Source organism: Scomber scombrus, chromosome 23 (assembly GCF_963691925.1).
Source record: "Scomber scombrus chromosome 23, fScoSco1.1, whole genome shotgun sequence".
Lineage (NCBI taxonomy): Eukaryota > Metazoa > Chordata > Actinopteri > Scombriformes > Scombridae > Scomber > Scomber scombrus.
The window spans coordinates 4,059,829-4,131,917 of NC_084992.1; the positions used below are offsets into that span (position 1 = coordinate 4,059,829).

The 72,089-nt window shown below is 37.5% G+C and overlaps 5 protein-coding genes across 6 annotated transcripts; 3 read left to right on the forward strand and 2 right to left on the reverse strand.

Moving 5' to 3' along the window:
* Positions 1-14,034: 14,034 nt before the first annotated feature.
* LOC134005785 (uncharacterized) lies at positions 14,035-19,530 on the reverse strand. The gene is made up of 6 exons (XM_062444778.1): positions 18,467-19,530; positions 17,116-17,244; positions 16,500-16,552; positions 15,993-16,337; positions 15,837-15,914; positions 14,035-14,829 (listed from the first exon to the last, which is right to left on the reverse strand). Exons 3-6 carry the CDS (start codon positions 16,543-16,545, stop codon positions 14,678-14,680), a joined length of 621 nt encoding a protein of 206 aa, XP_062300762.1. The 5' UTR covers positions 16,546-16,552; positions 17,116-17,244; positions 18,467-19,530; the 3' UTR covers positions 14,035-14,677.
* On the reverse strand, positions 18,629-25,923 carry LOC134005786 (uncharacterized). Of its 2 annotated transcripts, XM_062444779.1 has the most exons (5): positions 25,755-25,923; positions 21,410-21,490; positions 20,906-20,961; positions 20,301-20,663; positions 18,629-20,016 (listed from the first exon to the last, which is right to left on the reverse strand). In XM_062444779.1, exons 3-5 carry the CDS (start codon positions 20,952-20,954, stop codon positions 19,811-19,813), a joined length of 618 nt encoding a protein of 205 aa, XP_062300763.1. In that variant the 5' UTR covers positions 20,955-20,961; positions 21,410-21,490; positions 25,755-25,923; the 3' UTR covers positions 18,629-19,810. The 2 variants fall into 2 exon arrangements, with proteins under 2 accessions (XP_062300763.1, XP_062300765.1); XM_062444781.1 differs by lacking the exon at positions 21,410-21,490.
* A 10,360-nt stretch (positions 25,924-36,283) lies between these two features.
* Positions 36,284-44,654, forward strand: LOC134006310 (butyrophilin-like protein 2). Its single transcript, XM_062445395.1, has 5 exons — positions 36,284-36,401; positions 41,442-41,497; positions 43,581-43,940; positions 44,323-44,466; positions 44,581-44,654. Exons 2-5 carry the CDS (start codon positions 41,449-41,451, stop codon positions 44,652-44,654), a joined length of 627 nt encoding a protein of 208 aa, XP_062301379.1. The 5' UTR covers positions 36,284-36,401; positions 41,442-41,448.
* Positions 44,655-47,986: 3,332 nt separating this feature from the next.
* Positions 47,987-59,299, forward strand: LOC134006311 (uncharacterized). The gene is made up of 6 exons (XM_062445396.1): positions 47,987-48,123; positions 49,430-49,485; positions 49,634-49,993; positions 50,278-50,468; positions 57,070-57,125; positions 59,209-59,299. The coding sequence occupies exons 2-6, from the start codon at positions 49,437-49,439 to the stop codon at positions 59,297-59,299; spliced, it is 747 nt and encodes a 248-aa protein (XP_062301380.1). The 5' UTR covers positions 47,987-48,123; positions 49,430-49,436.
* A 4,327-nt stretch (positions 59,300-63,626) lies between these two features.
* On the forward strand, positions 63,627-69,085 carry LOC134006312 (uncharacterized). Its single transcript, XM_062445397.1, has 5 exons — positions 63,627-63,763; positions 65,070-65,125; positions 65,274-65,633; positions 65,918-66,095; positions 68,950-69,085. Exons 2-5 carry the CDS (start codon positions 65,077-65,079, stop codon positions 69,083-69,085), a joined length of 723 nt encoding a protein of 240 aa, XP_062301381.1. The 5' UTR covers positions 63,627-63,763; positions 65,070-65,076.
* Positions 69,086-72,089: the final 3,004 nt, after the last annotated feature.

The window sequence follows — 72,089 nt, forward strand, 5'->3', positions numbered from 1 at the left end:
TGTTTTTTTTTTTTTTTTTTTTTTTTTTTTACAGATTACTAGTTTCATGTAATGCTGTCTTTACATAGTGACAGTCTTAGCAAATATGACACAAAGTTACTTTTATAAGACTTACCAACTGCAGCTTTAATTGCATTTTTTAATCGCATGTTTAAAACTGTATTATTTTGCAACAGTTTTAAGCCTGAGGTAACACAATATCTTAAAAAATAACACAACACTGTTACAAAAACAGTGTTGTTAGGGAATTTTCCATAACTAATGGCGCTTTTCCACTACACCGTTCCAGCAAGACTCGCCTCGACTCGCCTCGGTTCTTTTTGCGTACCTGGTACTTTTTTAGTACCTGCTCTGGTGAGGTTCCAAGCGAGCCAAGCCTATACTAAAATGTGATGTTGACACACTGCTGGTGGCTGATTGGTCAGAAGAGTTGTGACTGGAAGAGTCATGGGCCGTCCGGCATTTTTAAATACCGACAGAAGCGTTACAACCATAGTTACAGCTATACGGCTCAATGTTCTTGCTTTGTGTGAGACAAAAAGCCTCATACAGCAGCAAGTACACCACTGCCTCAATGTCCTCCATTGTTTATGTTTTGTGTTGCGTATAAAACAAAAAGTCACGGCAGTTTCGCGGAGCCGTGCTATGACGACCCCGCCCACGTTGAGTAGGGACTTTTTTGTAATGGAAAAGGTCTGTCCTGGAACCGTGTCGAGGCGAGCCGAGTCGTGCTGGAAATGTGTAGTGGAAAAGCGCCATAATATGCACTGGATCAAACTAGGCTTTGTGGTCGTAGCAAGGCCACACCAAATATTGGGTTTAGACACTGTCTCCCCTTGAGATAGTGGTATAACAGTGAGTCTGCTCCTTTTAGGGAAAACAGGAGGTGTTCTGATAGTGTTGCTATAGCAGCCGAGGTCAGATATGTCTTTGACTGTTTTCCCTGAACGGGGTAACGGTAACTGTAGTCAGAGGTTTGATATACTGTTGGATGTAGGACAAAGGTCCGGAGTGAGGTCTAAGCAATGTTTTGGCTATAGACCAGTAGACTACATTCTGTATATTGTAGATGTGTTGGAGCTGCCCATATTTGGGCATGGCTCAACCTGTGGCATTATCTGTGTGGTTTAAAGTCTATCCCCGGAGGAGAGAAACTTCAGAATTGAAGGGAGCAGAAAGTGCACGACACTCTGCAGGAACATGAGCAGCACTTCTCTGGAGCTGCAGAGCGATGGGACAACAATCGATGCAGACAGTGCAGGAATATGTCAGCAGCAACAAGACTCCTGCCTGTCAACACATGCCGTGCACTGTGCACAGTTTACAGACGTCAATTATAATGGCAATCTGTGACAGTGGTTTTGAAAAATAACGATTTAGGCTAGGTCCTTCAATCGTATCACCATCAACACGTTAACCCTGACAGCCCTAATTTAAATAAAGACTGACTACAGTGGTCCAACCAGCTGAACAGAATTAGGACCACTGATTTACATGTTAAGTTAGTTATACTGAAAAAACATTTGTAAAAGACATAGCAATTTAAAAAGTGTGCAACAAAGTCAAGTAACGGATTATAACAGCAGCTGATGTTACTCCAAACAAACCAGATCCTACATAGAGACCGATCCTTCCCCTGGGCTCTGGCTGTAGCTCTAGCTGTGGTGTCTCTACTACAGTCGGTTCGCTGAATGCTACAATGAGATTAAACAATTTATAACAATTATCTCCCATCTATGCACTGTTTAAAAATTCAGCTTTTCAGTAAACAGCAGATATTTTATTTCCTGTTGACAGGAGCAGAAAACAACAGTTTGTACTTGTAAGAATGCAAGGAAGAAGAAAAAAAACCTAAACATATTTCTTCCCTTATAAAACAGATTTTTTATAATTCTCCTGCATTGTTTACATCCATGTTTATTAGCTTGCAGTCTTGTTTTCTTCTTTGCCTTTGTTGGGGAATCTCAGCCACCAATATCAAAGTGAAACCATCTGCAGGACAATGTGTTACATCATGTATTCATAACTCAAACATGAATCACTATTTTAGTGTGAGCCCACAGGGGATTATTAATAACTGTGCAGCTGTACAGAGCTCTTTTTATTTGCCAATTTTAGCTCTATGTTGTGGTTTTACAGCCAACAACTTCACTGTTCAAGATTATTTGGAGCTAAATTTGATACAAAAGCAATTTAAAGTGCTTTACAGATAGAGAGTTAGAAAATAGCAGACAGTATGTTAACAAATGGAGCAAGCCAACTTACCTTTAACAATGAGGTCACATGATTTGTAGCCATCTTTTCCATCTGCGACTACGACACAGAGGTAAGTGCCTGTGTCATTGAGTGTCAGATTGGTAAAGAGACACTCAATCCGTCCTGTCTTGGCGAGCTCTGGATCACACCACACTCGTCCCCGGTAGAGCTCATCTTGATACGGATTAGCTTCATTCTTGCTGTTATAAACAAAAACTGCCCCGCGTGATTTCACATAAATGATGTCTATACTCAGTGTGAGAGGAGGCTTGTTGGGCTTGAAGGGAAAGAGCCATATCAGTGAGGTGTCACTGTGCTCTTCAGCCTGGTAGATGTCCTGAGTTACATTGAGAGTGATTGGAGTCTGACCTGCGGGGGTCAAAGGTCAAAACAGACACAAAATAAGAAGATGGCCACAGCAAAAATGAACAAAAAAAGCAGATCAGAAATCACACTGTAACTGAGACTAAATGAGGGTGTGGTCACACCTTGTGTTTGGCAAACCGTTACAACATTTAAACAAACCACACTCCTATCTGTATTTATATTTTAGAAATGCACAATAGTTATCCTCCTCGTCAAAATTATATTCTCACTAGTCAGAATGGTAATTTAAGATATCCAGACTCTTACTAGTAGAATTTCAAGATTTCTACAACTTTGATCGTACTAGGCTGTCAATGTCAGACATCACATTGTTGATATCCATACTGAGCATTCTGGATATCAACGATGTAAACAGCTTGACATACTGTGTGGCCACATTTGATACAGCAGTGACTCAATTTAATTTTTTGACTGTAGTGTCCACCATGATTTCTGAAGTCAAAGGCTACTCACCCCCTACATAGTAGAGTACCACCATCAGTAAGAAGATAACTGCCAAGACACTTCTCATTTGCAAGAACCTAAAGTGTAAAACCAGACAAAAAAACAAACCATTCAATACTCAGTTTATTTATAAAGCAAATTTAAAAGGCCCAAGTGCTTTATAGAGACTGAGAATCACAATAAAAAGGAAAACAAACCAATGAGGATTAAAAGAAACTACTCAAGTGTGGAATTAAGTACATTTGGATGAAATCATAAAAGCACAGCAGCCCTGCATACAGAACTAATTCATAATAAAAACAGTGAGCAATCATGTCTTCAAAAGAGATGGATTTTAATACAGGTTTAACCCTCCTCCCTTCATATTTAATGACTTTTCCTAATTTAGAGAGACAACTGGTTAAATATAAAATTAAGATGAGGATACGTTTTCAATATCCTGTACACATTTTGAATGCATCAGTGTTCTTTGGTGTCAATTTGGTCCCTAGGCTGTTTTAGCTGTATAAAACATAAGAAATATAGTTTTGCACACATTTGTTTAGTTTGTTCTTGGATGACACCGAGGTCACACACTGAGGTAGATCCTGCAATTATGTAATCTTCAAAAAAAAAAGTCTCTCCCACTTCACAGCCCTAAACCACCAACCACACCTGTATTGACACAAGAACCGGTGACAGTTCAGACAACATGGAGGGGAAAACATAATTCCCTCGAGAACTTAGATATTTCCCACACCGTGGAAGGGTGGGTGGGTGGGGGGGGGGGGGGGGGGGGCAGTCTTGTTTGGCAGTCTACATGTTTTTAAAAAAGTGGCCAACATCGGATTCCAGTGTAAACAAGTCCTGAACTGACCCACATGCACCAGAGAACAACAGTGAAGACATCACACGCAGCACGCTGTCGTATGGAAGTAAACATAGAGGAACCTGAAATCAGTGTTTAGGGTCCACGTGACATACATTTCGTCATCAGAGGGTGTAACCAGGATTTGTGAGGACATCTGCGTACCTTCAATTTGTTGTAACGGACACTCTATGTGGCCAATACACTGTCTTGTTATAGACGCTGATCTACTGTGCATACAACGCGCCCTCTAAGTGGACTGCAGGAAGTAATATGAATAAAATAACTACGTGTCTTTGGTGTCTGCGACTGTCAGAGTATGCATCTGCCTCTGTCTCATTTCATGTAAACACAGCAACACCAACTACAGAATGCTAAATATGTTGTAAAGCAACCACTGCTTTATGAATCAAACTCAAGTCTCAAACATGTGGTTTTCAAAGTGGAAGATGGGCCTTACCAGAGGGGCTCAAAATGCGTTAGGCTTAGTGAATGGAAGTGAACAAATATTACATTTGTTATAACAGAAGAATCAAAAGGAGATCACGTAGAATAGCCTAAATGTGTGTGATTTGGTAGAAATAGTTCAGAGATACAGTAGTTTCCCAGAATCAGAACCTAATAAATGCCTTCAGACAGACTTTTTATGTATTTGGTGTAGTCTGAAGTTTGTCAAACAGCAATATCAGGCTATTTTTTGAGCAAGTAAACTTCCGTGGTGTAATGGGGCGTCGCTTTATCCGAGCAGAGGCCCACATTGATAGACATTGAAAAACCCTGCTGTAAGTAAACACACGCACATCGTGCATCACTTGAAAATATGTCGCATTTAGTGAGTGTAGTTATCATGGATGCATAGAAAATAAAACATCAGATAGGTAAATTGACAAGTTACCTCCCAATCAGTAATGCTGATGGAACGAGAGGAACTTGACCAAACTTCTGAAAAGTCGTCTGTTGTCCAGTCTGTGTCCTTCTCTTCACATCTTGTAGGCGCGAAAACAGCAGCAAGAATGTTTAAACAGCGGTGCAGCGTCGGTGATTATCGTGTCCTCCCTTCTTGACAAAAAAATAAGCAGCATAACTTTCAACACATGTGACAAAAAGTATCCAATCACAGCCATGTGACAAGTTTGCGGTTGGAACGGTCCAATGTTCTTATTGGCGTCCAACGTGTCTCATTACCGCCATCTACTGGATTTAAACGGAAATGTCAACTAACAATTCCCCTACCCACCACTTACCCAGACTTTATTAAATATTTTTCTATTTTTTGGGTGTTTCAGGGAGCCAAAAAAAATCCTTTAACATCTGCTGCACACCTTCTTTTAAAACCAGAATATGTTCAAATGTTTTTCAAGTTTTCTTTCTATTCCAGCAGTTGTTTATTACCATTGCCAAAAAGGACAAAAACTTCACCTAATCCTTACAAAAACAAAACTCATCATGCTTCCTGACTGATGTGTCCTCCTTAGCTTCTTGCCTCACATCATAATATTTCTCACTTACTTACTCACCAGTCTCTTCTTACATCTGACCCTGCTTACTTTATTCTCTTTAGCACTAAAAATGGAAGCAGGTTGATCACTGAAGGGACAGTGGAAAGTTTTAGTTGTCAAAAGTTTATCTCAATACAACTGTTGTGAAAGGGTTTTTAATTGAAAGGAACTCCAGCAGTTTAAATGAGCATTTCCATAGAGTTTGTAAACTTTCAAGAGACATAAAGTACTGTGCAAAAGTTTTAGGCACTTTAGATGATCCCACATTATTTCCGCAGCATGACAATGACCTTAAACAATTATCTTCAGCAACAAGAAGACCAAGGAGTCCTGCAACAGAGCCCTGACCTCCGGCGGTCTGCATGTGGAAGTTTCCTCTGACAAAATACTAAACCACAAATTGCTCCTGAAGGCTGTGCCGTAGTTGTGTGAGTTGTCAACTTCTGAATGGAGAGCTAAAATCAGATCAAATCTCTGAGATATTTTCTGAGTCTTGTTCATATCTTCAAAACTCAACTCTGAAGTAATCTAATGCAAAACATAACATACTTAACATGTACTACAGCTGCTTAACAGGGAGAGTAAATGTATATCAAATTAAATCATCATACAAAGCAAACTTTCTGCTTCTATTGCTAACGAAAGATTTGCAGGTCAAGCTGACAGAAACACACTCAGACTGTGAAGCATGTGAAGTCAGAAAACAACTTTTCTCTGTATGGACAATGAACTTAAGTGGAAACTAACTGCAGACAGACAGTCAGAGTGATGGTCAGCAGGATCCTGCAGTTAATCTTGTCTCTGTGGGAGGAAACAGAGATGCATCAACACAAACACACACAGCACTTAAATTCAATCATACAAGGAGAAAATAATAAAAACACATAGGAAATAAAGGAATGATGATGTAAAACCAAAAGAAACTGATTTAATTATCACAAAACTTTCTGTGTTTACATAATAGAAGAAGGCACTGTCACTGAAATTTTGTGTACAAAGGGGGTTTCCCTTCCCCATTGGTTCACAGAGTACACCCACAATGACTCACACAATTCCATAAATACACTCTGCAAAACAAGTGGATCTGGGTGGTTTTTGATTTGACTCTAATCTCCTGTCTTTCTGCATACATTTGAGAACTATGGGGATACAAAATCCAGGAAATAACTAAATTGGTCATAATGATATATTCTGTAATAAAGTATAGTACTAAAATATGCATAAGAAAAATGTTCTTTAGTCCAGCTTTAAATCCTGAAGAGCTTCCATTAATATGCAGCAAGATTTCAGCTGCCTCTGTTTGTACAGGCAGCTTCTCCTTCACTCAAACTTCTTCAGCTTGTGAAGCACTTCCAATAAAAGGGGGATTCAGCAAGGACTGCAAAACTAGCTCCTCCTCCACAGTTCTTCATATGTGGATCTGATGCAAGTACAGAGCCACACTTTGGTCTGACTGATGACCTATGTAAGTAAGTAAGTACCATAATAAACCCTGGGGATCACGCGGTCTGATTTGGATTGAAGGACCATACTAACCAAATCAAATGAATCTGATTAATCTACCTACTAAACTCAGTCATGGTTTCAAAAGGTGTAACTCTATAATAGCTGTGCAGTGCATTGCTACGGTAGTAACACTCTGATTAGACCGTAGAAATCAACCCTATCTTAGTTTATTTCTCTATTATCCTTATGTAGCATGACTCATTTCTCCTCTTACCAGACTATTTTGCTTATATGGGTAATTTACTAAACTACAACTGCACATCTGTCTTTTAAAATGAAACATCTGTTAAATGTATTCAGAGATAATCTAAGCTACAATAGAAATGGCTTATGTGTCTGTGGTTGTAGTCCAAATTGTTTCTGACATGAGAATTGAGGTTTGATGCTGTAGATTTATTATCTAATTCTTGCTCTTTTTTTATTCATTATTATATCATGCATCACATTTTCTATACTGCAGATATTGTTTTACTTAATCTCCTGATAAGACAGAAAACATGGATGCAGCAGTATAGAAGTTGTGTTTTCTCAGAGCAGACTTCTCTCACTGCATCTTTTTACTTTCTGTGTACATGAAGCTGATTTTTCTCTGCACATCCAACCTGACCTCTGACCTTTTCAGCTAAGAGAACTCAGCAGGATGAGAGTATGAGAGAGGAGATCAACATCTTTAAATAAATATGATAAAATATGTAAATCACATACTACTCCAGCATACTGAGAGTAATAATAAACAGTAAAGTCTGTGTGATTTGTAGTAACTTGGCTAAAACATACAGAAGAGTTGGAGCTCAAGTTTGTGATTTTAATTTAAATCAACCTCCAAAAATGTGTTGTCTTATTTGTGGTGTGTATCACAGGAAACTAGTTGAATAGTTTGTTTAATGTTTGATTATAGTATCATTTTATTATTGCATATTTAATGATGTTCTGACATCACTTCCTTGTTGCTGAGGTTGGCTGTTTGCAGGTCGGAGACTTCAACACTCTGGACTGAACAAACATTAAACCTAAAAACTACACACACATACTGCAGATATTTATTTAGACTATAAGTTTACAGTATCTTGTTGTTCTGTCTTATTGATTACCCATCTATGACAAGTTTCAAGTGTCTGCAAGCTGTAAAATCAGTGAGAGAACTCACACGATAACCATAGACTTCTCTGATCAAAGCTGTGACTGTGAGGATGAAGTCAACCACACCTGAGCAGAGAGGAAGATAACTGACACTAACTAACATCTGTGAGTCTGTCTTCACATGAATTATCTTGTATCCTTTCAGCAGTTTGGACCCAGTTGTAAGAAGTGAGCCAGGATCTGAAACTCTGTCCACGCTGCCAGATGTTCATTCACATCTGGAACAGTTTGGATGGGGGTTTAACTTGTTCAGTGGAATCAGCTCCCTTAGTAAATAACTCCTCCTCGTTATGTCAATCAGGAACTCGATGTAACTTCCATCCTGGTCTCCATCTTTACGATTGACACGAGACAACAGAAAGTGCAGATGAAGAATCGGCACACACAAATCAAAACACAGTAAACAAAAATCTTCCATTAAAACAAACAGGAAAAAGAGGACATACGTTCTAGTTGTTGGTGTCCAAGAAACAAAGGCTTCCATTAACATTAACTGATGTGTTTGTGACTCTGGCTGCTGAACGTCCAAAGCTGCAGTTAAATATCTCTTCAAGTTCAATTCATTATTTTCACCAAGATAAGCAATTGATGCTGCAGCAAGCATAAAAACATATAACACTGAAACTTACAACCACTGACATGAATACAAGCACAGGTTGGTCTGTACACATGGATCAGACTGTAAGTGAGTGTCCTCAGTAAACCCACAGGACTCATAAACAGCATAAAGGACAATACATATTGACAATCATTAATATTATCGCCTCACAAAATTACAATTTCAATGTCATCATCATGACGGAGATGAAAGCAAACAACACTGACCGCGTCATTCCTCTAATATTCAAGGCTTGAATGGAAACAGACATGAAGGGAATTTTTGTGCCTGTTTTTCGTGGCAGTAGGAGCATTTTAACACTTTGCATTAAGTAAATGGGCACAGTCCGAGCCAATAGCCATTGCTTTGTTGAGAACATGCGTAAACCCCTGTTTACACTGTAAACCCACTATCTTACTGACTTCCCTAATTTCACTGTTCTTCACTGTAGTGCACAACGTTACTGTACCAGCAGATAATGGAAAAATAAATAACAGACTCTGAATATGTTCATCATATTTTCATATTTAATCAGAGATAAAGGGTCATATATCTCTGAATAAGTTCAATATGTTCATCAATTCAACCGTTTAAAGATGAAAGGAAACTTATGACGTTATTGCATTTCCTTGTTGTTCACTTTAACTCAACAGCACGTGGAGCAACTGCGCAGCAACAATTTATATCCAAACTGTTTTCAATCAAGAAGAACTTTGTTAAAACAAAGTCTCGAAGATATCTATGTTAATTTATAGATTTGAAAGTGTGTCCAAACTTTTGACTCGTATTAAATACTAATTATGTGTTTTTTATCGCCTGCTGAATGTGCACTGCACTGTCCTCCTGTTACTTACTCATGTCAAATCGTCTAAAGAGCAAACACCAGAGGAGACTTATGAGGAATGTCGAATAAAACATGAGAATTTGAGCCGGTTTGACTTTCTAATCTGCGTCGACGTTGGATGAATATGCGTGAAACCTGTTGACAAACGATCAGTGTATATTATCAGAGAACACAATAAAGTCAGCATATAACTCTAAAGCGCACAGAGTGTTTCATTCAAGTACAGATCAACAGTAAATGTTGGCACACAGTTAAGAAACATGTTATTCACTGCCTTAGAAAAACTGTTACTTGTTTAGAGGCGATCGACCAAAGGTTTGTTCCACTTTATACACCTGAATTATCAACTGCTTCACATATACTACAGGAAATGTGTCAGATGAGGAAGTAGCTGAGGCTGTTCAGATCAACATGAAGGATAAACTGCGCAAACTCAGCAAAACAAACTGACACCCTGGCATGTAAATTCTTTGTTCAGATTGAAAAAAACAAAAAAAAGAATAATTAGAAGAATGAGGAGGCGGAGTGAGGCGTGGCTCTACGTCACCTCGCTCTACGCCGTAGTCCGTGGGAACTTTAGTTCTAAATTTCCCACGGGCGACACGGAGGGTTGAGTAAATCGAACGGTGTGAAACGAGAACCACATAAAACCTTCCAGAAACCCAGTTTACTTTAAAAAAAAAAAGTGCTTCACTACAACAAGAAATGTGTCAAATGAGGAAGTATCAGTATATACTAGTCTGTTGAGAGGGGGGACTGAACCAAAGGATCTGTTTCAAGTAGACCCATTTATATTTTCTGCATATTTCCTGTAACTGTAAAACCCTACTGTAATCTGACACCTCCCACCTAAAACAAATAGACCCCCTAGTGAAGGAAAAACATCAGTTCGTGACAAAATTAACCGTTACAGGTAGTGGATAATATTTTTGGTGATTGAAGCGAGAAAACATTTGAAAGTGTGTTATATTTTAAGTCAGGCCAACAAGTTTTTCGCGGGAACAAGAGTGGAGGGATACAGCGGAGGGATATAGTTATACAGTGAAGCGCTTTGCCTCGGTGACAACACATACACAGTGAATAATCTACGTGACTTTCCGCGGGATATAAATGAATCTGAATATTCATATAAATGAGAACTCTTCAGCATTCAAAGCTGGACAAAAGAACTTTGAGTTTGGGACTTTCTTCACTTTCATCAGGGAATGAAACAAACAGCAAAGGTAAGACTTCATATAGACGATTTATAAGCTATCATCAGTGGTGGAAGAACTAGTCTCATCTTTAAGTTTACTTAAGTAAAAGTACCACTACGTCAGTGTAAAAAAATACTCTGTTACATGTAAAAGTCTAGTATGAAAAATCCTATTTTAATATAGCCTACATCTTTACTTTCCATCATTGTCCATCATAGCATAGGAATGTGGTCAAACACTAAATTATAAAATCACATATCTGATTATCCATTGTAAAATAGGGCATAACAGCATTAACATTGTAATACATTACGAGGTTTGGTAAAGTTTTGAGGTGATTCATTGTTTTAAAAAAAGGGTTAGGGTTAGGTCTTTACACGGCTATATTTTCGTGGGCTGGTGCGTTAGATACGACCCATATTCTGATAGAATTACTTGAGCTGAAGTGTATGTTGTAGTGTTTTAAAGGAGTAGTCACAATGTAGTGGCAGTAGTATTAAGTCATAGTTCTTTCTTTGGGATCAAACTCTTTGTTGTGTATGATATGCATATATGTATAGATTTTGTTCAACTTCAGTGTGTAGCTGCTGTGGCAAACTTGAACTGATGAAAAGAGATTTTTGGTGTTTCTTCTGACAAAGATCCATGACTGCAACTGAGAAACTGAAGATTTTTAAATGCTACATGGATGAGGGATGAAATAATTTATAATAGAAATGACTAATGTGTCTGTGGTTGTAGTCCACATTGTTTCTGACATGAGAATCCAGGTTTGATGTTGTAGATTTTCCTTCTCACACCTGTGATGACTGAACTTTGACCTCATGTGTTCATGACTCCTCTCCTCTGTCTCCTCTCACAGGGAGAAGATGATCTGCAGGATCCTTCTGCTCATCAGCCTGACCTCCTGTGTCTCTGGTTAGTTTGCATCCTCACTTCATCATCCAAAAAGAGAAAAGTCAAAAGATTTGATGACTTTAGTTGTAAAATATATCAGTGAAAACATCAACAGAACTATTAAAGCCAGTAGAAACTCTTCATCACAGTTGGGAAGATGATCTATGTTCAATTATTGCTTAGATTGTATGTATTACTGGTATCAAGCATGACCTTTTTACTGGTGTATATTTAAACACTTTCCCTCTCTGTCTCCTCAACAGGAACATTTGTAGTGAAAGTGACACAGACCTCCTATCAGGCAGAGGAGAACCACAACATCACACTGGAATGGATGTTTACAACCAAACCTGACAGTTCCTCCACCTCACTGAATATCTACTGTGAACTGTTTACCCGTCACAACGTCTCAGTCCTGTATCATGTACATAAGGGTGTTGAGGTCCCAGAGTCTCAGGATGAACATTTTGCAGGACGAGTTCATAGTGACAAAGACGCTCTCAGAGAAGGACGAATCAGACTTCATGTGTCCAGACTCAGGACTCATGACTCGGGTCTATACCTGTGTGCAGTAGGAACAAATGATGGTTTGAGCTCTGGCAGATGCCGCCTTAATGTCACTGGTAAGATAATTCAGTGAAACTCAGCAGAACTTTCTATTCAACGAAGTCTCTGTGAGATAATTTTCAAATCTGTTATGGTTATTTTCTCCACATGAATGATACTGATGTGTTTGGTGTCTTTACAGCAGCAAGGAATCGGCCTGAACCTGAGAGACCGAACACAGTGAGTCGGGGAAGGATCGGCCTCTACTGTGGACTGGGACTGACTGCAGCAGCTATATTTGCACTGATTGTTTATTCATTCACTCCCTGCCTGTCAAACCAGATTTCTACTCAGTCCAGTGTCCAGTCTTTCCAGTAATCTGCATGTGTTAGTGGATCCACAGTGATCTGCTCCGGGCAGCACATCTAACATCATGAAAACTGTCAAACTGAGTTCAGAGTTAATATCTTTAACTTATCAACATGGAGCTTTGTTGTTTTATTGTAATGTTGAGTTGAAACTGTGATTTACGGCTTCTGTTTTTATCCTGTCTGTTACAGTGAACTCTTATTTACTGTCTGTTATTGATTATCAGTCTTTATGTATGTTTGAGAAAAAACCTTTGAGTTGTTCACACTGGTATTACGGATAAAGACCAGCAGAGGGAGCTCTTCACTGGAAGTCAGATCATCTTGTTTACAGATCCTCACCTGGCTGCAGGTTACATTTGTGTGCTCATTTACACCTTTAGACTCCTTTCAGGCACTGCTAACAAGTTTCAGTATTGATACATGCAGCTACAGTCAGGGACACTCGTCTATGTGCATCTGCCAGACTGGAGCTCATATTTAATTAGCAGTACATGTGTGGACAGTTTAGGCTACTTGACAGTGAATAAATGCTCCCACTGTACAATAATCAACAGGGGTGATGATTAGTTAATTTTAAAACCTTAATTGCAAATCAGTTTGCTGTTTCTTTTCCAAGGATATGACACCCTGCATCTCTATTCTCCATATACCTGCTTGCCAAACCTTTGCTCTGTGCTCCATAAGAGTAGCTAAAATAATGGGTATGATTTGAACTGTAAGATAATAATGTGAAAGGAAACATAATGCTGTGATATCACCACACCAAGCCCAGACACACAACGTTTAAAAGGGAATCATTGATTGTAAAAGAGACATTGCTATGTTCAGCTTTCCCCTCATTGGGTCAGATGTTACATGTTTGTACTTGTGGTGATATTTTGTATATTTTTGTGATAGTTTTCTTTATTTGGAGTTTTAATTTATATGAAAAACAAATGAATAAATATGAAGCTTAAAAAACATTACAGCCAATAATAATCTTTAATCACACACTAAATACCTGGTAACTCAACACTGAACCAGAACATTTCTAGTTTAGAGAAATGGTTCCCAACTTATGGGTCGGGCTCCCCCAGAGGGTCACCAGATGAATCTGAAGGGTAGTGAGATGTTCTGATACACAAATGTGTTTTCAGTTTTTGGATTTTTTCTCTAATCTTTGATTTTTGCTGAAATATTGGATCATTTGAACATTTATTGAAATGAAACCATGTGAGAAGTTTAGAGGGAAAAAATCACTATTTGGTGGAGCTGTTAACAACTCATAGACATCTGAAATGTGAGCCTGACTACACACTGCTTTACTGGTTTCATCTTTAACAATGTGTTGTATTTTAAAAGCTTGTTATATTATCCATTGTGTCAAATCTGCATCTGAAAAGTAACTAAAGCTGTTAAATAAATGTAGTGGAGTAGAAAGTAGAAAGTAGCATCACGTGGAAATACTACAGTAAATGTTCCTTAAATCTGAGTTTATTGTGGTTAAAGTAAAGAAACAGTAGAGTTGATGACACATTTAATGAGTGATTCATTACATAATTCACATAATACAATCCCACAATGCTCCTTGAGTCATTTCAGTAATATTTTAACATTGTAGAAAATAACAGTCACATTTTATGTTCAAGACAGAAAATGCTTCATAGAGTTCAAAGTGCTTTACAGAACAATACAAACTTTGAATCAAAGATTTAAAATTTCTTTGACATCGTCATTAAAACAAATGCGTGACTCAAAGTTTGAAGTTAGCTTATGTATTAAATATGAAATAGACACAATAAAACATGTACAAATACACATCACTACTGCGTTCTTATAACAATAATAAGCAGTATGTGTGTGTGTGTAATAAGTTGGTTAATGCTCATGTTTAAATAAGTAGTATAAAAAATAAGGCCAAAAATAACAAAACCAGATATTTTTGTGTGAATCTCAGACTCGTTTTATGGTAACTTGGTTGCTTTTAGGCTCACAAACCGAACCAAAAAAAGCCTCTAGTTGTTCACTGTGATGGATTATTAATCATAATTAAGTTGAAGTTATTGTCTGCAAGTTGTGTTAGAATCAGTGAGATGAAGGAAAATCATCACAAAGAAAATCAGCTGACACACCAAAACCTCACTTCTCTGTTACAGTGAGGATGAAGTCACAACTGAAGAACTGTCGCAAGAAATCCTGCAGCTGTGTCTAATACGAATATCAGACAAGCACCTATTAGAACTCCACAGTTTGCAGCTCCGAGAGCTGTTTTAACTTGGTCCCAATAGTACGACTGATCTTCTGGCTCCTCTGGACCTCCTGGTTTGCAAGAAGACAAAAAAAACACATGTTTGTATTTGATATCAGGAACATCAATCAATCATCAGCAGGTTGGAGAACATGTGAATTAATTCAGCAAATGTGGAAATGAGGAAAATAAATCCTACAATAAATAATTGTCTCACATACAATCATTTACAGTAACACAGCAATCAGCTGCCAGACATGTAAAAGTAATTACACCGTTTGTCCACATGATGGTGCTATAATAAAGCTTATTTACAGATGTGCCAAAACCTGCTGAGCTGCCTGACTTGATGATTACTCAGATAAAGTGACTATAAGTTTATGTATTTATATTAGATTAAACATCGGTTTGTGCTTCATCAAATTGTGTAAAAGTTTCTTCCTCTTTTTTTTCCAGAGAAAAACAGAAAAACAGGCCCTCTGTGCCGAAATAAAGAGATCTAAGTTAAAAAGTGACGCACACATTTCCAGGTCAATACTTTCATTCTGGGGCTCTACTGGAATATCTTTACATGATTTACAGTTATAAACTCCTTCACCCTCTGTCTGAACAAACTATTTCATTTGATGTGTCTGTAAGGTTCCCGACTGTAAGCAGCATTTTAATTATTTTGCTTTTTTCCTCAAAAATTAAAACTCTGATCTGAAACATGTGACGGTACAACACAAACAACACATGAACAACATCAGCAACTAAGACTACAGAACGGACGACCATTTGTGGTCATGTGTTAACAATCTGACGCCATCACAAGGAGGACGTAGAGGTAACTTTGCAAAGAAGCAGGTTGAAGTTCTGACTTTTGTCTTGAGGGCGGCATTTTTAGATACGTTTATCTCAAGTTTTGGACCTTTAAACACATCCAACATTAACATATAACAATATACACATGACAGGAAATCATTAAAAAGCATAAGTCCACTTAAACTAATCCACCTGATAAATGTTGTGGCTTAAACTCGTTCATTGTTTGTCCTTTCAGTTCATTTTCATACAGTATTAAAATCAGGTTACTTACCTTCAGTTATGTTTGGTGTGAGGAAGTCATCGCTGGTCCCTCCATGATGGGTCTGAGTCACATTCAAGGTAAAATGTTCTGTGGATGTAAATCAGCAGGTTACTCTCAGACTCTCCTGATGCAACATATTTCCTAGTTAGACTTCTGCTGACTTACCAGAGGCCTCGAGCACCCATCTTTTCATGATCTTGTTATAAGCAACAAGATCACACTTGTAATTCTCCGAGTCGTCAGTCGTGACTCTGAACAGATGAAGCCTGAGTCGTCCTTCTCTGAGAGCGTCTTCGTCACACTGCACCCGTCCTGCAAACTGCTCATCCTGAGACTCTGAGACTTCAACACCGTTTATCATCTCATACAAAATCTTTGACTTTGACTGGAGAACACAATGTAGGTTGGTGTGAGACATGTCAGTTTTAGTCTGACTGTCCCATTTTATTGTGATGTTGTCGTTCTCTTCTGCCTGATAGAGGGTCGGAGTTATTTTACTCACAAACATGCCTGAAGAGGAGAGAGAGAGGTACAAATGAGCTACTGTGTCCAGTTATTGGGCACTAAGATATTAATTTTCATGATAAATGGTTACACAGGTGGAAAAGTTTGTACTCTTCATATCAGAGCAGTAAAGACGAGTCTGTACTGAACCTTAAATATCAAACTAACCACAGACAGAGGAGGCCAGAATGATAAGCAGCAGGATCCATATCATCTTCTCCCTGCAGAGAGGAGACACTTTTATTAGAAGATTTGATCAAAAACAGGACAGATTGGTAGATCACTCATACCCCGAACTTCTTCAGCATCATGACTTCTTCTGTTAAGGTTTGTAATGTTTATAAATGAGTCCGAAATAAAAATAAATAAGGCAATATTAAAGTATTATTTTGTATTTCTGTGGTGTAAATAAATTGTATAAATTATTTTATAAGTCAGGGTAAAGGTACTTTCTAATTTTGAAAGCATGTAGTTTAATATCTTCTCAATATTAAATCTCAAGTGACAGACCTTTAAATGCAAATAAACATTTTTAAACGCTTATGAAATTAGTACAACTGCAATAATTCAGTTCTAATGCTTTGTGTGCAATATTATCATGACTCTAATTTCAGTGTCTGGCCCAAGGACACTTCAACATGCAGACTGGAGGATTTGGGCATCGATCTGAAGACCTTCTGATTACTGGAGGACCTGCTCTGCCTCCTGAATCCTGCAACTGTTATTTCTCTGTGCATTAACTTCGGATAGTAGCATTTAAAAACGCCATTAGTATAAATCTTACCTGCTGGTGTGAGATGTTTCCTCTGTCAGCTGTTCCCAGGAAACATGAACTCCTCCTGATGTGCCAGGTGAGGATGAAGTTTTCCTGCTGAACAACTTGCTGAGTGCATTGAATCAACCTGATGCTGTCCTGCAAATAAAACACAGTTGTTTCAAATAATATCGTTTCTTTCAACTTTGTAACTTCTATACTCAACTTTCCAGATACCAAATACATCAATGGTCATATTGGTGGTATTCTGGTCTAAAGTTAATGTTAATGTGGATTTATATATATACTCTTTGACTTTGATATCCTGTCCTCTATTCACAGGTACAAGTTTATAAAACTCAGTGTGGCAGTTTCAAGCTTTCATTTATCCCAAAAAAGACAACAATAACTGCATGTTGATGCTTCACACTTTATTTATCTTATCTTCACTGTTCTTGCTGATGTTTTCCTTTCTTTTTACTGTGTTTCTGTTTTCATGATTTCGGGTTTTTATGCTGCAGAAAGAATTTATCATCATAGTTATAATTAATACTGAACATCAGCAGCATCAGACAAATCAACATTATAAATACTAAACCTCAAGTTAAAACATAAATGATCAATCATCACCGTGTGACGACGGAGATGACAGCAACCAACAATGACCTCGCCCTTCCTCTAATATTGAAGGCTTGAATGGAAACAGGCATGAAGGGATTTTTGTTCCTGTTTTTAGTGGCAGTAGGAGAATTTAAACACAGGCCAGATGTTAACAGTTTACTCTGCATTAAGGGAACAGGCACAGTCCGAGCCAATAGCCATTGCTTTATTGAACACATGCTTATTAAATATGTGATTTAAACCACTGAACTGTAAACCCACTATCATACTGATTACCTTCTCAACATTAGCAAGGCCATTCTTCACTGTAGTGCACAAAGTTACTGTAGCAGCAGATAATGGAAAAATAAATAACAGACTCTGAATATGTTCATCATATTTTCATATTTAATCAGAGATAAAGGGTCATGTATCTCTGAATATGTTCATCAATTCAACCGTTTAAAGATGAAAGGAAACTAATGACGCATTTCCTTGTTGTTCACTTTAACTCAACAGCACGTGAGCAACTGCGCAGCAACAATTTCTTTCCAAACTGTTCAATCAAGAAGAACTTTGTTTAAACAAAGTTTAGAAAATAATTATGTTAATTTATAGATTTGAAAGTGTGTCCAAACTTTTGACTTGTACTAAATACAAATTCTGTGTTTTATCGCCTGCTGAATCTGTGCAAACAAACGATCAACAATAAATGTTGGCACACAGTTAAGAAACATGACCTTAAGCGTTAATTCGGTGTTTTAAACAAACTGTTACTTACTTGTTTAGAGGCGATCGAGCAAAGGTCTGTTCCAGTGTATTAACCTGAATTATCTGCTGCACATACGAACTGTGTCACAACACCAAATGTGTCAGATCAGATTAGGAAGTAGGCGAGTCTGAAAACAAACAACTTGACTCACGTGGCCAGAGAGACTTAATGTTGAACTGAAATGCAGTCTTTCATTACACGAGTAATACATGATACATACATAAAAGCCAGTACAGAGCAGCACATTTATACTTTACTTTCATTTGTGGCATGTGTGCAGAAGTTTCTTTTGAAGAACAGAGAGATATTAAATGCCAACTCACACTAACAAAACACATTTTTTTTAAAACACAAGAAAACAAATCTTAGAACTGAACTGTAACAGACTCACACACATATGTACTGCTGACAATGCTAACAACTGCATGGCTTTTCAAAGTAAACGTCATTTGCAGTCCAAAGGGCCAAGAAGTTGTGTAAGTTGTAAAACTGAAAGTGATAGTAAAAAGTTGGGACTCTCTAGAAAATGTCAGATATTCAAACAAAAGCACATATTTTATACTCTTTTAATTGCTATTGATGTATCCCTGAAATGCTCGTCATGAAGCTGCTCTATTGTAGGAAAAACCATTATCACTACACATGAAGCCAAAGGGAAGTATGTATTTAAACTTAAACACTAGACTGATACCAGTACAACTCAAACACTGGACCCTCTTGTCGTAATATACTGAAGAAAAAGCAGCTGGTTTTACAAAATATAGTACCTTCAAAAAATCGTGTGTCCAAACAAAGCTCAGGTTGGATGTACAGAGAAAAATCAGCTTCATGGACACAGAAAGTAAAAAGATGCAGTGGCAGAAGTCTGCTCAATGAGAAACACAACTTCTATAGTGCTGCATCCATGTTTTCTGTCTCATATACCACTATGTGTTTTCTCTTGACAGATTTATAACAAAGTTAAATGATTATCCATTGTAAAATAGGGCATAACAGCATTAACATTGTAATACATTACGAGGTTTGGTAAAGTTTTGAGGTAGTAAAGGTGCGGTGCGGTGCACCTTTACCACAAAAGTCTAGTGAAGCAGCGCTGCTTCACTAGACTTTTGTGGTGAAGGTGCGGTGAAGCACTTTTGTGCTTCAGCAAAGTATATAAAGGGCAAGGAGACGTTAGCCTGTTGTTTAGACGGACCGGCAGGGGATGGGGACTAGGTAGTTGCATTACTGAAGTCATTTGTCGTGTTGTGAAGGAGTTTAACAGATCTGTCAACACAGATTTTATCCGCATATCAATGAAAGCTCTTCAGGATTTAAAGCTGGGCAAGAGAAGCTCTCTGAGAAACACAACTTCTATTCTGCTGCATCCATGTTTTCTGTCTCATATACAACTGTGTGTTCTCTCTTGACAGATTTATAACAAAGTCTGAAGACAAAGCAGAGTCCAGCACAGACAGCGAGTCCAGCTGCTGTCAGTCCAACAAAGAGGCTGATCCTTACCCGACTCTCTGGTTGTGGACTCTCAGTAGGTTTCTGAGGTTCTGGCTGATCAACAGCTGCTGTAAAGGACAGAAAATAATAATAATTGTACTTGTATTCCACAAATTTTGTTATCCCAACATTCAACTCTCCTACTTGTGTCACTTCACACTGTTCATGTCCAAAATTAAACTCTGGACTGTTTGGGTTTGAACTTGGTGATGTTTGTGTTCACATACAGCATATTTTTAACAACACAGTGTCTGCTGAGTGCAACCACACTCATAAAGTTTAGCAGTCCAGTCTGTACATCACTGATAACATGCATTAAAAAGGCTTTCTGAGTTTTACTGAATCATCTTACCAGTGACATTGAGGTCGCATCTGTCAGAGTTTGTACCATAATCTGTGTAAACCTCACACGTGTACAGACCCGAGTCATTAGTCCTGAGTCTGGACACATGAAGTCTGATTCGTCCTTCTCTGAGGGCGTCTGTGTCACTCTGAACTCGTCCTGCAAACTGTTTATCCTGAGACTCTGGGACCTCATCACCCTTATGTACATGATACAGGACTGAGCCCTCGTTATTATCAGTCACCATGTCACAGTAGATATTCAGTGAGGTGGAGGAACTGTCAGGTTTGGTTGTAAACATCCATTCCAGTGTGATGTTGTGGTTCTCCTCTGCCTGGTAGGAGGTCTGTGTCACTTCCACTTCAAATGTTCCTGTTGAGGAGACAGAGAGGGAAAGTGTTTAAAAATACACCAGTAAAAAGGTCATGATTGATACCAATAATAAATACAATCTAAGCAATAATTGAATACAGATCATCTTCCCAACTGTGATGAAGAGTTTCTACTGGCTTCAATAGTTCTGTTGATGTTTTCATTGATATATTTTACAACTAAAGTCATCAAATCTTTTGACTTTTCTCTTTTTGGATGATGAAGTGAGGATGTAAACTAACCAGAGACACAGGAGGTCAGGCTGATGAGCAGAAGGATCCTGCAGATCATCTTCTCCCTGTGAGAGGAGACAGAGGAGAGGAGTCATGAACACATGAGGTCAAAGTTCAGTCATCACAGGTGTGAGAAGGAAAATCTACAACATCAAACCTCCATTCTCATGTCAGAAACAATTTTACTCTGGATACCTTTATCATTAAAACAGCTTCAATTTCTCAGGTGCAGTAACACAATTTTGCCACTAGAGGGAATCAATTAAAACTGATGCACTGATGAAATATTTTAATCATTTCCAAACCTTTGACTTGTGCTGCTCACAAAGTGTGACAAAAGAAACAACTTATCTTAAACTAATGTAGAAAATTTCACACAATATGACATTTGAGCCCAAACTAAGAACAACACTGATCACCCTAATTACATATTTAAGACTTTTGAACATGTCTAAGCAGAGGATGAAGTTCTACTAGGCATCAGATATAATTGTAATGGCTTACAAACGTAACTCTATCTCTCTTGTCTCCTCCGTTGCTGCATTTTGCAGATCACTTTGTATTGTTCTCAATGTTCTGTCTCTCGTTGGCTTCCTGTAATCATAGGGTAACTCAGTGTTAATCATCCTGTCCACAAGTGTAAGTTAATCCAAACTGAAGTGTTATGAACACATTTTGAATAAAGAATAATGATTTCTTCATAAGGCTTTACCACAAAATTGTTACACATCTTTACAGTTTATACAGCTACAACAACAACTGCTACATGTTTAAGAGTGCTTTATTTCCCTAATGGTCAGCCTATATAAAGGATACATTCATTTCTAACAACCAGTTTACTCCATTGTAATGGCATCTTACAGGGCAAAGAGCAAACCTCATGTTCTTCAAAGGAAGGGCACTTTAAAGTGTTGTTCTTCCATACAATGCACCTCATAGGGAACCTTTTTTCCATGGGGCATCCATACAGAACCTCCATCTCACCCCATTATAACGGCATCACAGGACACAGCATTACATTCTTCATTTAAAGGGCACTATCACATGTTCCTTAACTTAAAGGGCTCATCATGTGTCCTTGTGTTTTAGGTTACTTTACAGGGCACTACCACATGTTCCTCCACTTAAAGGGCAGCCATGAGGGAACTTCATTCCAGGTTGTCACATACAGAGGCCACACTGCATTGAACTTACAAAATATAAATATATACATAAATTGTTTTTACTTTAAAAATAGGCACAATTTATCTATTGTATTGTTTATGATGAACAAAACAGCAAATATATTATAGACCTAAAACCATGACAAGATAATTCCCAAAATGACACTTTACAGTTGAATTCAAGTCAATACACTTTCCTGGCATGGAGCATAATGTACTAATATTAATATTATCATAATTATTATATTATTATTAGTAGTAGTATTTGTATTATTGTTATTTACTATTTTACAGGAATTATTACTATACTTTTTGTTTTGCTATATTTTGTTGTTGTTGTTATTTTTTTATAGATATAGATATAGATATTTAGATATAGGCATTGAATTAAAATGTGTTTGGGCCTTTGAAAAGAAAAACTGAAAAAATTAAAAATGTTACACACTTCTAAATTTGAACACAATAGGACGTTAAAACAGTGATACTGAAGGACTGATGTCTGTAAATGTAAACAAAAAAAATGCATTTATAGAACCAGTCTTTATCATTTCAGTCCTATTTTGTCAGTTTTCTTTTATTTCAAATTCTTATTTAATTGTTTTGCCATTTTAGATAATCGTCTAACAATAATGTTAAGACTTAGAGTTCAGGTCAGGGAATAAAACATTCAGAATGAAACAGGTGAAAAATAGTTGGAAGCTGATAACAGGATAAACTGTTAGTCAACTATCCAGCAGGCACATAGACTCAGTATTTGTCAGGAAGTAATCACATTACAGTTGAATTCAAGTCAGATACTGAAGGACTAATGTCTGTAAATGTAAACAAAGAAATGTATTTATAGAACCAGTCTTATTTATTTCAGACCAATTTTGTCAAATGTATTTTATTTTAAATTCCTATTTTATTTCTTTGCCATTTTAGATAATCTTCTAACTATAATGTTAGGACTTAAAGTTCAGGGCAATAAAACATTCAGAAGGAAACAGGTGAAAATGTCTGGAATTTGTTAACAGGAAAAACTGTTTGTCAACGATCCAGCAGACACGTGTAGACTCAGTATTTATGGCTGGTAGTATCACTGAATGAATCTAAGAAAGTCAGGATGTACAGCGGTGTGAAAGCTGGATAAAAACAGTAACACACCAAGGCTTATGTTTTACACACTGCACAATGGGTTTGTTAGCTGTCTGCTACATACATTGCTACATTTTGACAGGACAATTGTAAAACTGACTTCTTGCTATAAATCTTCGATTGTAATGTCATGAAAGCATTTAAGTATTTCAAGTAGGTCTGTGAGTTAAGAAGGAAAACGTTTTTTTTTATTGTTAATTGTCCCCTGCTTCCTCTACTCCGCAGGAATAAAATAAGCAAAAAACAACTTTCTATGAGTTCGATCACACATTTTAACTCTTATTTCGTTTATCAATAAATAAAGAAGCAGATCAGCGTGTTTGAAGGAAACACTAATATTCAGACAACATGGTTGACAACTCTGTTCACTACGTGTCACTGTGAGAATGAAGTAATCCTTCCTTAAACTGAAATGATGCTGATTGGTTGAGAGCGCAGCACTAGCCTACAACACGCTTCCTGTGGTATTATCACATATTATTATTAGCAGCAGCTCCACAGTTTCTGCCTCCATGTTGTTTCTGCTTCTCAGTTTAACTCACACAGATGAACTCATCTCAGCAGCTTTCAAGCTTCAGCTGCTGCAGACCTCATTAATGATGACAAACACTCAGCTTTCTCCTCGTTGGATCACATGTTTAACCAACAACATCACGTTTAATAGAAACTCTTCATTTATGTGGCAGAGTGGCTCATTTCTGGGTAATTTGCTGAGGTTGCAGAAGCAGGTTTATATTAAAGTGCATCTCCTCTCTGCTGAACTTACATCTCCTACTCTGTGGTTTAACGGGACTGTCTCGCGTCGCTTTGCTTCTACTGTACCTGGTTTTCAGTTTGCCACATCAACTGTATGTGGCTGCGCAACTTCCGTTATATTTTTGTTTAGTGTTGTGTTTATTTGATAGAGTTTAGTTTCTGATATGTTTACTCTAGTGCTGCGTTAGTTAGTGTTAGTTTTAGTCATAATTTAATCATCTCCATTGTTTTTGTTTTAGTCGATTAAATATCATTCGGTTAAAGTCGACTAAATCTACAGTAGATTTAGTCGACTTAAATATAATAAAGTGTAAAGGGTAATGCATTTTTTAAACGTTTGTCTTGCATTTCTGAAGTCACTATTACCACTATGAAATGAATCCTATATTTAGCTGTTATGGATGGAGACAGATTACAGAATAAACTCAAGTGTGTCACTCTGTTATGTTTTGTTTTGTGATTCATCATCTAGTTAAAAATCTGTTAATTATGTGTCTGATCAACAAAAGAAACATAAACAACTTTATGCATTTATTAGGAAAATTTTACTGTTATTATGGATATTATCGTATATGTTGTTATGGATAAAATTAAGATAAGGGAGAGTCTGTCACATTTTAAACACATTTATATTTTACATAATGTGTCATCATTTCCACGTGAGGCTGAAAATTCCTGAGCTTCGGGGTTTATATTAGTTTACTTAGTTTATTGAGTTACATCAGATCATTTTTTACTGAATATTATTATTTCTGACTGGCTCTCTTCCGTAACTCGTCTCTAGCTTCTAATTGGATCTAGTCCTTCACAAACATTTTCGTTTCATGTTTATTCGTTGAAAAAAGTGTCACATTACATTTCGTCGTAGTTTCCGTCCGTGTGCATTATTTAGTTATTGTGTGATTATCGGCAGAAAAAAAAAGTTCGTCAACGAAAACTATGACGAACATCATTCATCACCAAAATGAACACTGCTGTAGTGTAGCTAATATTGTGGGGTTTTGTGTAGCATATTTGAAATTATTGTGATGATTTAGTTTGACCGTTATGTAGTGTTTACTTTAGGATTATTCTCGTTGTCTCAATTTATTGATTTTCATTATTTTACTTGTTTGTTTTTTCTCGTTTTCTTTTCTGCTTCACCCAGACTTGTTGCGTGCTGATTATTACATCTTATGTCTCCTGTCCTGCGATATTACAATAATTGTTTGTTTCCCTTTTGTGTGAATAGAAGCTGTTGGGCCTAAACAGCTAGGCCTGAACTCTCGACGCCCTTCCGCATTTAGATGTCAGCGTTTGGACCATAAAGACTTAAAGTTAACATATTAATGTTCTTTGATTGATGAGAACTTTTATGAATAAATTCAACTCAAATCTTCACATATTCACATTTCAGCTTTTCCTCTCTTTGTACTTGTGAGGATATTTTTGATGTGTTGAATTTATTTATTTGGAGAGTTTGAGGAGGACAGAGTCTTCACTTTAACTTTATATGAAAAATAATACTATATATATATGAAGGTTAAATAAACTATTTTGTTATTATAGTAAATATTAAAGCCTTTCTGTCCCTTTGTCTGACTACACTTCCTCGTTAGACCTGAACAGCCTCATGTACATGATACAGGACTGAGACCTTGTGGTCAGTTTTCACACAAGATTTTTTTAAAAAGTCATATAAATGTTCCTGAATAATATTCCACTACTTTAATGAATACTGCAGTAAAATATGAAATCATTAACAGGTGTGAGAAGGTTGACACGCAACTATAGAAACCCCCCACTCCTCCTCCTCCTCTTACCTTTTACATTTAAACAGCCAGCAGAAGAAGACGGAGCGAAATCGATCCAAAAAGAGAAAAAAGGGACAGTAAAGTTATTCCAACACGAAACTAACAATATATCCTCCAGTGACCAGTGAGGTTTAAGCGGTCACTATTGTGTTTACTGAGTGTTTCTCTCTTCAGAGGGAAGTGAGTGGCCGTCATTTCCCCTCATGGGCGCGAACTCAACACGCAAATCAATATAAACGATGACTTTCCGTTCAAAATGTAAATCTTTATCTTCTCAACATGGAGCTTTTTGTTTTATTGTAATGTTCAGTTAAAACTGAGATTTACTGCTGCTGTTTTTAATCCTCTCTGTTAAAGCGAGTTCTTATTTACTGTTATTGGTTATCTTTTTTTTTTTTTTTAAATAGGCGAATATTCTGTTGTTGTTGTTATTGTGAACACATTTGTGTAAATTAAACTCTCTTTACTTCGTTTTGTCTTTCTAAATAACATCATAGTTACTCTCCTCATCCCATATTTATTTTTTTATATTCAGTGACGTAACCAATAAGCAGAGGGAGTTCTTCACTGGAGAGGAACACTAACGTTTCTTCATAAAACATAATGTTAAACTGTAAACTACTAAAAATATTAAAGTTAATGAAGAACAGTAACATTAATCACTGTGTATCAGATAGCATTTTTGGTGATTTAAAACATATTTATTTTAACGTATGTCTGTAAACACATTGTCCCAAGGCATGCTGGGAACTCAGCCCAACTATCTCCAACATGCAACATTATGTATTCAGAAAGTTTTGTGATAATTAGATCAGTTTATTTTGGTTTTACATTATTATTCCTTTCTTACCATTGTGTTTTATTATTAGTCTCCACCTTCAGATCATTATCTATACAGAGAAAAGTTGTTTTCTGATTGCACAGTCTGATTATCATCCGATATGAACAACACTCAGAAAAGATCTGATTCTCAGAAGTTTGATCTGATTCAGAGAACTTACTCTTCAGGAACTTACTCTCTTGACCCTCATAAAGGTTATTTCGCTGGTATTGAGTTACATTTTATTAGTAGTTTACTTGTTAGTATTTCATTTTTATTATTTTATTGTAAGTTATATTTTATATTATAGCTATATTACAACTTATTTATTATTAACTATATGAGTTATATTTTATTGTATCAAATATATGAAGTAAACTTATTATATTCCTGTGTAGTGTAATGCCTCATGTTATATTGAGTGTAATCTGTATATTTGTAAAGATTTGTTCGTTTCACTTTAATGTGTAGCTCCTGTGACAAACGTTCACTGTTGAAAAGTCGTTTGGCGCCATCTAGTGACATAAATACAGACTGCAACATAAACTATTTCAATGTTAAATGAGTAATTTACCATAGAAATTACTAATGTGTCTGTGGTTGTAGTCCACATTGTTTCTGACATGACAATCGAGGTTTGATGACTAAACATTGACCTCGTGTTCATGACTCCTCTCCTCTGTCTCCTCTTTAAAAAAAATAAACCAGATAGCCTGATAATAATAATAATAATAATAAGTCTAAATTCAGCATTCAGACCCTTTGTGGCGATTCATTTGACTGTTTTGGAGAAGTATCCTAATGAAAAGCAAAATATCAAACTGAATTACACTGGTGTTTTTTATGGCAGCTCCGTCTGCTGTGATTATTTTGCATTTGTCCCACGAACTTAACTTCAAATTTAGCATTGTTTAATCTAAATAAACTAATATGTTGTAAGTGTTTATTATTAGTGTTAGTGGTAGAACAATTTATAACTATACATTGATTAACCTGTCAATTGATAGTTTATCAATAAATTGTTTTTAGCTTTAAAGAGAAGTGTCTTGTGATCATTGTGCATATTATGATAAGTAGCTGATAAAAATAGTCAGAGATCGGACTCTATTTCTTCACTTTTCACATTTTATTCTTGATTGAGGCTAATTGAACAGTTTGGTTATTGTTCCCGGTATCTGGATGGTGCCCCAAATTAATAATTAGAATTGGTTATTCTTTAACCAAACTCTCTTCTACCCAACATTTTATGGTTCCCTTTGTAATGAGGCTACCCCAACAAATAATTATTAACGTTTGGGTTAATTACATATTGATGATAGATATTGTCTACAAATTCAAGTTTGTACATGAAAAATGAATCAATCACAATTTTAGTTTGAGATACTTTGAGCAATAAGACAAACTATCAGATTGTGACTGTTAAAGACCAGAGGAGACAGAACATGTGACATCAAGACATTTCAGTGGAAATCTATCATTTGACACTGAAGCTTGTTAAATGATGAACTGCACTTTTGCTGAAACATGTTTAAGCACTCAAAGCTGCTTTTAAATATTTTGTTTTCATTTTTGAGATGTGATAAAGTTTCACTTTTGTAGCCACATCTCTCAGTCTAACCACATTCATCAGTGATCAAAGGTTAGTGGTGCTGACCTGCCCGCCTTTCAAGAACTGTACACCTGCAGAGTCAGAAAACAGGCAGAGAAAATCACTGCACTGGACCCTCTACACCCTGAACATACCCTTTTACAGTTTCTCCCCTCTGGGGGGCGCTACAGTACCAGCAGACACAGGAGCAGTTTCTTCTCCCTCACTTATGAACTGGCCATGGCACATGTGCAATAATCCTGGAAAAGTAACGCCTTCATTAAGTCTTGATTAAATATCCTCATAGTGAAATTAAATGCAACATGTTAAAGTTTTAACTTTTGAGACCTGAACTTGTTGAAATACACTAAGACTTTATAGCAGCACAGCTAAGATGTTCAGTCCACACAGGAAGTATCTGGATGGTTACAGTCTGTAGTTCAGGCTCTGGATACTACATTAAAGTGCAGAGTCTCAGTTTTAATTTGTAAAGGTTTACATCAATATTGAAAGAGCTGTGTGGGCGATTTCGATGCCAAAAGTTTAGGTTTTCAAAAGTAAATGGAGACTTTCTTGGGTGAGTTCACCATACAATAGCTCACAGGTGAAGTTGTCGAAGAAGATAAGAAAAATGAGATGAGAAAAAGCAAATATCTCTCACATATCAGAGATAGCTCGTTTGGCGAAAATCTGCATTTGGGCTAATTCTAAAAACAACCAGGTGCTCACTGTAAATGACAAACAAGCTGGTGGACCAAGGAGTCTTTATGACCGCACAGTGAGTCAAGAATAATCAAGAGAAGATGTCATGACTTCAGAGGATTCAACACAAGATGTAAACTGCTGGTAAGAATTAAAAACAGAAAGGCCAGGCTGCAATTCATAGAAAGATACAAGTCTTTTTTATTGCATTCTTATACAGAAACAAAAACATAATATGTCTGAACACAGTGATTTAATGGACAGAAGTGTTTGTTGCTCAATTTCTGTTGAAAAGTAAAACAGTTCTGTTTGAACAACAAATACACGTACAGGTTAATAACATGGGTTTATAATTAAAAAGAAATTATAATTGCTGACTCCGTCCAAAATGTTCAGGACATTGTTAGTTTGTCCTGAAAGTCAAAGCTTGGAATTTAAATGTTCATATTTTGTTCTCTTGTTGCTAACAGCCTTTTTGTTATTGTTACAGTCTCTATACAGACTGATGAGATGGTTAGCTAACTGTTAAAAAAATGTGACGTCAGGCACCCTCATGATCGAGTGGTTAGTGCTAATGCCTCATAGTTACAAGGTCTCCGGATCGAGTCCAGCATCAGATGATCCTCTCCCCCTAGTGTCTGTCCCACATTTTCAGTGCTTCTGGCCATTGTTTCACAGGAATTGGAAGGATTTGTTTGGAATCTATTACGAGTAGACTTAGTGAAACAAAGTATGAACACAAAGCAGAGTCCAGCACAGACACCGAATCCAACTACCGTCAGTCCAACGTAGAGGCCGATCCTTCCCTGACTCTCTGGTTGTGGTCTCTCAGTAGGTTTCTGAGGTACGGACTGACCAAGCGCTGCTGTAAAGGACAGAAACATAATAATAATTGTACTTTTATTCCAGAACTTCTGTTATCCCAACATTCAACTCTTAACTTGTGACACTTCACACTGTTCATGTCCAAAATTCATATCTGGACTGTTTGGGTTTGAACTTGGTGATGTTTGTGTTCACATACAGCATATTTTTAACAACACAGTGGCTGCTGAGTGCAACTACACTCATAAAGTTTAGCAGTCCAGTCTGTACATCACTGATAACATGCATTAAAAAGACTTTCTGAGTTTTATTGACCTTCTTATCAGTGACATTGAGGAGGCAAACCACAATTTGTGAACACCTCACACACGCACAGGTGTTTTCAAAATGCCACCATTAGTTTTTTCCTTTAGTCCTCTATAAGTCTCAACATGTTGATTTCATGATGCAGTGAAATAAAATGAAACCAGATTAAATTGTGTCTAAAACAGCATGTTGTTATTTTTCTCCAAATCACTTTTTTTAACTCCATGAAAAACTTTCTAACTTAAACACAAAATATAAGTTTATAATTTCTTGCTAAATGAAAACATATCATAACATGTTTGTTTTACAGATGTGTAACAGAAGTTTGGTGTTTGTTTAAATCCGTATTTTATGTTAATTTTCTATGTTCATTCATATTCTTCCATTTCACAATGCTGTAGTTCACACATGACTTAAGGCTGCAAGCAGGACAATGGTTTCTGATCGGGGTGATAGATCAGGCGAGATTGGATCAAACCCACTGTTAAATGCAAGCAGGTTAAACAGGTTAGGACGTTTACCAGAAAACAATCACTCGGACTGTCATCTGCTGTGTACATCTTGGTCCGTCACAAAGAAAAGAAAGAACATGTAAAAGGTAATGTGTCTGTTTCATTATGTTATACATTCTTGTCATTGTTGTGAATATTTAGCTTGTTAGAATATTTGTTCTTTATTATGGTTTGTTTGCTCAGTTAGGTCACAAATCAGTTATTTAGACAGAGGTGCACATTAAGTAGCTGTTCCTTTTATACTGTAAAATACTTGAACTCTGCTGTACTCTAATACAGTATATCATAAGCTGTATTATAATTTATAGCAGACTGTTGGTTATATTTATTTGACAGATTTACTGTTTACTTTGAAGTGTAGATTTTACACGTGAAACATGCATTTATCCAACAATGTAAACAAAACAATATTTATAATCATCACATCGACCAGCTTATTCAAATATCAGACCTCTGTTAAGCGTTCCTGCTTCAGCTCCCCGACTGCAGTCAGAAAGCTCAGAGGAGTTTGGTTACCTCCAGTAACGAAGTTGATGCTGCTCACTTCAGGGTTAATAACCTTCACTTTTACGGTAAAAGTGTGTTGCTTTCCGACTGCTGCACGGTAAAAGTTTTACCATGCAGTTGGAAAGCGACACACGAAAGCTCCGCTTGGTCTCGGGACGCTGCAGTCTTGCCCTTTATTAACAACCCACTGTGACTTAAACTCCACATTTACTGATAAAAGCTGACACGTTTACTGCCGTTTACTTGCTCTTTTCTCGTCTTTCACGCTCCATGTGCACACGCACATAGACTGCCCTGTGCGGCCACGCTACTCTTATAACATCTGTAATCACTCTGAATGGAGTCATTCTGCATAATGACTAATGTCTATATTTTATACTGAACCAATCACTAAATTATTTGTAATAGGCCTATGTTAAAATATGTTTAATGGTTTTACATGTCCTAGTTTTTGATTGAATTAAAAGTTGTTTTAGTATCTGCTGTGTGACCACCAGTCTTCTCGGTTAGTAGCAGTTTTTGTCCTCATATAATCTAAATGATCTGGCTCCAAACCTGCTTCTATTAGCTCACGTTTATACTCCAGTAGTACGGCTCCTCTTTCACAAATGGGAACAACAGAAAACACAAAAGATCTCACCTTAAAAGTAAGACTGTTGAAGGACGAGGAAATGGTGCCATCTAGTGACAAAAATACATCACTGCAAATGTCCATGTTTCTGTAATTTAGAATAGAAATAACTAATGTGTCTGTGGTTGTAGTCCACATTGTTTCTGACATGAGAATCGAGGTTTGACGTTGTAGATTTTCCTTCTCACACCTGTGATGACTGAACTTTGACCTCATGTGTTCATGACTCCTCTCCTCTGTCTCCTCTCACAGGGAGAAGATGATCTGCAGGATCCTTCTGCTCATCAGCCTGACCTCCTGTGTCTCTGGTTAGTTTACATCCTCCATCCTTGTAAAATATATCAGTGAAAACATCAACAGAACTATTAAAGCCAGTAGAAACTCTTCATTACAGTTGGGAAGATGATCTATATTCAATTATTGCTTAGATTGTATTTATTATTGGTATCAAGCATGACCTTTTTACTGGTGTATTTTTAAACACTTTCCCTCTCTGTCTCCTCAACAGGAACATTTGTAGTGAAAGTGACACAGACCTCCTATCAGGCAGAGGAGAACCACAACATCACACTGGAATGGATGTTTACAACCAAACCTGACAGTTCCTCCACCTCACTGAATATCTACTGTGACATGGAGACTGATAATAACAAGAACCCAGTCCTGTATCATGTAGATGGGGGTGATGAGGTCCCAGAGTCTAAGGATGAAGAGTTTGCAGGACGAGTTCAGAGTGACAAAGACGCCCTCAGAGAAGGACGAATCAGACTTCATGTGTCCAGACTCAGGACTGGAGACTCGGGTTGGTACTGGTGTGAAATGTTCACAGATGATGGTACAAGCTCTGACAGTTGCCGCCTCAATGTCACTGGTAAGATGATTCAGTAAAACTCAGAAAGCCTTTTTAATGCATGTTATCAGTGATGTACAGACTGGACTGCTAAACATTATGAGTGTGGTTGCACTCAGCAGCCACTGTGTTGTTAAAAATATGCTGTATGTGAACACAAACATCACCAAGTTCAAACCCAAACAGTCCAGATATGAATTTTGGACATGAACAGTGTGAAGTGTCACAAGTAGGAGAGTTGAATGTTGGGATAACAGAATTTGTGGAACACAAGTACAATTATTATTTTATTATATTATTTTTCTGTCCGTTACAGCAGCTGTGAGACCACAACTGGGCAATCCGGGAAGTCAATGTCCTCAGAGCAACTGTATTTTCTGTCTGTGCTGGACTCTGCTTGGCCTTCACATGTTCTAATGACCACAACCAGAGAGTCAGAACAGGATCGGACTCTACGTTGAACTATCAGCAGCTAGACTCGCTGTATGTGCTGGACTCTGATTTTATACTTTTAAAAAGATTTGTACTCAGTCCTGCGGTGGATTCAAGAATATTTCCGAGAGAACTGTTTGATCTGCATCAAAAACCAAACAAAACTGATATAATTCAAGTTTATACCAAAAACAATGGAGGAAACAATGTTCTTCATCTTTACCTCATTCATCATTTTGATATCAGGACTCCTGGTTAACGTTGTTACATCTGAAATGTGCACTGTGTTCACTTTATTGAAATAATGCTGAGAAGCTTTAGGTATTAAGTATTGAGGTTAAGAGCCTCAAGAGCTGCTGGGTCTCATGTGTTCTGCATGTGTTAGTGGATCCACAGTAATCTGCTCCAGGAAGCACACGATTGTTGATCGTCTAACATCATGAAAACTGTCAAACTGTGTTCAGAATTTATATCTTTATCTTCTCAACATGTAGCTTTGTTGTTTTATTGTAATGTTTAGTTATAATGTAGATTTACTGCTTCTGTTTTCATCCTGTCTGTTACAGTGAACTCTTATTTACTGTCTGTTATTGATTATCAGTCTTTATGTATGTTTGAGAGAAAACCTTTGACTTGTTCACACTGGTATTAAGGATAAAGACCAGCAGAGGGAGCTCTTCACTGGAAGTCAGATCATCTTGTTTACAGATCCTCACCTGGCTGGAGGTTACAGCTGTGAGCTCATTTACACCTTTAGACTCCTTTCAGGCACTGCTAACAAGTTTCAGTATTGATACATGCAGCTACAGTCAGGGACACTCGTCTATGTGCATCTGCCAGACTGGAGCTCATATTTAATTAGCAGTACATGTGTGGACAGTTTAGGCTACTTGACAGTGAATAAATGCTCCCACTGTACAATAATCAACAGGGGTGATGATTAGTTAATTTTAAAACCTTAATTACAAATCAGTTTGCTGTTTCTTTTCCATGGATATGACACCCTGCATCTCTATCTATCTCCATATACCTGCTTGCCAAACCTTTGCTCTGTGCTCCATAATAGTAGCTAAAATAATGGATATGATTTGAATTGTAAGATAATAATGTGAAAGGAAACATAATGCTGTGATATCACCACACCAAGCCCAGACACACAACGTTTAAAAGGGAATCATTGATTGTAAAAGAGACATTGCTATGTTCAGCTTTCCCCTCATTGGGTCAGATGTTACATGTTTGTACTTGTGGTGATATTTTGTATATTTTTGTGATGGTTTTCTTTATTTGGAGTTTTAATTTATATGAAAAACAAATGAATAAATATGAAGCATAAAAAACATTACAGCCAATAATAATCTTTAATCACACACTAAATACCTGGTAACTCAACACTGAACCAGAACATTTCTAGTTTAGACAAATGGTTCCCAACTTATGGGTCGGGCTCCCCCAGAGGGTCACCAGATGAATCTGAAGGGTAGTGAGATGTTCTGATACACAAATGTGTTTTCAGTTTTTGGACTTTTTCCTTTAATCTTTGATTTTTGCTGAAATATTGGATCATTTGAACATTTATTGAAATGAAAGCATGTGAGATGTTAAGAGGGTAAAATCACTATTTGGTGGAGCTGTTAACAACTCATAGACATCTGAAATGTGAGCCGACTACACACTGCTTTACTATGTTAATTTATAGATTTTAAAGTGTGTCCAAACTTTTGACTCGTACTCAGTGCTTTAAGTGGAAAAAAATAAGTGCCAGTACTCCCCTTATACAACTGTTGACAGGTAAATTAGGCGGTGGGCGGTCGGTTCCAGCAGATCATTAAGTAATATATTCAAATACTAGAACATGATGCTGATTTTTAAAAAGAAAATTGTTTTATTGAACTTTCCAGACAAATTATGCTTGTTAACTTGCATGTGGCCCAAGGGAGGTCTTCAGGGGGGCACCTAGAGATGGAGACCAGACATGGAGAACATTGGAGAAGCTATGCAGTTGACAAGTAAATCAATTAAATGACATACTCCTGTGTGTGTTTCTATCATAACAAAACAGTAGACAATGACTCGATGTCTATTATTTAAGACTTAAATATATATTTGATTGTAGAAATAACCTTTCAGTAACTGTATTTGGCCTCCAATCAATTTTTGGCAGGTGAAAATGCCTTATTTTGTGTTGTAATGGTCCTTTAAAAGAATTCCAAGCTGTCCTGTGAGCTCTAGTGTTTATATTATGAAGCTCAAGAATGAGATCAAGTCATATTTAGGCAGAAATCACCTAACAGTAACTGTATTTGGCCTTCAATCAATTTTTGGCAGGTGAAATCTGTTCGTTATTTTATAGGCGTATGTAATCCTCCCATACATCATGTCTTTTATAGTCTTGTCTCCAAATAGTAGGCATAAACAATAATATTAAAGAATATCAGACGTTTTAGCGCTAACGCTCAACGGGCTGCTGTGCGCACTCCCGCGGCCAGAAATCAGATTCTGGCAGACGATCACTTTTTGGCACGACACCAGCACAATCGACTTGCGAGACCTCCTCTGGCGAGGGGCAGGCGTGCGGTGCGTACCAGTGCACACTGGGTAATGTAGTATAGCCATAGGAATATGAGTTTCACGAATCGCAAAGAGAGAAATAGAACAGGACAGGGTACTATGAGCTCATGAGAAGTCCCGGTACGCCGTAAAAAGTCCCGGTACGCCAGAGGCTAAAATTGAGAAGTGCCGGTACTCCGTACCGGTGCGTACCGGCCCACTTAAAGCACTGCTTGTACTAAATACTAATTATGTGTTTTTATCGCCTGCTGAATGTGCACTGCACTGTCCTCCTGTTACTTACTCATGTCAAATCGTCTAAAGAGCAAACACCAGAGGAGACTTATGAGGAATCTAGAATAAAACATGAGAATTTGAGCCGGTTTGATTTTCTAATCTGCGTCGATTTTGAATGTGCGTGAAACATGTTGACAAACGATCAGTGTATATTATCAGAGAACACAATAAAGTCAGCATATAACTCTAAAGCGCACAGAGTGTTTCATTCAAGTACAGATCAACAGTAAAGTTGGTACACGGTTAAGAAATATGACCTTTAGCGTTAATTCAGTGTTTTACACAAACGTGAGACGATCGAGTAGGAACTGCATTAATACAACTGGAAATGTGTCAGATGAGGAAGTAGCAGTTGGTAGGCTAGTAGTCTGTTTATGGGGGTGGGATGATTGTTGATTCTGGGCATGTCATAAAAGACAGACAAGCAGTGCCCGCCCAGAATCACGAATGGGGTATAAATACTGAGCACACCAGTTGTGCATTTGCTGTGTCGTGTTGTGAAGGAGTTTAACAGATTTGTCAGCCCGGTTTTCAGCTGCATATCAATAAGAACTCTTCAGGATTTAAAGCTGGACAAGATAACTTTGAGTTTGGGACTTTCTTCACTCTCATCAGGGAATGACACAAACAGCAAAGGTAAGACATCATATGGACGGTTTATATAAGCCATCATCAGTGGTGGAAGAACTAGTCTCATCTTTAAGTTTACTTAAGTAAAAGTACCACTACATCAATGTAAAAATACTGTTACAAGTAAAAGTCTAGTATGAAAAATCCTATTTTAATATACATCTTTACTTTCCATCATTGTCCATCATAGCATAGGAATGTGGTCAAACAGTGAATTATAAAATCACATTTCTGATTATCCAGTGTAAAATAGGGCATAACAGCATTAACATTGTAATACATTAACGAGGTGATTCATTGTCTTTACTCTGATATATGTTCTTCTTATTGTTGAACAGAGACGTGGTGCGTTACATACGACCCATATTCTGATAGAATTACTTGAGCTAAATTGTATGTTGTAGTTTTTTAAAGGAGTAGTCACTATGTAGTGGCAGTATTATATAGTCTTATCTCTTTCTCTGGATTCATCTGACATAAATCCATGACTGCACTTGAGAAACTGAAGATTTTTAAATGCTAAATGGATGAAAGATGAACGCACTGCATTGATAGTCACATAAACACACATACGCGCGCAGTCACTCTCTACAGCTCCGTCTTGCTCTCTCGATCCAAAGTGCAGCCACTCTTTGGCAGAGAGACAGAGAGAAGCGCCTGTTTGGGCGAAAACAGCTTCAGTGAGGTCTGAAGAAATAACGCCGCATTTGTTTTGGCAGTAACTGTAACGGTGTTGTAACGGGGGAAACATTAATTAATGTGATTACTCGTTACTGAAAAAAGTAACGCCGTTAGTAACGCCATTTATTTATAACGCCGTTATTCCCATCACTGGAAATGACTAACGTGTCTGTGGTCGTAGTCCACATTGTTTCTGACATGAGAATCCAGGTTTGATGTTGTAGATTTTCCTTCTCACACCTGTGATGACTGAACTTTGACAATAAATAATTTCTAAGGATGACAATGGTACATCTGTCTATTAAATCTTACGTGCGATATAATGTAAAGTCCACACTCCGAAGTAGGAAGACTTTACAAGCAGGTGCACTGTGACCAAGTGCTTTTTGCGTGTTCAATAAACTGTGCACTTGTCTTCAGTCAGGGTGCAACATTCTTATATAACGTCAAACAGTAAACTACTAGAAACATTGCAGAGTTAGTAAAGAACAGCAGCACTAATCACTGTGTTCTAGATAACATCTGTGGTGATTTACAACATATTTATTTTAATTTATGTCTGTAAACACATTGCCTCAAAGCATGCTGGGAACTGAGTTCAACGATCTCCAACACACTACAATATGTATTCAGAAGGCTTTGTGATAATTAAATCAGTTTCATTTGGTTTTACATCATCATTCCTTTTTTTAAATTGTGTTTTTATTATTTTCTCCTTGTATGATTGCCTTTTCCTTGATTCTTCTCAAAACTGTGTGTGTTTGTGTTGATGCGTCTCTGTTTCTCTGTCCAGGATCCTGCTGATGTTACTCACTGAATGCAGAAACTGGTGATCCAGGTGCAAGATGATTTTATATATAGCCTACTCAGACACACTGCAACAAAATAGAAAGATGATTTAATAATATAATAATCTCCTACTTACTCAAGCATTCAAAATAATAATAATCAGAAAAAGAATGGTGGGGGGCCCTGGTTAATAACAGGAACTAATATAACACAATTCTGGAAACAATCTTAACTCTAAATCTAAAACATCCAGGGTGCCACACGACCATCGCTGACTTTCTGTGTCTGCTGTTAGTTTCCGCCTTCAGTTCATCACCCATACAGGGTTACAGGGTTCTGATTTCATACACTTCACAGTTTGAGCTTCACCAACAACTCTGTTGTTAGCAATAGAAGAAGAACATTTGCTTAGTTAGATGCCTTTATTTGATATACACATACTGTCCCCATTAAGCAGTTTAATGTATTAGTATGTTATGTTTTTTATTATATTATAACATCCTGTTGCAGTTAATATTGTTCCTATAATAATGGTACAAAAAATCTCAACATGACACACCTGTTTGTTAGATTTAATATCTGCATGTTTTAAGGACAGAAGTAGGTGTTTATATGCAGAAAACACAACTGTTTAGTGAGAGGATTTACTTCAGAGTTGAGTTTTGAAGATAAGAACAAGACTCAGAAAAGATCTCAGAAGTTTGATCTGATTTTAGCTCTTGATTCAGAAGTTGATCTTATGACTCATGTATGGCTCTCTCTGATACACACAAACATGACAATAACCTACACTGTTTACTCACATAAAGGTTATTTTATTGTTATTAGTGTTTTATTTTATTGTATCAAATATTTGAAGTAAACTTTTTATATTCCTTGTGCAGGGAGTGTGATGCATCATGTCATATTGGGTGTAATCTGTATATTTGTAGAGATTTGTCAGTTTCACTTTAATGTGTAGCTGCTGAGACAAACCTTCACTTTTAAAAAGTCTTTTGATGCCATCTAGTGGCAGAAATTACTGTAATAGAAACTATTTTCAATGTTAGACTCAGAGTTTGTTGAACCTCCTACCTGTAATACCCCCCTGATTGGCTCGCTTCAGCCACGTGATATAAACAATCCACTTCCACGTAAAGTGGGCCGGTCTTAGGCATGAAACTCCAAAATTCTCTGATTGGCTGTAATGAAATGACGTTAATTTCCAGAGCATTTTCAGCCAATCAGAACAGCGCTGGGGAGTCCCCTTCAGCCCCGTTAGCCAATTCGAAACATTGTTAACAACCTGCTGCTGTGTGTGCTTGCTGTGTTAAGGCTGAAGAAGTTGGTCGTGTTGTGAACGAGTTTGAGTTTGTGAACAGATCTGTCAACACAGATTTTATCCGCATATTAATGAGAACTCTTCAGGATTTAAAGCTGGACAAGAAAACTTTGAGTTTCTTCACTCTCATCAGGGAATGAAACAAACAGCAAAGGTAAGACTTCTTATGGACGGTTTATATAAACCATCAGTGGTGGAAGAACTTTACTTAAGTTAAAGTACTAGTACATCAGTGTAACTATACTTAGTTACAAGTGAATGTATTGCAAGAAAAATTGTTTTTATGTACTTCTTTACTTTGCATCACTTCCATCCACTATAACCTGAGGTGGGGTCGGAAACTGTTTTGGGTCGTCAAAAAATAATTTCTAAGGATGACAATGGTACATCTGTCTATCCAATCTTACGTGCGAGATAATGTAAAGTCCATGCATACATAATGTTCTTAAATGCTATATTTCAAGCACGTAGAATTGTGCGTTGCTTTAACAGGAGTTTAGGAATTCCACCCGTCATCACTGCAGTTATGATTCATGCATCATGATGTGTATAACCCCGCCTTTAGACCATTTAGTTTTGTTTTTAACTAGTGCACTTGTCTGCGGCCCCGCCTTAAAAAGGGAACACTCCGAAGACTTTACAAGTAGGCGCACCTTGATAAAGTGCTTTTTGCGTTTTCAATAAACTGTGCACTTGTCTTCAGTCAGGGTGCAACATTCTTCTATAATGTCAAACTGTAAACTACTAGAAACATTGCAGAGTTAGTGAAGCACTAATCACTGTGTTCTAGATAACATCTGTGGTGATTTACAACATGTTTATTTTAATTTATGTCTGTAAACACATTGCCTGGCATGCTCAGTTCAACGATCTCCAACACACTACAATATGTATTCAGAAGGTTTTGTGATAGTTAAATCAGTTTCATTTGGTTTTACATCATCATTCCTTTTTTTAAATTGTGTTTTTGTTATGTTCTCCTTGTATGATTGCCTTTTCCTTGATTCTTCTCAAAACTGTGTGTGTTTGTGTTGATGCATCTCTGTTTCTCTGTCCAGGATCCTGCTGATGTTACTCACTGAATGCAGAAACTGGTGATCCAGGTGCAAGATGATTTTATATATAGCCTACTCAGACACACTGCAACAAAATAAAAAGATAATTTAATAATATAATAATCTCCTACTTACTCAAGCATTCAAAATAATAATAATCAGAAAAAGAATGGTGGGGGGCCCTGGTTAATAACAGGAACTAATATAACACAATTCTGGAAACAATCTCAACTCTAAATCTAAAACATCCAGGGTGCCACACCGACCATCGCTGACTTTCTGTGTCTGTGGTTAGTTTCCGCCTTCAGTTCATCACCCATACAGGGTTACAGGGTTCTGATTTCATACACTTCACAGTTTGAGCTTCACCAACAACTCTGTTGTTAGCAATAGAAGAAGAACATTTGCTTAGTTAGATGCCTTTATTTGATATACACATACTGTCCCCATTAAGCAGTTTAATGTATTAGTATGTTATGTTTTTTATTATATTCTAACATCCTGTTGCAGTTAATATTGTCACTATAATAATGGTACAAAAAATCTCAAAATGACACACCTGTTTGTTAGATTTCAACTATGTATGTTTTAAGGACAGAAGTAGGTGTTTATATGCAGAAAACACAACTGTTTAGTGAGAGGATTTACTTCAGAGTTGAGTTTTGAAGATAAGAACAAGACTCAGAAAAAATCTGATTTTAGCTCTCCATTCAGAGGTTGATCTTATGACTCATGTATGGCTCTCTCTGATACACACAAACATGACAATAACCTACACTGTTAGCTCAAATAAAGGTTATTTTATTGTTATTGGTGTTTTATTTTATTGTATCAAATATTTGAAGTACACTTTTTATATTCCTTGTGCAGGGAGTGTGATGCATCATGTCATATTGGGTGAAATCTGTATATTTGTAGAGATTTGTCTGTTTCACTTTAATGTGTAGCTGCTGAGACAAATTAAAGTCTTTTGATGCCATCTAGTGACAGAAATACATACTGCATTAGAAACTATTTTCAATGTTAAATGTATTCAGAGTCATTAACAATAGAAATGACTAATGTGTCTGTGGTTGTAGTCCACATTGTTTCTGACATGAGAATCCAGGTTTGATGTTGTAGATTTTCCTTCTCACACCTGTGATGACTGAACTTTGACCTCATGTGTTCATGACTCCTCTCCTCTGTCTCCTCTCACAGGGAGAAGATGATCTGCAGGATCCTTCTGCTCATCAGCCTGACCTCCTGTGTCTCTGGTTAGTTTACAACTTTACTTTTATATCCATTTCTCCCCAAGGGAAATTCCTTTTCACAGCACTGTACATGTCAGACAAGAGTTCATACAAGAACACACTGACAGCAATATAACAATAACAAAAGATAACAGCAGTGCACACTAAGGTGTGTTCGACAAGGCCTACTGTTAACCCGGGTGTATGAATAAATAAATGGCTTTATTGTTAAGTTCTGTGAGGTTATGGGAAACCACTTATCTTGGCAATAGTGTGTTGGAGGTGCAGCCTGCATGTGAGTAATCCTTTGGTAAAGCAATAGGAGGAAATTTGGATATTAAAAAAAAAAAAAACGACACAGCATCAGTACGGCTCAGAACATCATCCGGTCAGAGTCACCTTTGATCCTGAGATGAGTAAATTGGACCAGGTTTGATATAAAGACTGACACAGTCTCTCTCTTGGACAAACAAAGATCCATTAACATTCCTCGAAAAAACCCTAAACCTAACCCAAAGTGACAAGAACTACATAAAAGTAATGTAAGACAGATTTTGGTGTCTCCTTCAGACATCATAACTTATCGGTGAGACTTCACTCCCCTTTTCTATCATCAGATTGGCGTCACAAAGACCACCATAGTAAATTAAAAGACACTGCACATTCTTAAGTTCCACTTCTCTCTCAACACAGAGCATGGAAGTGAGAATTGGTGTTAAAACTCATACAAAAACGTCTTGGTCAATAGTATGGTTTAAACACCAATTACTTATATCATTATCAATTACCTAAAGAAACCTCCATTGTAACAGTTATTACAGCGATCACAGATGAATGGGTATTTGAAAAACTGTCATTGTACTTTCTGCTTTCATAAAAACAAATGTTGGTATGAGAATGTTACTTAATGTGAGAAAGTGTTACATTGATGTTATGTTTACATTATGGTCATCAATTATCTATCATACAGGGTAGAATAACAATGTGTTAGGCTGGATCATATTAATTGTTTTCAGGTTAGTGAATAGCAGCTTGAATCAAGCTGATGTTATATTAATGCCAGAATGATACATCCTGTGTTCTGTGTTACTATGTTATAGTATGCATTTTATAATCACGATTAAATACTGAATGAATGATGATGATGATGATGATGATGAAAAGTTTTGCAGTAAAAAGCTGGAAATTAGATCCGCAAAGTAGCTGTCATGAATCTGATCTGGAACAAGCCCTACCCAGGACAAAAACCAGTTCAACTCCGAAACCGGTTATTCTCAGCTCATCTTCTCTTCACCACACACACCCTTACTTGTGTGACCTTATCTTGTATTTTTTTCGTCAGCAAACGTACAGAGAAAACGCCTTTAAAGTAAACACGTCGTTAAGTTTTGCATTCAGCCTGTTTTTTGACAATTTTGAGGATTTTGACGTGTGGCCAACGCTGAGATCTCTCCAGAAAGTTAATAATCGGGGAACTAAGTAAATTGGACTTTTTCCTCCATCTGTCATCAACCTATGAGATCTTTTCGGCAGATGAATGTCTGTCAACCCTACGACTCATCATAATTGAGAGGGATAAAGTCTGCAGGCAGACAACCACCAGCCAACCCGGATCATCCTCACAGCAACCCGACCGGACCTGCTACACTCACTCTGTGTGCTTATGCGTGGTTCTGAAGGACGGACAGCTGAGGCCCTCCATGGATGAAAGTTGGATCCAAATATTGCTTTAATCAAGGGTTGATGTCAGATCGAGTAATTCAAATTTAAAACTCAGTAAAACTTATACGTTTCTTAGTTTCCACATAATTATATATCCTTCATTTAAATTCATCATTCACCATCATCTTTCATTCATGTCGCTATATCGAGTATCAATCTGTTTAATTCATTATTACATTTATTTATACATCATTTATTAGTAGTGTGTAGTTAATAAAATCCATGATGCGGAAAGTGTTCTTTATTCGATACTCGTTAATTTTTTATTCAGTATTATATCATGAATCACCCTTTTCTATACGGCAGCATCATTGAATTATTTAGTTTTGCAGCCTCAGTTCCCAGTTTATCTGGTCTTCACTTTCCCTCTCTGTCTCCTCAACAGGAATATTTGTATTGAAAGTGACTCAGACCTCCTATCAGGCAGAGGAGAACCACAACATCACACTGGAATGGATGTTTACAACCAACCCTGACAGTTCCTCCACCTCACTGCACATCTTCTGTGAACTGTTCACAGATGAAAAAGTCCCAGTCCTGTATCATGTATATGAGGGTGTTGAAGTCTCAGGGTCTCAGGATGAACAGTTTGCAGGACGAGTTCAGAGTGACAAAGACGCCCTCAGAGAAGGACGAATCAGACTTCATGTGTCTAGACTCAGGACTGAAGACTCGGGTCTATACAAATGTATAGTGCGCAATAATTATGGTTACAGCTCTGACAGATGCCACCTCAATGTCACTGGTAAGATGATTCTGTTAATTAAGTCAATTCAAACTATGTTAAGGGTAGGTATTATATAGTGGAGTACAACATATTTCAAAAAGAGACATCTTCACAGTCACTGAACACATACTAAATTTATGAACCACCATGTTTGACGTGGGTACCTGTTATTACGCTGAGCCGAATAACCTGGTTTATTCGAAATTACCAGACCTCCCAGTGTGTGTATCAGGACAGCTCTATTTCATTAATATATAGAGATGATAGCATATTAATACCTCTTGACACATGCTAGAGTGTGGATGTTTTGGTGAACTGTGTGAAGTTTTGCTGTCTTGATGCTTGTTGGGTCCTCCTCCTGATATCAGATATAAAACACAGGTGTTGTGTCTTCATGCAGGTGTAAAACAGCCACCAGGAGGTCCAGAACAGGAAGCAGCTTCACCTACAGCTGCAATTCTGCTGGTTCTTGCAGTTGCAGCTTTTGGACTTCTAGTATGTGCAGCTCTGGCAGCGTTTGTTTGTAGACTCAAACAACTAGAACGTATGTCCTCTGTTTCCTGTTTGTTTTAATGGAAGATTTTTGTTTGTGTGTGTTTTGATTTGTGTGTGCCGATACTTCATCTGCACTTTCTGCTGTCTCGTGTCAATCATTCAGATGGAGACCAGGATGGACGTTACATTGAGCTCCTGATTGAGACAGATGACGAGGAGGAGTTATTTACTAAGTGAGCTGATTCAACTGAACAAGTTACACCCTCATCCAAACTGTTCCAGATGTGAATGAACATCTGGAACAGTTTGGATGGACTTTCAGATCCTGGCTCACTTCTTACAATCTGGGTCCAAACTGCTGAAAGGAAACAAGACCTCGGGCTCCTCAAGCTCAACCTACCCCTGCTCCTCTCCCCATCTCCTACTTCTGTCTGTAAGATCTTCTTAACAGGCAAAACCCCGCTAGTTCACAAACTTAGTACCAGGGAGACCACTCTCACAAGGTTACATGGTAAATGTTAAATGGACTGTACTTATATAGCGCCCCCAGTAAGATACCACCCATATCAAAATCCACTTCTGGCAAGGAAAGTCACAACAATGTGTGCAGACAGTGCAGGAATATTACAGCAGCAGCAAGACTCCTACACTGACCGTCCACTGTGTACAGTTTACAGAGGTCGATTGTAACGGCAACATGATTTAGAAATTGAAGGCGCTATGCTCGGCCCATCGCAAATCACGTGTTAACATTAACAGCCCTACAAAAATGTCTTTCCATGTATTTTTTGTTCATATTTTTCCTCTGCCCACTACATGAGACTAATTGCACATAAACTCTTTGATCCATGAGCTGCTGATCCATTTCCATACTCACTGCATAAGGATATTGAATGAAACTTTCCATGTGCTGCTTTTTTTTCTTTCCTTCTTTTTTTTCACTGAAGTCCCTGTCCTGATCAGTCTAATCAGTGATGCAACTCATTGATCGATGCATCTGTCAGAATCCTGTATCCATGGTTACAGATGTCCTGTTTATGTTGAAGAGGGGTGTTTAGGGCCACAGACCACATACTTTCTGACATGAGAATCAGGGTTTGGGCAGCCCTTCAGCTCCAGCTAAGTGTTTGTAATTCCTATATTCAAATTGGTATGAATGAACAAAAAGTTACACCAGCATATTACACTTCCCATTTTATACCACATATACTAGGGCTCTCAACTATGTGTTTATATGTTTTTCTTTTTGTTCACCTTTTGTGCTTTCAGAATACAATTTTCTAATACTCCAAAAATCTTAGTTACTATGAAACATAATATTATTGGTGAACTTTGTTGTAAGATGTGATATTATAGCTATTATATCTGACATTTGTAGATATCAGGTTGCTAAATATTTTGTAAAAAAAGCTAAAAAATGTGCCTCTTCACACTAATGCACTTCTGCACTTTTAAAAAAATGTTGTGTTTAACTTTATTTTATATATTCTATGTTTTAGCTACTTTTATTATGTACTATTTGTACTATTTTAAAATTATTTTATTTTCTATCTTATATTACGTTAGTTTCATTTTCTTTTCTTTTTTCTTTTTTTTAAACATTGTTTTATGCTTCATGTATCATTTTAATGCAAAGCATGTATGAAAAGTGTTATACAAATAAAGTTATTATTAGTATTATTATTATTTAACAATGAATAGTCTTTCCACATGCACAGCTTATAAAGTAAAAGATTTGGAAGGAATCATTTAGGTCATATTTTCTTTTTAATTATAAACTTACATGTTCAGCTCTTACGATGACTTCAAAAATTTTGAGGAGCCAACGAACATTTTAGTCCACTGAACCACTGCGTTCAGACATTATGTCCATGTTGAAGATCACAATAAAACAAGATGTTTCCTTTTGTGTCAATAAAGATTGAGACACTGCAAAACCTGTATTAGATTTTCTTTTTAAATGTAATACTCCTCTCAAACACTAGGGGGAGCGTGGTAGAGGTCAGGCTGGTTACAGGTTATTTAAGCTCATGCCTTGAATCTCAGGTGTTGCTGATGGAGAGATTTACAGTTTATGACTGTGCTCAGATGTACGTTTGGCTGTATTTGTTTTTTACATTATGTGTAAAAGCTTCATTAAAAGTGACGGGTGATACAGAAAATGGACATTGGTGAGAAAATAAGTCTAGTATATCTGAAGTAATGGAGAGGACTGAATATCATTTCTGAGTACACGTCCAAACCATTAAACCCATTATCAGCCAGTAGCAGCTAAAGTGTAGGATTTAGTTTACTACAGTCTGTGTTGAGTTAACAAAAAAAAGGCAAAAAGAGCAAATAAGTATTTTGAGTATTTCAACAAATGATTGCAGAAAAACCCTTTTACAACATATCAACGTTGGGTTAAAACACCAGTAACAACAGCAACATTCAAACTTTATCTGTTGAACATGTTTGTTTTAACCACCAGACTGCTGCTAGTTTCATTTAATTCACAATGAAAATCCATTCACACTGACCTGAAACATGCTCCACACTTATTTACTATCACAGAAAACTCAAAGTTGCTCTGAAGTGATGCAGTTTAATGATGATTTAGAAAGTCGTTACTGCTCCTTAAAGTCAAGTTTCACTCTTTAGATCTCCACCACAGACTGTTTGTGTCTATGAACGCTGGAACAAACACTTACAGGTAAACTGCTTAATGCTCCACTAAACTCTCCTATAATCTGACACAAAGTCTGTATTCATTTTTATTTGAATCTACACTCTGAACTCTGAGTCAAGTTTAAAAGGACTGCAGGAAATAAATCACCTTCATAAAATAAAAGCAGCATACTGATAGTACTAATAAGCAGTGAAGTATGTGATTAGGAACTTGGTTAAAACATATAAAAGTTTCTGTTATCCCAACATTCAAATCTGGACTGTTTGGGTTTGAGCTTGGTGATGTTTGTGTCCACATACAGCATATTTTTAACAACACAGTGGCTGCTGAGTGCAACCAGACTCATAAAGTTTAGCAGTCCAGTCTGTACATCACTGATAACATGCATTAAAAAGGCTTTCTGAGTTTTACTGAATCATCTTACCAGTGACATTGAGGAGGCATCTGTCAGAGCTCACACCATCATCTGTGAACACTTCATATGTACAGCGATGTTTACATAGTTAACTGACAACTGAAAATGAGGTGTTTCAAAATAATTTCTGCACTAACCTTAGTGCAGAAAGTTTGGAACAATGCCACCATTAGCTAGTCTCAACATGTTGATTTCATCATGCAGTTACATAAAGTTAAACCAGCAGCAGCCTGAAGTTCAAACCTTGAATAACGTGCGTAAAATAACATATATCGAGTAGCACATATACATTACTGCTTCACTACCACAGAAAATGTGTCAGATAAGGAAGTAGCAGTAGCTACTAGTCTGTTTAGAGGGGGCGAGGGTTGAAAGGTGCCTCACTGAGCAGGTTGGTCGTTCGTCATATAGATATGTCAGTGACGACACGGGGTGGGGGTATGAATACAGGAGCACATCCGCTGTGGATTTGCTGTGTCGTGTTGTGAAGGAGTTTAACAGATCTGTCAACCCGGTTTTCAGCCGCATAGCAATGAAAGCTCTTCAGGATTTAAAGCTGGACAAGAGAACTTTGAGTTTGGGACTTTCTTCACTCTCATCAGGGAATGAAACAAACAGCAAAGGTAAGACTTCATATGGACGATTTATAAGCTATCATCAGTGGTGGAAGAACTATTCACATCTTTGAGTTTACTTAAGTAAAAGTACCACTACATCAATGTAAAAATACTGTTACAAGTAAAAGTCTAATATGAAAAATCCTATTTTAATATACATCTTTACTTTCCATCATTGTCCATCATAGCATAGGAATGCGGTCAGACACTAAAAATCACATGTCTGATTATCCATTGTAAAATAAAATCATATTTTCGAGCATAACAGAATTAACATTGTAATACATTACGAGGTTTGGTAAAGTTTTGAGGTGATTCATTGTTAAAAAAATACTGTCTTTACTTGGAAATATTTTCTTCTTATTGTTGAACAGAGACGTGGTGCGTTAGATACGACCCATATTTTGATAGAATTACTTGAGCTGCAGTGTATGTTGTAGTTTTTTAAAGGAGTAGTCACGATGTAGTGGCAGTAGTATATAGTCATAGTTCTTTCTCTGGATTCTTCTGACATAGATCCATGACTGCACCTGATAAACTGAACATTTTTAAATGCTAAATGGATGAGTGTTAGGGAATTTTCCATAACTAATATGCACTGGATCAAACTAGGCTTTGTGGTCATAGCAAGGCCACACCAAATATTGGGTTTAGACACTGTCTCCCCTTGAGATAGTGATAAGCAGTGAGTCTGCTCCTTTTGGGGAAAACAGGAGGCATTCTGATAGTGTTGCTATAGCAACCAATTTCAGATATGTGTTTGACTGTTTTCCCTGAATGGGGTAAAGGTAACTGCAGTCAGAGGTTTGATATAGTGTTAGATGTAGGACAAAGGTCCTGAGTGAGGTCTAAGCAATGTTTTAGCTATAGACCAGTAGACTACATTCTGTATATTGTAGATATGTTGGTCTGCCCATATTTGGGCATTGCTCAACCTGTGGCATTATCTGTGTGGTTTAAAGTCTTTCCCCGGAGGAGAGAAACTTCAGAATTGAAGGGAGCATCAGAACATAACGTGTACTGATCATTCGCTCATTTCTCCTTGTACAAGTAAATAAACCTTTTCAATGCAAGACATCCTGGACTCCTGTCTACTCTCTCCATTGATGTATGGGCTGCATAATTGAAATCATTATCAATGAGGGATGAAATAATTTATAATAGAAATGACTAACGTGTCTGTGGTTGTAGTCCACATTGTTTCTGACATGAGAATCCAGGTTTGATGTTGTAGAATTTCCTTCTCACACCTGTGATGACTGAACTTTGACCTCATGTGTTCATGACTCCTCTCCTCTGTCTCCTCTCACAGGGAGAAGATGATCTGCAGGATCCTTCTGCTCATCAGCCTGACCTCCTGTGTCTCTGGTTAGTTTACATCCTCACTTCATCATCCAAAAAGAGAAAAGTCAAAAGATTTGATGACTTTAGTTGTAAAATATATCAGTGAAGCCCTTAAGCATGACCTTTTTACTGGTGTATTTTTAAACACTTTCCCTCTCTGTCTCCTCAACAGGAACATTTGTAGTGAACGTGACACAGACCTCCTATCAGGCAGAGGAGAACCACAACATCACACTGGAATGGATGTTTACAACCAAACCTGACAGTTCCTCCACCTCACTGAATATCTACTGTGAACTGTTCACTGATCACAATGACCCAGTCCTGTATCATGTACATGAGGGTGTTGAGGTCCCAGAGTCTCAGGATGAACAGTTTGCAGGACGAGTTCAGTGTGACAACGACGCTCTCAGAGAAGGACGAATCAGACTTCATGTGTCCAGACTCAGGACTGAAGACTCGGGTCTGTACATATGTGAAGTGAAAACAAATGATGGTTGGGGCTCTGACAGATGCCACCTCAATGTCACTGGTAAGATGATTCAGTAAAACTCAGAAAGCCTTTTTAATGCATGTTATCAGTGATGTACAGACTGGACTGCTAAACTTTATGAGTGTGGTTGCACTCAGCAGCCACTGTGTTGTTACAAATATGCTGTATGTGAACACAAACATCACCAAGTTCAAACCCAAACAGTCCAGATTTGAATTTTGGACATGAACAGTGTGAAGTGTCACAAGTAGGAGGGTTGAATGTTGGGATAACAGAATTTGTGGAATAAAAGTACAATTATTATTATTGTCTGCCCTTTACAGCAGCTGTTGATCAGCCAGAACCTCAGAAACCTACTGAGAGACCACAACCAGAGAGTCGGGACAGGATCGGCTTCTATGTTGGACTGACAGTAGCTGGACTCGCTGTCTGTGCTGGACTCTGCTTTGTCTTCATACTTTGTTTTAATCCTGGTGGGAGAGAACATGCAGTGGAACATGAGTTAGACAACATGGTGGAGAGAATTTCACCAAAATTGATTAGGCTCTGGGGGAAAGAATGAACCAAAATCTAAAGTGTCATATTGATCGGTGCAAGTGGGCATGTTCTATCACATATTTACTGCCATTGAGAAACTGCACTCTCCTGAACATACACATCGAGTTTCATTCACATCTGATGAAGGGGAACGAATGGCTGAATTTTGAGAGCAAAGTTATTGAAATGCTGCAGAGTTTATGATATTTAAACTTGGCTTTGCTCTCCTTTTGTGAAGACTGAAATCTGCTTGTTGCTGCCTGCAGCTTTCATTTAGATGACTGAGCTGCTTCTTTCTGTTGAGCACTAACATGTTTGAACCCGGCTATTCCTGCACTGCATTTCAGTGTCGGCCGGTCAATGCGGGGCGCTGGGGCGCCGCCCCCATCAAATATCTGGCCAAAATCTACTTAAACATATTAAACATAAATGAATTAGAAAATGCTAAATAATTATGAAATAAATAGTATTTGTTTGCAAGATGGTCCTGTTAGCCTCTAAGCACCTGTCATCATTCATTATAAATCGATTCCAAATGGTATTTTATTAATTTCTATATGTACTTCCTGTACGTGGGGCGCCGGACTAATGGAAGTCAATGCAAGCCCTCAAACTTTTGACAAGCATGTGACCTGAGGCTGCTCTCTCATTGGCCTGCGTCACGTTTCCCACGGGGCGCAGCTCAGTGCGCCCCGGACACGCCCACTTTTATTGGCAGCGAATTGTTGTTGTTTCATGTTTTTTAATCTACTGTGATTGGACCGTTCCGGCTGTCATTCACGCCCTCCCGTCAGCTGCTGTCACCCAAACTCCTGCTGACGGTAGGTTCAGGAGATGACGTTAAAGTGGAGCCGCGGAAATTAAAGAAGATTATTTTGTAATTTCTCTACAAAAAAATAATTTCACAAGACTTTAACTAGAAGAGAGAAAGAGGATAAAGCAGCAGCAGGTGATGGAGGAGCTGAGAGTTTCTCCTGCTGCTGTTATGATAAACGGAGCTGGCTAGCTGGATGCAGTGTGAGTTATTCCTTTTATTGCTTTATCTGTTTGCTGTTTCAAAGTGTCAGCACCGAAACGTTGTGGACAACGACAGGGGAACGAGACCTAAAACATCTCTCTGAAAAAAATCAAACAGAAAGCTGCAGCCATCGAGACAATAGCATGGAGCTAAGTTGTTTTTAGCAGACTTAGCATTGCTGAGCTCTTTCTGCAGCTGTTTCACCACATCTGGCCACATGTGGACCTCCGCTATGCCAAGCTCCAGAAGAGGAACATAGATTCAGTCAGTGGCTGCATCCAGCAGCTCCAACAGGACATATAAAAGATCAGGTAGTAGCTGCATTACTGTTATTAATATTGTAAAGTGTTAAAAATACTTTATAAAAGACATAACTATGAAGTGTAAAAAAACTAAAATGCATAAATGCAGGATAAGAAATGATGGAAGTAATTTTGACTATTACAGTTGATTTGGGTACATTTCATTATTAAAGTTAAATAAATTATGCCTAATCACAGCAGTGTATAGTGCTTAATGCGCCATCTATTGTCATGTTTAGGTATTGCAACAACTAACAGATTACTGTGAAATCAGGACTGAAGACACAATAACTAAAATATAGGTGGTGTCTCTTTTAAGCATATTACCTTATTGGTAACTCTGCTTTAACTGCTGGTATCTTTAAGTGATGTGAGTGAAATGTGCATTTTATCATATCTGGTTATAATTTTTTATTCCTCTCTCTGTGGGTCAGAGATACTATACTGGGACAAACCAGGGGACATTATAGTGTGTTGTGTTGTTTTTAGATTCGTTTTTCTTTCTTATTTTTATTTTTTTGCTGCGGTATGAAGTGGTGCTACGGCTTATTTGACACTAACCCTAGGACCACCAACCATCAAACTGCGCCCCCCCAAACATTTTTGTCACCAGCCGCCACTGTTTGTCAGCCCGGTTTTCAGCCGCATATCAATAAGAACTCTTCAGGATTTAAAGCTGGACAAGATAACTTTGAGTTTGGGACTTTCTTCACTCTCATCAGGGAATGACACAAATAGCAAAGGTAAGACATCATATGGACGGTTTATATAAGCCATCATCAGTGGTGGAATAACTAGTCACATCTTTAAGTTTACTTAAGTAAAAGTACCACTACGTCAATGTAAAAATACTGTTACAAGTAAAAGTCTAGTATGAAAAATCTTATTTTAATATACATCTTTACTTTCCATCATTGTCCATCATAGCATAGGAATGTGGTCAAACAGTGAACTATAAAATCACATTTCTGATTATCCAGTGTAAAATAGGGCATAACAGCATTAACATTGTAATACATTAACGAGGTGATTCATTGTCTTTACTCTGATATATGTTCTTCTTATTGTTGAACAGAGACGTGGTGATGACTGAACTTTGACAATAAATAATTTCTAAGGATGACAATGGTACATCTGTCTATTAAATCTAACGTGCGATATAATGTAAAGTCCACACTCTGAAGTACGACGCATGCATGATACGTGCGGCCCCGCCTTAAAACGGGAACAAAGTACGAAAACTTTACAAGCAGGTGCACTTTGACCAAGTGCTTTTTGCGTGTTCAATTAACTGTGCACTTGTCTTCAGTCAGGGTGCAACATTCTTATATAACGTCAAACAGTAAACTACTAGAAACATTGCAGAGTTAGTAAAGAACACCAGCACTAATCACAGTGTTCTAGATAACATCTGTGGTGATTTACAACATATCTATTTTAATTTATGTCTGTAAACACATTGCCTCAAAGCATGCTGGGAACTCAGTTCAACGATCTCCAACATACTACAATATGTATTCAGAAGGTTTTGTGATAGTTAAATCAGTTTCATTTGGTTTTACATCATCATTCCCTTTTTTAAATTGTGTTTTTATTATTTTCTCCTTGTATGATTGCCTTTTCCTTGATTCTTCTCAAAACTGTGTGTGTTTGTGTTGATGCGTCTCTGTTTCTCTGTCCAGGATCCTGCTGATGTTACTCACTGAATGCAGAAACTGGTGATCCAGGTGCAAGATGATTTTATATATAAGCTACTCAGACACACTGCAACAAAAATAAAAAAGATAATTTAATAATATAATAATCTCCTACTTACACAAGCATTCAAAATAATAATAATCAGAAAAAGAATGGTGGGGGGCCCTGGTTAATAACAGGAACTAATATAACACAATTCTGGAAACAATCTTAACTCTAAATCTAAAACATCCAGGGTGCCACACGACCATCGCTCTGACTTTCTGTGTCTGCTGTTAGTTTCCGCCTTCAGTTCATCACCCATACAGGGTTACAGGGTTCTGATTTCATACACTTCACAGTTTGAGCTTCACCAACAACTCTGTTGTTAGCAATAGAAGAAGAACATTTGCTTAGTTAGATGCCTTTATTTGATATACACATACTGTCCCCATTAAGCAGTTTAATGTATTAGTATGTTATGTTTTTTATTATATTCTAACATCCTGTTGCAGTTAATATTGTTCCTATAATAATGGTACAAAAAATCTCAACATGACACACCTGTTTGTTAGATTTAATATCTGCATGTTTTAAGGACAGAAGTAGGTGTTTATATGCAGAAAACACAACTGTTTAGTGAGAGGATTTACTTCAGAGTTGAGTTTTGAAGATAAGAACAAGACTCAGAAAAGATCTCAGAAGTTTGATCTGATTTTAGCTCTTGATTCAGAAGTTGATCTTATGACTCATGTATGGCTCTCTCTGATACACACAAACATGACAATAACCTACACTGTTTACTCACATAAAGGTTATTTTATTGTTATTAGTGTTTTATTTTATTGTATCAAATATTTGAAGTAAACTTTTTATATTCCTTGTGCAGGGAGTGTGATGCATCATGTCATATTGGGTGTAATCTGTATATTTGTAGAGATTTGTCAATTTCACTTTAATGTGTAGCTGCTGAGACAAACCTTCACTTTTAAAAAGTCTTTTGATGCCATCTAGTGGCAGAAATTACTGTAATAGAAACTATTTTCAATGTTAGACTCAGAGTTTGTTGAACCTCCTACCTGTAATACCCCCCTGATTGGCTCGCTTCAGCCACGTGATATAAACAATCCACTTCCAAGTAAAGTGGGCCGGTCTTAGGCATGAAACTCCAAAATTCTCTGATTGGCTGTAATGAAATGACGTTAATTTCCAGAGTATTTTCAGCCAATCAGAACAGCGCTGGGGAGTCCCCTTCAGCCCCGTTAGCCAATTCGAAACATTGTTAACAACCTGCTGCTGTGTGTGCTTGCTGTGTTAAGGCTGAAGAAGTTGGTCGTGTTGTGAACGAGTTTGAGTTTGTGAACAGATCTGTCAACACAGATTTTATCCGCATATTAATGAGAACTCTTCAGGATTTAAAGCTGGACAAGAAAACTTTGAGTTTCTTCACTCTCATCAGGGAATGAAACAAACAGCAAAGGTAAGACTTCTTATGGACGGTTTATATAAACCATCAGTGGTGGAAGAACTTTACTTAAGTTAAAGTACTAGTACATCAGTGTAAATATACTTAGTTACAAGTGAATGTATTGCAAGAAAAATTGTTTTTATGTACTTCTTTACTTTGCATCACTTCCATCCACTATAACCTGAGGTGGGGTCGGAAACTGTTTTGGGTCGTCAAAAAATAATTTCTAAGGATGACAATGGTACATCTGTCTATCCAATCTTACGTGCGAGATAATGTAAAGTCCATGCATACATAATGTTCTTAAATGCTATATTTCAAGCACGTAGAATTGTGCGTTGCTTTAACAGGAGTTTAGGAATTCCACCCGTCATCACTGCAGTTATGATTCATGCATCATGATGTGTATAACCCCGCCTTTAGACCATTTAGTTTTGTTTTTAACTAGTGCACTTGTCTGCGGCCCCGCCTTAAAAAGGGAACACTCCGAAGACTTTACAAGTAGGCGCACCTTGATAAAGTGCTTTTTGCGTTTTCAATAAACTGTGCACTTGTCTTCAGTCAGGGTGCAACATTCTTCTATAATGTCAAACTGTAAACTACTAGAAACATTGCAGAGTTAGTGAAGCACTAATCACTGTGTTCTAGATAACATCTGTGGTGATTTACAACATGTTTATTTTAATTTATGTCTGTAAACACATTGCCTGGCATGCTCAGTTCAACGATCTCCAACACACTACAATATGTATTCAGAAGGTTTTGTGATAGTTAAATCAGTTTCATTTGGTTTTACATCATCATTCCTTTTTTTAAATTGTGTTTTTGTTATGTTCTCCTTGTATGATTGCCTTTTCCTTGATTCTTCTCAAAACTGTGTGTGTTTGTGTTGATGCATCTCTGTTTCTCTGTCCAGGATCCTGCTGATGTTACTCACTGAATGCAGAAACTGGTGATCCAGGTGCAAGATGATTTTATATATAGCCTACTCAGACACACTGCAACAAAATAAAAAGATAATTTAATAATATAATAATCTCCTACTTACTCAAGCATTCAAAATAATAATAATCAGAAAAAGAATGGTGGGGGGCCCTGGTTAATAACAGGAACTAATATAACACAATTCTGGAAACAATCTCAACTCTAAATCTAAAACATCCAGGGTGCCACACCGACCATCGCTGACTTTCTGTGTCTGTGGTTAGTTTCCGCCTTCAGTTCATCACCCATACAGGGTTACAGGGTTCTGATTTCATACACTTCACAGTTTGAGCTTCACCAACAACTCTGTTGTTAGCAATAGAAGAAGAACATTTGCTTAGTTAGATGCCTTTATTTGATATACACATACTGTCCCCATTAAGCAGTTTAATGTATTAGTATGTTATGTTTTTTATTATATTCTAACATCCTGTTGCAGTTAATATTGTCACTATAATAATGGTACAAAAAATCTCAAAATGACACACCTGTTTGTTAGATTTCAACTATGTATGTTTTAAGGACAGAAGTAGGTGTTTATATGCAGAAAACACAACTGTTTAGTGAGAGGATTTACTTCAGAGTTGAGTTTTGAAGATAAGAACAAGACTCAGAAAAAATCTGATTTTAGCTCTCCATTCAGAGGTTGATCTTATGACTCATGTATGGCTCTCTCTGATACACACAAACATGACAATAACCTACACTGTTAGCTCAAATAAAGGTTATTTTATTGTTATTGGTGTTTTATTTTATTGTATCAAATATTTGAAGTACACTTTTTATATTCCTTGTGCAGGGAGTGTGATGCATCATGTCATATTGGGTGAAATCTGTATATTTGTAGAGATTTGTCTGTTTCACTTTAATGTGTAGCTGCTGAGACAAATTAAAGTCTTTTGATGCCATCTAGTGACAGAAATACATACTGCATTAGAAACTATTTTCAATGTTAAATGTATTCAGAGTCATTAACAATAGAAATGACTAATGTGTCTGTGGTTGTAGTCCACATTGTTTCTGACATGAGAATCCAGGTTTGATGTTGTAGATTTTCCTTCTCACACCTGTGATGACTGAACTTTGACCTCATGTGTTCATGACTCCTCTCCTCTGTCTCCTCTCACAGGGAGAAGATGATCTGCAGGATCCTTCTGCTCATCAGCCTGACCTCCTGTGTCTCTGGTTAGTTTACAACTTTACTTTTATATCCATTTCTCCCCAAGGGAAATTCCTTTTCACAGCACTGTACATGTCAGACAAGAGTTCATACAAGAACACACTGACAGCAATATAACAATAACAAAAGATAACAGCAGTGCACACTAAGGTGTGTTCGACAAGGCCTACTGTTAACCCGGGTGTATGAATAAATAAATGGCTTTATTGTTAAGTTCTGTGAGGTTATGGGAAACCACTTATCTTGGCAATAGTGTGTTGGAGGTGCAGCCTGCATGTGAGTAATCCTTTGGTAAAGCAATAGGAGGAAATTTGGATATTAAAAAAAAAAAAAACGACACAGCATCAGTACGGCTCAGAACATCATCCGGTCAGAGTCACCTTTGATCCTGAGATGAGTAAATTGGACCAGGTTTGATATAAAGACTGACACAGTCTCTCTCTTGGACAAACAAAGATCCATTAACATTCCTCGAAAAAACCCTAAACCTAACCCAAAGTGACAAGAACTACATAAAAGTAATGTAAGACAGATTTTGGTGTCTCCTTCAGACATCATAACTTATCGGTGAGACTTCACTCCCCTTTTCTATCATCAGATTGGCGTCACAAAGACCACCATAGTAAATTAAAAGACACTGCACATTCTTAAGTTCCACTTCTCTCTCAACACAGAGCATGGAAGTGAGAATTGGTGTTAAAACTCATACAAAAACGTCTTGGTCAATAGTATGGTTTAAACACCAATTACTTATATCATTATCAATTACCTAAAGAAACCTCCATTGTAACAGTTATTACAGCGATCACAGATGAATGGGTATTTGAAAAACTGTCATTGTACTTTCTGCTTTCATAAAAACAAATGTTGGTATGAGAATGTTACTTAATGTGAGAAAGTGTTACATTGATGTTATGTTTACATTATGGTCATCAATTATCTATCATACAGGGTAGAATAACAATGTGTTAGGCTGGATCATATTAATTGTTTTCAGGTTAGTGAATAGCAGCTTGAATCAAGCTGATGTTATATTAATGCCAGAATGATACATCCTGTGTTCTGTGTTACTATGTTATAGTATGCATTTTATAATCACGATTAAATACTGAATGAATGATGATGATGATGATGATGATGAAAAGTTTTGCAGTAAAAAGCTGGAAATTAGATCCGCAAAGTAGCTGTCATGAATCTGATCTGGAACAAGCCCTACCCAGGACAAAAACCAGTTCAACTCCGAAACCGGTTATTCTCAGCTCATCTTCTCTTCACCACACACACCCTTACTTGTGTGACCTTATCTTGTATTTTTTTCGTCAGCAAACGTACAGAGAAAACGCCTTTAAAGTAAACACGTCGTTAAGTTTTGCATTCAGCCTGTTTTTTGACAATTTTGAGGATTTTGACGTGTGGCCAACGCTGAGATCTCTCCAGAAAGTTAATAATCGGGGAACTAAGTAAATTGGACTTTTTCCTCCATCTGTCATCAACCTATGAGATCTTTTCGGCAGATGAATGTCTGTCAACCCTACGACTCATCATAATTGAGAGGGATAAAGTCTGCAGGCAGACAACCACCAGCCAACCCGGATCATCCTCACAGCAACCCGACCGGACCTGCTACACTCACTCTGTGTGCTTATGCGTGGTTCTGAAGGACGGACAGCTGAGGCCCTCCATGGATGAAAGTTGGATCCAAATATTGCTTTAATCAAGGGTTGATGTCAGATCGAGTAATTCAAATTTAAAACTCAGTAAAACTTATACGTTTCTTAGTTTCCACATAATTATATATCCTTCATTTAAATTCATCATTCACCATCATCTTTCATTCATGTCGCTATATCGAGTATCAATCTGTTTAATTCATTATTACATTTATTTATACATCATTTATTAGTAGTGTGTAGTTAATAAAATCCATGATGCGGAAAGTGTTCTTTATTCGATACTCGTTAATTTTTTATTCAGTATTATATCATGAATCACCCTTTTCTATACGGCAGCATCATTGAATTATTTAGTTTTGCAGCCTCAGTTCCCAGTTTATCTGGTCTTCACTTTCCCTCTCTGTCTCCTCAACAGGAATATTTGTATTGAAAGTGACTCAGACCTCCTATCAGGCAGAGGAGAACCACAACATCACACTGGAATGGATGTTTACAACCAACCCTGACAGTTCCTCCACCTCACTGCACATCTTCTGTGAACTGTTCACAGATGAAAAAGTCCCAGTCCTGTATCATGTATATGAGGGTGTTGAAGTCTCAGGGTCTCAGGATGAACAGTTTGCAGGACGAGTTCAGAGTGACAAAGACGCCCTCAGAGAAGGACGAATCAGACTTCATGTGTCTAGACTCAGGACTGAAGACTCGGGTCTATACAAATGTATAGTGCGCAATAATTATGGTTACAGCTCTGACAGATGCCACCTCAATGTCACTGGTAAGATGATTCTGTTAATTAAGTCAATTCAAACTATGTTAAGGGTAGGTATTATATAGTGGAGTACAACATATTTCAAAAAGAGACATCTTCACAGTCACTGAACACATACTAAATTTATGAACCACCATGTTTGACGTGGGTACCTGTTATTACGCTGAGCCGAATAACCTGGTTTATTCGAAATTACCAGACCTCCCAGTGTGTGTATCAGGACAGCTCTATTTCATTAATATATAGAGATGATAGCATATTAATACCTCTTGACACATGCTAGAGTGTGGATGTTTTGGTGAACTGTGTGAAGTTTTGCTGTCTTGATGCTTGTTGGGTCCTCCTCCTGATATCAGATATAAAACACAGGTGTTGTGTCTTCATGCAGGTGTAAAACAGCCACCAGGAGGTCCAGAACAGGAAGCAGCTTCAACTTTGCTGTCACCTACAGCTGCAATTCTGCTGGTTCTTGCAGTTGCAGCTTTTGGACTTCTAGTATGTGCAGCTCTGGCAGCGTTTGTTTGTAGACTCAAACAACTAGAACGTATGTCCTCTGTTTCCTGTTTGTTTTAATGGAAGATTTTTGTTTGTGTGTGTTTTGATTTGTGTGTGCCGATACTTCATCTGCACTTTCTGCTGTCTCGTGTCAATCATTCAGATGGAGACCAGGATGGACGTTACATTGAGCTCCTGATTGAGACAGATGACGAGGAGGAGTTATTTACTAAGTGAGCTGATTCAACTGAACAAGTTACACCCTCATCCAAACTGTTCCAGATGTGAATGAACATCTGGAACAGTTTGGATGGACTTTCAGATCCTGGCTCACTTCTTACAATCTGGGTCCAAACTGCTGAAAGGAAACAAGACCTCGGGCTCCTCAAGCTCAACCTACCCCTGCTCCTCTCCCCATCTCCTACTTCTGTCTGTAAGATCTTCTTAACAGGCAAAACCCCGCTAGTTCACAAACTTAGTACCAGGGAGACCACTCTCACAAGGTTACATGGTAAATGTTAAATGGACTGTACTTATATAGCGCCCCCAGTAAGATACCACCCATATCAAAATCCACTTCTGGCAAGGAAAGTCACAACAATGTGTGCAGACAGTGCAGGAATATTACAGCAGCAGCAAGACTCCTACACTGACCGTCCACTGTGTACAGTTTACAGAGGTCGATTGTAACGGCAACATGATTTAGAAATTGAAGGCGCTATGCTCGGCCCATCGCAAATCACGTGTTAACATTAACAGCCCTACAAAAATGTCTTTCCATGTATTTTTTGTTCATATTTTTCCTCTGCCCACTACATGAGACTAATTGCACATAAACTCTTTGATCCATGAGCTGCTGATCCATTTCCATACTCACTGCATAAGGATATTGAATGAAACTTTCCATGTGCTGCTTTTTTTTCTTTCCTTCTTTTTTTTCACTGAAGTCCCTGTCCTGATCAGTCTAATCAGTGATGCAACTCATTGATCGATGCATCTGTCAGAATCCTGTATCCATGGTTACAGATGTCCTGTTTATGTTGAAGAGGGGTGTTTAGGGCCACAGACCACATACTTTCTGACATGAGAATCAGGGTTTGGGCAGCCCTTCAGCTCCAGCTAAGTGTTTGTAATTCCTATATTCAAATTGGTATGAATGAACAAAAAGTTACACCAGCATATTACACTTCCCATTTTATACCACATATACTAGGGCTCTCAACTATGTGTTTATATGTTTTTCTTTTTGTTCACCTTTTGTGCTTTCAGAATACAATTTTCTAATACTCCAAAAATCTTAGTTACTATGAAACATAATATTATTGGTGAACTTTGTTGTAAGATGTGATATTATAGCTATTATATCTGACATTTGTAGATATCAGGTTGCTAAATATTTTGTAAAAAAAGCTAAAAAATGTGCCTCTTCACACTAATGCACTTCTGCACTTTTAAAAAAATGTTGTGTTTAACTTTATTTTATATATTCTATGTTTTAGCTACTTTTATTATGTACTATTTGTACTATTTTAAAATTATTTTATTTTCTATCTTATATTACGTTAGTTTCATTTTCTTTTCTTTTTTCTTTTTTTTAAACATTGTTTTATGCTTCATGTATCATTTTAATGCAAAGCATGTATGAAAAGTGTTATACAAATAAAGTTATTATTAGTATTATTATTATTTAACAATGAATAGTCTTTCCACATGCACAGCTTATAAAGTAAAAGATTTGGAAGGAATCATTTAGGTCATATTTTCTTTTTAATTATAAACTTACATGTTCAGCTCTTACGATGACTTCAAAAATTTTGAGGAGCCAACGAACATTTTAGTCCACTGAACCACTGCGTTCAGACATTATGTCCATGTTGAAGATCACAATAAAACAAGATGTTTCCTTTTGTGTCAATAAAGATTGAGACACTGCAAAACCTGTATTAGATTTTCTTTTTAAATGTAATACTCCTCTCAAACACTAGGGGGAGCGTGGTAGAGGTCAGGCTGGTTACAGGTTATTTAAGCTCATGCCTTGAATCTCAGGTGTTGCTGATGGAGAGATTTACAGTTTATGACTGTGCTCAGATGTACGTTTGGCTGTATTTGTTTTTTACATTATGTGTAAAAGCTTCATTAAAAGTGACGGGTGATACAGAAAATGGACATTGGTGAGAAAATAAGTCTAGTATATCTGAAGTAATGGAGAGGACTGAATATCATTTCTGAGTACACGTCCAAACCATTAAACCCATTATCAGCCAGTAGCAGCTAAAGTGTAGGATTTAGTTTACTACAGTCTGTGTTGAGTTAACAAAAAAAAGGCAAAAAGAGCAAATAAGTATTTTGAGTATTTCAACAAATGATTGCAGAAAAACCCTTTTACAACATATCAACGTTGGGTTAAAACACCAGTAACAACAGCAACATTCAAACTTTATCTGTTGAACATGTTTGTTTTAACCACCAGACTGCTGCTAGTTTCATTTAATTCACAATGAAAATCCATTCACACTGACCTGAAACATGCTCCACACTTATTTACTATCACAGAAAACTCAAAGTTGCTCTGAAGTGATGCAGTTTAATGATGATTTAGAAAGTCGTTACTGCTCCTTAAAGTCAAGTTTCACTCTTTAGATCTCCACCACAGACTGTTTGTGTCTATGAACGCTGGAACAAACACTTACAGGTAAACTGCTTAATGCTCCACTAAACTCTCCTATAATCTGACACAAAGTCTGTATTCATTTTTATTTGAATCTACACTCTGAACTCTGAGTCAAGTTTAAAAGGACTGCAGGAAATAAATCACCTTCATAAAATAAAAGCAGCATACTGATAGTACTAATAAGCAGTGAAGTATGTGATTAGGAACTTGGTTAAAACATATAAAAGTTTCTGTTATCCCAACATTCAAATCTGGACTGTTTGGGTTTGAGCTTGGTGATGTTTGTGTCCACATACAGCATATTTTTAACAACACAGTGGCTGCTGAGTGCAACCAGACTCATAAAGTTTAGCAGTCCAGTCTGTACATCACTGATAACATGCATTAAAAAGGCTTTCTGAGTTTTACTGAATCATCTTACCAGTGACATTGAGGAGGCATCTGTCAGAGCTCACACCATCATCTGTGAACACTTCATATGTACAGCGATGTTTACATAGTTAACTGACAACTGAAAATGAGGTGTTTCAAAATAATTTCTGCACTAACCTTAGTGCAGAAAGTTTGGAACAATGCCACCATTAGCTAGTCTCAACATGTTGATTTCATCATGCAGTTACATAAAGTTAAACCAGCAGCAGCCTGAAGTTCAAACCTTGAATAACGTGCGTAAAATAACATATATCGAGTAGCACATATACATTACTGCTTCACTACCACAGAAAATGTGTCAGATAAGGAAGTAGCAGTAGCTACTAGTCTGTTTAGAGGGGGCGAGGGTTGAAAGGTGCCTCACTGAGCAGGTTGGTCGTTCGTCATATAGATATGTCAGTGACGACACGGGGTGGGGGTATGAATACAGGAGCACATCCGCTGTGGATTTGCTGTGTCGTGTTGTGAAGGAGTTTAACAGATCTGTCAACCCGGTTTTCAGCCGCATAGCAATGAAAGCTCTTCAGGATTTAAAGCTGGACAAGAGAACTTTGAGTTTGGGACTTTCTTCACTCTCATCAGGGAATGAAACAAACAGCAAAGGTAAGACTTCATATGGACGATTTATAAGCTATCATCAGTGGTGGAAGAACTATTCACATCTTTGAGTTTACTTAAGTAAAAGTACCACTACATCAATGTAAAAATACTGTTACAAGTAAAAGTCTAATATGAAAAATCCTATTTTAATATACATCTTTACTTTCCATCATTGTCCATCATAGCATAGGAATGCGGTCAGACACTAAAAATCACATGTCTGATTATCCATTGTAAAATAAAATCATATTTTCGAGCATAACAGAATTAACATTGTAATACATTACGAGGTTTGGTAAAGTTTTGAGGTGATTCATTGTTAAAAAAATACTGTCTTTACTTGGAAATATTTTCTTCTTATTGTTGAACAGAGACGTGGTGCGTTAGATACGACCCATATTTTGATAGAATTACTTGAGCTGCAGTGTATGTTGTAGTTTTTTAAAGGAGTAGTCACGATGTAGTGGCAGTAGTATATAGTCATAGTTCTTTCTCTGGATTCTTCTGACATAGATCCATGACTGCACCTGATAAACTGAACATTTTTAAATGCTAAATGGATGAGTGTTAGGGAATTTTCCATAACTAATATGCACTGGATCAAACTAGGCTTTGTGGTCATAGCAAGGCCACACCAAATATTGGGTTTAGACACTGTCTCCCCTTGAGATAGTGATAAGCAGTGAGTCTGCTCCTTTTGGGGAAAACAGGAGGCATTCTGATAGTGTTGCTATAGCAACCAATTTCAGATATGTGTTTGACTGTTTTCCCTGAATGGGGTAAAGGTAACTGCAGTCAGAGGTTTGATATAGTGTTAGATGTAGGACAAAGGTCCTGAGTGAGGTCTAAGCAATGTTTTAGCTATAGACCAGTAGACTACATTCTGTATATTGTAGATATGTTGGTCTGCCCATATTTGGGCATTGCTCAACCTGTGGCATTATCTGTGTGGTTTAAAGTCTTTCCCCGGAGGAGAGAAACTTCAGAATTGAAGGGAGCATCAGAACATAACGTGTACTGATCATTCGCTCATTTCTCCTTGTACAAGTAAATAAACCTTTTCAATGCAAGACATCCTGGACTCCTGTCTACTCTCTCCATTGATGTATGGGCTGCATAATTGAAATCATTATCAATGAGGGATGAAATAATTTATAATAGAAATGACTAACGTGTCTGTGGTTGTAGTCCACATTGTTTCTGACATGAGAATCCAGGTTTGATGTTGTAGAATTTCCTTCTCACACCTGTGATGACTGAACTTTGACCTCATGTGTTCATGACTCCTCTCCTCTGTCTCCTCTCACAGGGAGAAGATGATCTGCAGGATCCTTCTGCTCATCAGCCTGACCTCCTGTGTCTCTGGTTAGTTTACATCCTCACTTCATCATCCAAAAAGAGAAAAGTCAAAAGATTTGATGACTTTAGTTGTAAAATATATCAGTGAAGCCCTTAAGCATGACCTTTTTACTGGTGTATTTTTAAACACTTTCCCTCTCTGTCTCCTCAACAGGAACATTTGTAGTGAACGTGACACAGACCTCCTATCAGGCAGAGGAGAACCACAACATCACACTGGAATGGATGTTTACAACCAAACCTGACAGTTCCTCCACCTCACTGAATATCTACTGTGAACTGTTCACTGATCACAATGACCCAGTCCTGTATCATGTACATGAGGGTGTTGAGGTCCCAGAGTCTCAGGATGAACAGTTTGCAGGACGAGTTCAGTGTGACAACGACGCTCTCAGAGAAGGACGAATCAGACTTCATGTGTCCAGACTCAGGACTGAAGACTCGGGTCTGTACATATGTGAAGTGAAAACAAATGATGGTTGGGGCTCTGACAGATGCCACCTCAATGTCACTGGTAAGATGATTCAGTAAAACTCAGAAAGCCTTTTTAATGCATGTTATCAGTGATGTACAGACTGGACTGCTAAACTTTATGAGTGTGGTTGCACTCAGCAGCCACTGTGTTGTTACAAATATGCTGTATGTGAACACAAACATCACCAAGTTCAAACCCAAACAGTCCAGATTTGAATTTTGGACATGAACAGTGTGAAGTGTCACAAGTAGGAGGGTTGAATGTTGGGATAACAGAATTTGTGGAATAAAAGTACAATTATTATTATTGTCTGCCCTTTACAGCAGCTGTTGATCAGCCAGAACCTCAGAAACCTACTGAGAGACCACAACCAGAGAGTCGGGACAGGATCGGCTTCTATGTTGGACTGACAGTAGCTGGACTCGCTGTCTGTGCTGGACTCTGCTTTGTCTTCATACTTTGTTTTAATCCTGGTGGGAGAGAACATGCAGTGGAACATGAGTTAGACAACATGGTGGAGAGAATTTCACCAAAATTGATTAGGCTCTGGGGGAAAGAATGAACCAAAATCTAAAGTGTCATATTGATCGGTGCAAGTGGGCATGTTCTATCACATATTTACTGCCATTGAGAAACTGCACTCTCCTGAACATACACATCGAGTTTCATTCACATCTGATGAAGGGGAACGAATGGCTGAATTTTGAGAGCAAAGTTATTGAAATGCTGCAGAGTTTATGATATTTAAACTTGGCTTTGCTCTCCTTTTGTGAAGACTGAAATCTGCTTGTTGCTGCCTGCAGCTTTCATTTAGATGACTGAGCTGCTTCTTTCTGTTGAGCACTAACATGTTTGAACCCGGCTATTCCTGCACTGCATTTCAGTGTCGGCCGGTCAATGCGGGGCGCTGGGGCGCCGCCCCCATCAAATATCTGGCCAAAATCTACTTAAACATATTAAACATAAATGAATTAGAAAATGCTAAATAATTATGAAATAAATAGTATTTGTTAGCAAGATGGTCCTGTTAGCCTCTAAGCACCTGTCATCATTCATTTTAAATCGATTCCAAATGGTATTTTATTAATTTCTATACGTACTTCCTGTAAGCGGGGCGCCGGACTAATGGAAGTAAATGCAAGCCCTCAAACTTTTGACAAGCATGTGACCTGAGGCTGCTCTCTCATTGGCCTGCGTCACGTTTCCCACGGGGCGAAGCTCAGTGCGCCCCGGACACGCCCACTTTTATTGGCAGCGAATTGTTGTTGTTTCATGTTTCTTAATCTACTGTGATTGGACAGTTCCGGCTGTCATTCACGCCTTCCCGTCAGCTGCTGTCACCCAAACTCCTGCTGACGGTAGGTTCAGGAGATGACGTTAAAGTGGAGCCGCGGAAATTAAAGAAGATTATTTTGTAATTTCTCTACAAAAACCTAATTTCACAAGACTTTCACTAGAAGAGAGAAAGAGGATAAAGCAGCAGCAGGTGATGGAGGAGCTGAGAGTTTCTCCTGCTGCTGTTATGATAAACGGAGCTGGCTAGCTGGATGCAGTGTGAGTTATTCCTTTTATTGCTTAATCTGTTTGCTGTTTCAAAGTGTCAGCACCGAAACGTTGTGGACAACGACAGGGGAACGAGACCTAAAACATCTCTCTGAAAAAAATCAAACAGAAAGCTGCAGCCATCGAGACAATAGCATGGAGCTAAGTTGTTTTTAGCAGACTTAGCATTGCTGAACTCTTTCTGCAGCTGTTTCACCACATCTGGCCACATGTAGACCTCTGCTATGCCAAGCTCCAGAAGAGGAACATAGATTCAGTCAGTGGCTGCATCCAGCAGCTCCAACAGGACATATAAAAGATCAGGTAGTAGCTGCATTGCTGTTATTAATATTGTAAAGTGTTAAAAAATACTTTATAAAAGACATAACTATGAAGTGTAAAAAACTAAAATGCATAAATGCAGGATAAGAAATGATGGAAGTAATTTTGACTATTACAGTTGATTTGGGGTACATCTCATTATTAAAATAAGTTAAATAAATTATGCCTAATCACAGCAGTGTATAGTGTTTAATGCGCCATCTATTGTCATGTTTAGGTATTGCAACAACTAACAGATTACAGTGAAATCAGGACTGAAGACACAATAAATAAAATATAGGTGGTGTCTCTTTTTAAGCATATTACCTTATTGGTAACTCTGCTTTAACTGCTGGTATCTTTAGGTGACGTGAGTGAAATGGGCATTTTATCATATCGTTATAATTTTTTATTCCTCTCTCTGTGGGTCAGAGATACCATACTGGGACAAACCAGGGGACATTATAGTGTGTTGTGTTGTTTTTAGATTAGTTTTTCTTTCTTATTTATATTTTTTTGCTGCGGTATGAAGTGGTGCTACGGCTTATTTGACACTAACCCAAGGACCACCAACCATCAAACTGCGCCCCCCCAAACATTTTTGTCACCAGCCGCCACTGCTGCATTTAGTGTTTACACAGTGTTTTATACAGTTTACTGTTTGAACATTTACACATTACGGGTTCATATTTAGGTCATTTGATTCTATTCAGTTTACAATTTAAAGTCGTGGCAGCTCTTATTAGAACATGTTTTACATATTTTTTAGTGTGAATTTCTTTTTTATATTATTTATTTGTGTAATTTTGTATTTCTGATTGTTATGCACCTAAACATTAAGGTAAATTCCTTGTATTTGCAAACTTACTTGGCAATAAACCTCTTCTGATTCTGATTTTGTTATTTTGGCTTTTTAAAAATGACTCTAAAGTTTCTTCTGCAAAGCAATTCTTAATTTATGAAACACTTTCAGACTTAAAGTTTGACTCTGTTAGATTTCACCAAATTAAAATCCTGTTTTGTTTTTATTCTTTTTTGTATTTTAAAGTGTAGCAAGTGTTTAGTTTTAGGGTCTAAATCCCTCTTCTTTGTTAATAATTTGTTGTTGTTGTTTATTTTACTTTTAACAGATTTAAAGGGATTTATTTTCATATACATGATCTCTAAATGTTTCAATGATGTAATGAATCAGTCGTCAGGGAACCTTGTTCGGTGGACATCGTCCGACCTGGAAAGAGTAATTTATGCATTAATATCATCCAGACTGGACTATTGTAACTCACTTTACCTTGGCATCTCTCAATCTACCATTTCTCACATACAGCTTATCCAGAACACTGCAGCCTGGTTGCTAACAAGATCCAAAAAAGAGACCACATCACCTCCATCCTCGCATCCTTATACTGGCTCCTGGTTCACTACAGGACATCATTCAGAATTCTAGTAATTGTTTATAAATCCCTTCATGGTCTCGCCCCCTCATATATCTCAGAACCTACAGCACCAACAGACCCCTCAGATCCTCCCACCTCAGCATGTTGGCAGAGCTCCGTTCATGGAGGAAAAAGAATAGGGGCCTTTTCTGTAGCGGCCCCTCAGCTCTGGATCAGCCTGTCAGAGGCTGTTAGACAGGCTGAGTCTGTTGATACTTTTAAAAAGCATCTAAAGACTCACTTTTATTCTCAGGCTTTTAATTGTATTGAAACTTTTATTAGTTATTTGAAGTCTTTGAGTTTTACACTTGTGCTTAAATTTTGTTCTATCTTAATTTTGATCCTTTCATGCTTGAATATATTGTCTGACTTTGTGAAACACTTTGGTGCTATATAAATAAAACAATCTGAAAACCAGAATAAAGTCCAGCAGGTAAGCAGACAGCAGCTGTTCTTTGTGTCCTTCACACTTCAAACTAACTCAACACCGACTGTAGACACTAAATCCTACACTGAAACTGCTACTGGCTGATAATGGGTTTAATGGTTTGGATGTGTACTCAAAATTGATATTCCATGATACTGCCTTTATTTTCTTACGAATGTCCATTTTCTGTATCATCCGTCACTTTTCATGAAGCTACAGCCAAACAAACATCTGACCACAGTCATAAACTGTTTGCTTCTCTCCATCAGCAACACCTGTGATTTAAGGCATGAACTTAAATAACCTGTAACCAGTCTGACCTTTACCACTCTCCCTAGTGTTTGAGAGGAGAATTACATTTAAAACAAATCAAATGGCTCCTGTGGCGGCGAAGTGCGGCCACACATCAGTTTCCTCTGATGTGTCTGACAAGCTGTACGTTTTCTGAAATTCAAAACAGGACCAAGAAGAAATCTTGCTTAAAGTAAGAAGTCCAGCACAGATAGCAAGCCCATAGCTGCTGTCTGTCCAGCGTAGAGTCCGATCCTGTCTGGTTGAATGTGCAGAAAGTAAAAAGATGCAGTGACAGAAGTCTGCGAAAGTCTGAGAAAAACACCACTTCTATACTGCTGCACTGATTTTGTCTAACTAATGTTCCACTGCCTGATCTCTCCCACCAGGATTAGAACAAAGTGTGAAGACAAAGCAGAGTCCAGCACAGACAGCGAGTCCAGCTGCTGTCAGTCCAACGTAGAGGCCGATCCTTCCCCGACTCTCTGGTTGTGGTCTCTCAGTAGGTTTCTGAGGTTCTGGCTGATCAACAGCTGCTGTAAAGGACAGAAAATAATAATAATTGTACTTGTATTCCACAAATTCTGTTATCCCAACATTCAACTCTCCTACTTGTGACACTTCACACTGTTCTTGTCCAAAATTCAAATCTGGACTGTTTGGGTTTGAACTTGGTGATGTTTGTGTCCACATACAGCATATTTGTAACAACACAGTGGCTGCTGACTGCAACCACACTCATAAAGTTTAGTAGTCCAGTATGTACATCACTGATAACATGCATTAAAAAGGCTTTCTGAGTTTTACTGAATCATCTTACCAGTGACATTGAGGTGGAAGGATCGGCCTCTATGTGGGACTGATAGCAGCTGGACTCGCTGTCTGTGCTGGACTCTTTGTTTTTAGACTTTGCTTCACTAAATTTGCTGGTAATAGAAATGTACACAGTATTAGGAAAGTTGAGTTTCCCTGCACATCTAACCAGATATTTTCACAGAACCATGACGGTTCTGTAAAAAATACTTTAAAATACATCTAACAGTCAGTGTCTGAGCAGGGTGTCTGCTTTGATTTCTTGTCATGTGACTCGTACTGTTGCTTCGTTAAAAGCTACGTTCACCAGCTTTATCAGAGCGAGAACCTCACCTGTCAGCTGACTTATTGAGAGCTTTGAGAGACCACTAAGCCTCATAGTGCCTCTGCATGATCCATGTCTGCTTCAAATCCTCCATCATAGTCCCTGTCTCAATAAAGCAGAGGATTACAGAGTTTAGTGTCTACAGGCCCATCACTGTGACCCCTTGTGGCCATGAAGGCTTTAAAAGACTCCTGTCCCACCTAAAAGTCAATCACTGACCTCCTGATGGACCACATGCAGTTTACATACTGGACTAGAAGGTCAACATAGTTAATTATTTATGCATACGTCACATTTAAGTTTTGCACTTGTTACATTTTAATAGATTTAATTTCTTTGTCCGTAGCAAAGTCCATATTTTCTCTGTACATCTGTACTGTTACTTTACTTTGTTTCTTTATCACTATTATTACCTCACACTTGTTCCACTAACACTATACTTGCACATGTCTCATTTAATTAAGTTGTAAAGTCTCCAAAATCAAAAAGAGAAATCTGTACAATAATCTGGGGAAATTAACTCCATGGATTAAATCTGAAATTACAAATCTCCGTTTGATTTTAGTTTCAGATTTAATCTTCAGGTCTCACAATAACAAGGTGATGAAAATGTCATTTGGTCACCGCAGAAACGCAGCAAAAGCATGACTATTCATAAATCAACAAGATGCGGAAAGACTGATTCATGCAACTTTGTCAATTATGCCCCCAAAACGATACCTTTAGATGTCAGGGAAGCAACTTGCAAAACATTTTCTAGCGAAAGCTGAAAACATAATTCATCTTTTTTAGCTTTTAACTAACTTTTCTATCATTCGTCTTAACACTGATGCACTACTGAACTTCTTTTAAAATGTTGTGTTTTACTTTGTATATATTCTATGTATTCTATGTTTTAGTTACTTTTACTTTACTATTTTAAAAAAAAGCTATTTTTATTTACCATCTTATATTAAATTATTGTTTACTTTTTCTGTTTTTTTTCTTTTTTTAACATGCATGATGCTGCTTTTATGTCTTTTTAAAAATGAAGCACATGGTCTTTGTCATTTATTTTGTTGTAAAGCACTTTGAGCTGCATTTGCTGTATGAAAAGTGCTTTACAAATGAAGTTATTGTTATTATTATTAAACATGCACAGTTTATAATGTTTTTAAATGTGCACTAACAGCACAATTGTCCATCTTAAAAAAATGAAGAAAAAGAGTTGGAAGGAGTTGTCGAGGTCATATTTTCTTTTTAATTATAAACGCACATGTAGTTAACCTCTAAGTTAAGTTTTTTTTGTCTTAAGATGACCTCAAACCTTTCTAGGAACCAATAAACACTTATGTCCACTGAAC

Excerpts from the sequence above, each read along its gene's own strand:
- LOC134005785 (XM_062444778.1), bottom strand. The coding sequence starts at position 16,545 with ATGATATGGATCCTGCTGCTTATCATTCTGGCCTCCTCTGTCTGTG. Across the intron at positions 16,338-16,499 it reads TCTGGCCTCCTCTGTCTGTG|GCATGTTTGTGAGTAAAATA; the intron begins GTTAGTTTGATA and ends TCTCCTCTTCAG. Across the intron at positions 15,915-15,992 it reads ATGGGTGCTCGAGGCCTCTG|AACATTTTACCTTGAATGTG; the intron begins GTAAGTCAGCAG and ends TTACATCCACAG.
- LOC134005786 (XM_062444781.1), bottom strand. The coding sequence starts at position 20,954 with ATGATCTGCAGGATCCTTCTGCTCATCAGCCTGACCTCCTGTGTCTCT. Across the intron at positions 20,664-20,905 it reads CCTGACCTCCTGTGTCTCTG|GAACATTTGAAGTGGAAGTG; the intron begins GTTAGTTTACAT and ends TCTCCTCAACAG. Across the intron at positions 20,017-20,300 it reads ATGCGACCTCAATGTCACTG|CAGCTGTTGATCAGCCAGAA; the intron begins GTAAGATGATTC and ends TGTCCTTTACAG.
- LOC134006310 (XM_062445395.1), top strand. The coding sequence starts at position 41,449 with ATGATCTGCAGGATCCTTCTGCTCATCAGCCTGACCTCCTGTGTCTCT. Across the intron at positions 41,498-43,580 it reads CCTGACCTCCTGTGTCTCTG|GAATATTTGTATTGAAAGTG; the intron begins GTTAGTTTACAA and ends TCTCCTCAACAG. Across the intron at positions 44,467-44,580 it reads TAGACTCAAACAACTAGAAC|ATGGAGACCAGGATGGACGT; the intron begins GTATGTCCTCTG and ends TCAATCATTCAG.
- LOC134006311 (XM_062445396.1), top strand. The coding sequence starts at position 49,437 with ATGATCTGCAGGATCCTTCTGCTCATCAGCCTGACCTCCTGTGTCTCT. Across the intron at positions 49,486-49,633 it reads CCTGACCTCCTGTGTCTCTG|GAACATTTGTAGTGAACGTG; the intron begins GTTAGTTTACAT and ends TCTCCTCAACAG. Across the intron at positions 49,994-50,277 it reads ATGCCACCTCAATGTCACTG|CAGCTGTTGATCAGCCAGAA; the intron begins GTAAGATGATTC and ends TGCCCTTTACAG.
- LOC134006312 (XM_062445397.1), top strand. The coding sequence starts at position 65,077 with ATGATCTGCAGGATCCTTCTGCTCATCAGCCTGACCTCCTGTGTCTCT. Across the intron at positions 65,126-65,273 it reads CCTGACCTCCTGTGTCTCTG|GAACATTTGTAGTGAACGTG; the intron begins GTTAGTTTACAT and ends TCTCCTCAACAG. Across the intron at positions 65,634-65,917 it reads ATGCCACCTCAATGTCACTG|CAGCTGTTGATCAGCCAGAA; the intron begins GTAAGATGATTC and ends TGCCCTTTACAG.